This window comes from Saccostrea cucullata, unplaced genomic scaffold (assembly GCF_032062105.1).
Source record: "Saccostrea cucullata isolate Sc308-1 unplaced genomic scaffold, CSIRO_AGI_Scuc_v1 ctg4189, whole genome shotgun sequence".
NCBI classification, from domain to species: domain Eukaryota; kingdom Metazoa; phylum Mollusca; class Bivalvia; order Ostreida; family Ostreidae; genus Saccostrea; species Saccostrea cuccullata.
This window is the reverse complement of record NW_026918393.1, coordinates 48,862-120,950: the sequence shown is the minus strand read 5'-3', so window position 1 is coordinate 120,950 and position 72,089 is coordinate 48,862. Positions and strand designations below refer to the sequence as shown.

At 34.4% G+C, this 72,089-nt stretch overlaps 4 protein-coding genes and 1 long non-coding RNA gene across 8 annotated transcripts in view; 4 read left to right on the top strand and 1 right to left on the bottom strand.

Moving 5' to 3' along the window:
• LOC134264443 (N-acetylneuraminate lyase-like) overlaps positions 1-1,374 on the top strand; it is a 13,062-nt gene extending 11,688 nt beyond the window's left edge. For both annotated transcript variants that reach the window (XM_062746752.1, XM_062746744.1), the window contains exons 9-10: positions 301-472; positions 1,082-1,374. In XM_062746752.1, coding sequence (XP_062602736.1) covers positions 301-472; positions 1,082-1,257 — 348 coding nt within the window. In that variant the 3' untranslated portion in view covers positions 1,258-1,374. The remainder of the gene's footprint in view (positions 1-300; positions 473-1,081) is intronic.
• Positions 1,375-23,229: 21,855 nt separating this feature from the next.
• LOC134264437 (uncharacterized) lies at positions 23,230-40,226 on the top strand. The gene is made up of 6 exons (XM_062746730.1): positions 23,230-23,497; positions 26,944-27,087; positions 28,341-28,415; positions 29,646-29,840; positions 34,950-35,093; positions 39,926-40,226. Exons 1-6 carry the CDS (start codon positions 23,339-23,341, stop codon positions 40,085-40,087), a joined length of 879 nt encoding a protein of 292 aa, XP_062602714.1. The 5' UTR covers positions 23,230-23,338; the 3' UTR covers positions 40,088-40,226.
• Positions 36,700-38,593, top strand: LOC134264425 (uncharacterized). 3 transcript variants are annotated; one of them, XR_009991520.1, is made up of 4 exons: positions 36,700-36,818; positions 37,201-37,330; positions 37,900-37,965; positions 38,476-38,593. It is a non-coding gene; the product is annotated as an uncharacterized LOC134264425 (long non-coding RNA). The 3 variants fall into 3 exon arrangements; XR_009991521.1 differs by lacking the exon at positions 36,700-36,818 and adding an exon at positions 36,842-36,895; XR_009991519.1 differs by lacking the exon at positions 36,700-36,818 and having other exon boundaries at positions 36,928-37,330.
• Positions 40,227-56,068: 15,842 nt separating the features above from the next.
• Positions 56,069-60,497, top strand: LOC134264413 (zinc finger protein 93-like). The gene is made up of 4 exons (XM_062746708.1): positions 56,069-56,556; positions 57,340-57,570; positions 57,723-58,301; positions 59,559-60,497. Exons 1-4 carry the CDS (start codon positions 56,472-56,474, stop codon positions 59,807-59,809), a joined length of 1,146 nt encoding a protein of 381 aa, XP_062602692.1. The 5' UTR covers positions 56,069-56,471; the 3' UTR covers positions 59,810-60,497.
• Positions 60,498-68,349: 7,852 nt separating this feature from the next.
• Positions 68,350-72,089, bottom strand: part of LOC134264402 (uncharacterized) — a 4,913-nt gene continuing 1,173 nt past the window's right edge. The window contains exons 2-10 of the mRNA XM_062746698.1: positions 72,084-72,089; positions 71,731-71,890; positions 71,464-71,638; positions 71,093-71,215; positions 70,815-70,926; positions 70,543-70,646; positions 70,162-70,381; positions 69,368-69,457; positions 68,350-69,182 (exon numbers count right to left, since the gene is read on the bottom strand). The exon at positions 72,084-72,089 is cut by the window's right edge and continues 274 nt beyond it. Coding sequence (XP_062602682.1) covers positions 68,473-69,182; positions 69,368-69,457; positions 70,162-70,381; positions 70,543-70,646; positions 70,815-70,926; positions 71,093-71,215; positions 71,464-71,638; positions 71,731-71,890; positions 72,084-72,089 — 1,700 coding nt within the window. The 3' untranslated portion in view covers positions 68,350-68,472. The remainder of the gene's footprint in view (positions 69,183-69,367; positions 69,458-70,161; positions 70,382-70,542; positions 70,647-70,814; positions 70,927-71,092; positions 71,216-71,463; positions 71,639-71,730; positions 71,891-72,083) is intronic.

Sequence of the window (72,089 nt, the reverse complement as noted above, 5' to 3'; positions counted from 1 at the left end):
AAAACATGTTAAGTACATGTTTCACACGAGCAATTAAACTCTTCTAGTTCTTGTTTTCTTCTTCAACTGATTTCTTTGGTTATTTTATCATGATCATTTTAATTTGATATTGAATACTGCTCGTTATCTCCATATCATTTATTGTTCGAGGTGTGAAACATGTCCTAAATTTATAAGTAAAACTGGTAATAAAACTCAAAAGTCTTGAAAAAAAATTATTTCATTATGGTATTCATTAAAACTTATGCTTTTAGCTTTGCACATTATGTCAAATATTAAAACTAAATTTCAATTGTTCAGCAACTTATGGCGGGATTGGTGACGGGAGCTCATGGGGCTGTTGGCAGCACTCACAACTTCATGCCACTGGTGTTTCAAAGAATGATAGAATATATCAAAAACGGAGACCTTCAAAAAGCCCGAGAGGAACAAATACGTGGGCAGCGGCTCTGCAGGGTCATGTACAAATATGGTAAATTAATTAAATGTCCGTCGGAAAGGACTTTAAATGTGATTCCCATTTCAATGGTTATGGCCCCCTTCGAACGTTAATCTTTTTTTCTGGTTTTCGAAAGAATGGAAGGCTCACTGGCCTAAGGGGCGCGAGAGAATTTCCAAAACCAGCCAGAGATAGTTACTTAATTTTACTGTAATATTGCTGACTCAGCTTTAAATACAGGAGTAACAATAAGCAATCAATCAATCAAACTTTATATTCTAAAGTAATTTAAGATTTCAAATCAATCCAGTAAGATTTTGCAACAAAAAATAGTATTTAAAAGAGAATTGTTCAAAAACTTAATAGAGTTATTTAAGGATAAAATTTCGTTGTTTTGTAATCTAAGAATGTTTCATAGACATTATGTTTCATTCTTTCGAAAAAAAAAAAAATATTCTACATGCATATACAATCCTGTGAAATTTTCGTGCAGTATTGAATTTCGTTGAAGCAATTGTTAACATAGAAATAAACGAAAGCAGATCCCCAACATATATTTTTGCTTTTTACAATATGTTGTGGAAATCTTGTATTTAGTTATCTTCACCTTTTTCTGCACTGATCTTTTTTATTTGTATCCAGGTTCTTTGTTGGGTGGAAATGTGGCAGCTTTGAAATATTTCATGCCACTTGTAGGGATTGATTTGGGACCTCCACGCGAACCGATGAGAGCTATGACAGAAAGCGAAGCAAAACAGTTCAGGAAAGAAATTGAAGATTTGGGGTTCTTTTCATGGAACGCTGCAGTTATTTCATAATTCAGAATTTTTGAGTATAATATGTGTACACAAACGTCAGTAATTCTTTACAAATGTTGTTGCTTACATGTATCAGTTTTTTAGGACTAAAGTTAATAAATTAAAATGAAACCTGCATTCTTTTTTTAATTGTCAACGAAAGAAAATTACATGATGTCAGATAGTTGGCTTATGCCTAGGTCACATTTAAGCCGATGATCGGGCGACCAAATTTTTCTGGTCTTGTTGGCTGAAAGAACATGATCGGTCGACACGGAGCAGTCACATTTGATCTAGGAACACCAATGACTTTGAAAAATATCACAAAAAATCTTTTTTCTTTGGAAATTTGCAATATTTCTCATAGATCTATATTAAGATAGGTGACTTTAGTAATGTTTGCAAGGCGAAGTGGCAGAATTTTGTAAGACTGGGACTCAATGTTTAAAATGTGTGAAAAATTTTGTAAAGAATTGCATAAAAAACGACAAACGGCGCATATCTTAGCAGCAAAGAATACTTAAGATTTCTTTATATTTTACGAATTAATTATTTATGTTATTTCCGTTCAAAAAATATATATCAATCCATGCATGTAAATTTTGTTTGTTTAATGTATCCTTAAACCCCAGTCACATTTTCAAAAACGATCAACGGTCGACGGTTTTTGAAGCAAAAACGGGATTCTTCGGGTGACAGTCGGCAGTTCATCTGCCGTCGTCTTGCCCGATTTTGGCTTCTTTTGTGTTTGTGTCCATCGGTCCAAGTTATAATTTTTTCTGCGTCGGTGACCGATTTCTTCAATTAAAGCAATCTGTCGACCAACCTTTGAGCTCTAAAACCCCAGTCACATTTCCAAAAAAAGACCAACGGCCGACGGGTTTTGAAGGAAAAATGGGATTCTTCGGGTGACAGTCGTCAGCTCATCGGCCGTTGTCTTGGCCGATTTTGACCCCTTTTTTTGTCGGCCGACCAATTTTGTGTCCATCGGTCCAAGTTATAATTTTTTATGCGTCGGTGGCCGATTCCTTCGATTGAAGTTATCCGTCGACCAGCCTTCGATCATCGTCCGACCATCGGCGGTCAGTTTATAAAGTCGGTTGTCCGTCGTTGGACAAGAAGGGTGTTTAAAATTTCGGCCGACGCTTAAAATCAAACTGTAGCTCAGAGCTCGATGATCGGACGAAGATTGGCCGACTTGTGAATATTTAACCTAGTAAGGAAACATAACACAAACAAACTTTTGATGCATGGATTGATATAAATTTTTTGAACGGAAATAACATGAATTATTAATCCGTAAGATATAAAGAAATCTAAAGTATTATTTGCTGCTTAGATATGCACCATTTGTCATTTTTATGCAATTCCATACAAAATTTTGCACACATTTCCAACTTTGCCTTGCAAACATTACTCACATTACCTATCTGAATATAGATCTATGAAAAAATATTGCTGAATTCTAAAGAAAAAAAGATTTTTTTGTGTTATTTGTCCAAGTCATCAATGCCCCTAGGAATTAATGTGACTGCTCCGTGTCGCCCGATACTGTATCGGCCGATCATGGTCTTTCAGCCGACACCAGAAAAATTTAGTCGCACGACCATCGGCTTAAATGTGACCTAGGCATAAGCTACAATTTGATTTTAACCGTCGGCCGAAAATTTGGACACCCTTATTGTCGAATGACGGACGACCGACTTAAAAACTGACCACCAATGGTCGGACGATGATCAAAGGATGGTCGACGGATAACTTCAATTGAGGAAATCGGCCACCGACGCGGAAAAAATTATTACTTGGACCGATGGACACAAATTTGGTCAGCCGGCAAAAAAAAGGCCAAAATCGGATAAGAGAACGGCCGATGAACTGCCGACTGTCACCCGAAGAATCCAATTTTTGCTTCAAAAACAGTCGGCCGTTGGTCGATTTTGGAGATGTGACTGGGGTTTAACCAGCCTTGCCTTTACATGACCATGGTTGGAACACGGCATTGTAGTAAAATTTGGCTAACCTTGTTATCAATTTGGTGTTATTAACCTTAGCAGTTGATTAGGTCCCCTTTGAAGAAGGGAGGGCATATTGCATTGCTTCTGTCGGTCGGTCTCTCTGTCTGTCTGTCTGTCCACCATCAGTTTCCGTTCATTTTCTTCGCAGAGGTTGCATATGAATTGAAATTTCGTATACAGATTTATCATAAGAATATTTAGGGCAAGTGATGTTTTTTGGTACGATCAGACCATTATGGAAAGAGTTATGCCCCTTGGACTTAGAAAACTTATTATTTGAACGTATCGTTTATTTTCTTTGCAGAAGTAGTGCATATTGAAATGAAATTTTGTGTACAGATGAATCAGAATCATGATGATGACCCCCCCTCCTCCTCCACCCCCCCCCCCCCCCCCCCCCCGAAATAAGATTTTCGAGTTTGGGCATTTTCCCTTTTTTTTGCTTGTCAAGTAAGTAAAAAAAAAATTTTTTTCTCTGGTTGGCCCCCCCACTTTCAAAAACGATGCTACGTGCCTGTTGGTTATAAATTTACCAAAAATATCAGTAGTTACGTACTATTTCTATGAAAGAAAGCTAGCAGGCGCTCTGCAAAGACGCAACTGAAATCTCAGCGTCCGTGGTGATGTTTATTTACGGTGAGCTACCAGACAAGCGCAATGCGCTTTACCTTACCAAAAAGGAAAGTGTAGACCAAAATGGCAGACGATCCCAACCATCTCGCTGAAGTGGAACAAACAATGAAAAATACGAAACGTGTTATGCCCAACCTAACCGCCATGACCAAAAGGAAAACAACGTGGTTGGCAGACGCTCGATAAAGCAGTAAATTACTATCAAATTATACAATAAACTGATAGTTAAATGTAATAAACATGCATAATAATAACTGATATAATTGTGAAAGTCCATATTTATACGTATCGTCCATAATTTACACCGTAGTAGACTTGGTCATTTACCAAACATGAAAGTGTAGGATTTAACTAATATGAAATAATAGTGTGAGGGTGTGGGTTATACACCCTGATGAACTTACAAAAATCAAAAGAAGAACTTTAAAATTTTAACAAAATTTAATAACAAAATTAAAGAACAAAGTAAACAGAAATTTTAACAAAGAAAAGTAACCGAAAAATGTACAAAAATAAAATAAATTGAAAATGTCTTTGTTAGTTGGTCCTGGTCCACGTCAGTCAGTGCGCATGTCCCTTTGGTATGAATTGGTCCCGTTCGCCCTGGTCCTTCCGTAAGTGCGGAAATCCTTAAGAATAGATTTTTCCAGTTTCCTTTTAGTATGGCTGCACGGAACAATGTTTATTGAAAAAGGGCTGCGTGACACACTGGGTTCCTCTCGGGTTCCAGAGACAATGGTCCAACTCCAGGCTCAACACTTTGAAATGTCTTTCAATGAAACTAAATATCCAGAATTATTTCCAAATTCACAATAGTTATAATTCTCAAACTTTCACAATGTTTCGTTCATATAATGACTTTAATTCAAATAATGAAATGTTCAACGAGGGTCATCGCCCGATGATATACTAGTAACTCACAGAACTGGTTTTAGAGATGTGTCGTATGGGCCGCCATAGTTCACTCACACGCTACGGTCTCTGTCACACACCATAACATGGAAATGGCTACTCTCAAATAAAGAATTTCAGTACCCGATAGTTTACATACTCTGTAACATTCTGTAGAGAGACTTTTAGGCATGAAAATAAGTCACAAGACCCATGTGGTTTTCTATGGACAGGCCCCCTGGTAGCACTAGACGAACACGTCTATCGGCTGATGTTTTCCCGGGTACTACACAGAGCACGCTTTAACATTACTATTTAAAATAAAACTAGGGGCTCCCCACAGGGCTGCTATGTTACTATGGGAACTAAAGGAATTTAAGGGCTCCCCACAGGATTATTAAACAAGCTACCGGAAGGGTGAACCAAGGGGATTTATTTACAATATAATGAAGAATTTCAGTTTGTTACAAATAGGAATTATCGAACGTCGTTTTACAGTATACTGGGTAATGCTAACAGTTCAAATATAATTGCTGTAAGAGAATGCATGTACATATTATGCTGAAATATAAATACAAAATAAATATGATAACTGTTTCATGTATTCATAAGCATTTAAGAAGGGGGGTGGGGGTCTCAAAGCACAAACATTTCACATTATCCCCACCTAAAAAAACTGTTCGTCCTCGAACAAAAACTACAATAACTTACACACCTATGCAATAAGACAAAATATCCTCACTGCATGTAACAATATAACACACATTATTTTACTTTTCAAGAAGACACAAATGAAGTCATGAAGATTCGCAGTGCACGTGATAAAAGTTTCACTCAGATGAAGAAACAGAAACAGGTAACATGTTAATGTATGAATCTTCATACGTAACATTTATATATATACAGGCATTTAAAAATAGCAAAACTTAAACATGATCGATTATAAAAATGGTCATAATTTCTTTGATGAATCAAAATATTTGAAAAAAAATCCACCCCCTCCCAAAGCATACTTACAGTTGCTATAAATCCTAACAACAAATACCCTTGAAAATATTTAAATCCATTAAATAACCTATACATTACTTAGCCTGATTTGGTCCTCAAAGGTTAAAAGTCTGTTTCGCGGTATACTAAATTCCCTTATCCTCGCAAGTAAGTGTGGTAGATGATAATGACGTCGAATTGGTTTGAATTCCTTTTTCTTTTGTTATACGATAAAATGTGTTCTTTGTCCAGGTAGCAGAGAGCCAATATTTAGTTCCGTCAGGGAGGGTCACTCTTTCAGTCCTCTGAATGGATCCGAATCCTAACGGCACATGGTCTAAGGTACGGTGAGCACACTTGCTGGCTTTCTCTCTGGCGTCCATCAGAATATGGCCCACTCCAGTAGTAAACATTGAAGAAGGAACACCAGCAAAGAAGAAGTGTGGATCCGCGGCAAGGAAAGAGTATGGGTCGCTATCTGTACGAGGGAAGGGCACATTTTCCAGACGGTGCAGGTAGTAGTCCGGCGTGGCTGGTACAGGCACACATGCAGAAGCAACAGGCTCGGACGAGGGAGGCAACTCAGCTGGAATAGTGGGCTCTGGGTGAGACGAGGCTACAGTCACTGTAGAATTCTTAGTAAAACAGGAAGTGGAAGACAGAGTGACACATGGAGGGGGGACTGGCACAGAACAAGCAGGCACAGGTGGTGGAGAGAGGGGCGCAGATGGAACATGTGAACTGGTAGGAACGGTGACTTGGACTCCTGCAGGGGAAGACTTGGATTTCTCCTTCCTTGTGACTTTCCTGGGTGGCTCGAAAATCTGCGACTCCTGGATGGCATATCCAAGCAGATCTTGATCAGTAGCTGTAATGTCGCAGGTATCTAGAAAGACATCCAGACTGGGTAACCGGAGTGGCGTTCATGGGTCTTTGTCCCCGTCTTCAGAGTGGGATCTGTGTGGAGAAGCTGATGAAGAGGTCCTAGGCCTGTGTTCCTTGATTCTGTGTACCATATTTCGAGGTGGTTTCTCATCAGGTAAAGACGACCGCTCGGTACAATGTACCGGCAGTGTGGACAAGACTCCATGGCCCATGTTTGTCCTTCCTATGTCTGTCGAACTGTTGCCGAGAATCGAATTTCGTGAGGCACCCATCTATCCGGCATGTAAATGGTCTTGTAGATTGATATATTGAAGTCACTGTTATAAAGGTATAAGGACTTGTCTTTGTTACATAATTATAACAAGGTAAAAATATTATTAGTTACACAGTCAGTTAGTGACCTAATACGGATTCATACAGGGTGTGAAATGGAAATCCGTACTGGGCGAGGCGAATCCGCATTAGGTCTCTAACTGACACTGTTACGAATTTATCTCGCTGAAGACCTTTTTCAATATAAAAAATGTTTGTGCATACATGTATTATGAAAATATTAAGTTTTAATCCAATAAGATTCAACATAAAATATCTTTACTAACAAGAAATTTAACTAAACTGTCTACGTAAACCGTTTCTTAGCTGCAATTTTTATCGACAAAAGCAACGCTTCGAACGCAATCGCGTGCGCGATTTTCATATTACTCCTTAACGGCGACGTAATACGGAAATTTTCAGGGCGTCTTGTGATTAGCTTTTATCCAATCAGCAATCTGAAGCGGGATAAATGTATATATAAATATTAATCATATGTGATGTCCACTCAGTCAAGTCAGCTGTTGTCTCATTCTGATCAGAAAGTTATGGTGAACAATTTTAACATCGTTGGTCTTGCTTTCTATCTTGTACACAAGATCACCCAGTTTCTGAATGATAGTATAGGGTCCCTCCGTTTCAGTTAATTTTGGGTGAAGAGGCCTCTCTTCATACAGGATCTCCTGTTTAAAAGGACACTTGTTTTGCATTATGATCAAAATGCCGTTTCTGTATGTCACTAGCTTTAGGCATTTCATTTCGAGCTATTTCATGTATCTCAGAGTTTCCTGTAAATGCTGAACGAAAGAACAGGGGGAGTAATGATACTTTGAATCTGTTGTAGGTGGACTGCCAAACAAAAGATCCACAGGCATTTCTGATTCCCTGCCCAGCATCATTAAACTTGGACTGGTTCCTAAACTCTCATGTATTGAGAATCTATATGCCAATACTGCAAAATGTAAGTAAAATCCCAGTCTGTCTGAGTACATGCCACATATTTTGTAAGCATAGCTTTAAGTGTCCGGTTGAAACGTTCAACAAGCCCGTCACTCTGTGGGTGAAAGGGAGTTGTTCTAGTTTTGTCAATTCTGAGTATTTTGCACATCTCTTGAAACAATTTCCCTTCGAATTGTGTACCTTGGTCAGTTTGTACCTGACGAGGAATACCAAATCTACAAACAAACTCATTGAGAAATACTCTTGCAACTGTTTGTGCTTTAATATTTGGAAGCACAAAAGCCTCAGTCCATCTAGTAAAATAATCGACAATGACTAATATATATGACTTTCCTCTAGTTCTGTTCAAGGGACCTACAATATCCAGAGCAACTCTTCACCAGAGGAGCACGAACAATATATTGTTTCATTAGAGCCTTAGGAGTGCGGGTTGGTGGATTGCTTGATTGACAGGGTTGACATTCCAGACAAAATTTTGCAACGGATTGTTTATTGCCAACCAAGTAAAACCTCTGTCTGACTTAAGCTTAAGTGCGGTTCACTCCCATGTGTCCACGTGTAGGGTCACTTTGCAACATTGGAAGGACCTGAGGTATGTATTTATAATTATCAGGTAAAATCATTTGTATAAATGTGACATTTTCGGTTTTAGCACAAAACCATTTTCTGTACAAAATAGTGTCTTGAATAACAATTCTGTCCAATTTGGACCAGTAAGACTTAATTTGTGAACTTTCTTAAGAAATATCTTCCCACCCTGATCTTGGAATATTATTCTCCTTCCAAGTGTAAATTTTTCCTATGACTGGGTCTGATTTCTGAGACTCAATTAATTCCTCTCTTGGTATACTTTGAAACCAAGTCTCATAACATAGTGAGTTTTGTTTATCTAGAGTAGATATCTCAGGTTCTTGAGAATTCATTTTGTCTACCAGTTGTGTAACTGTAGGTGTAGATCTGATCATCCTGACTGTGACACTTTGAAGTTTTTCTTCATGACTGTAGTTTATTTCTTGTTTGTCACAATGTGTGCACTCAGTGCAAGGGCGCCTTGACAGCCCGTCAGCATTTCCATGCTGGGAACCGATTCTATGTTGTATATCAAAATCATAAGTTGACAGAATTTGTAGCCACCTGGCAACTTGACCTTCTGGATTTTTGAATTTTAGGACCCATCTCAGTGCACCATGGTCAGTGCGAATGAGAAACTTTTTCCCGTACAAGTAATGGTGAAAATGTTTGACTGACTCAATGATTGCAAGTAATTCTCTTCTAGTTACACAGTAGTTTCTTTCAGTTTTACTTAGTGACTTGCTAAAGTATGCAATGACGCGCTCTGACTTGCCATCTGTTTGTGACAAAACTGCTCCGATGCCATATGCGCTGGCATCTGTATCTAAAATGAAATTTTCATCCAGAGATGGGTATCCTAAAATAGGGGAGGTAACAAGGGCAGTTTTTAATGTTTGAAAGGCATGCTCACAGTCAGGTGACCAGATGAACTTATTCTTTTTCTCAGTAAGTTTGTGAAGAGGTTTGGCAATGTGTGCAAAACCCTTAATGAACCTCCTGTAATAAGAACAGGTGCCCAGAAAACTCCTCACATCATGCACATTTCTAAGTTGAGGCCAATTTTGTACAGCTTCTACTTTGCTAGGGTCAGTAGAGACACTCTCACTTGAGACTATGTGTCCTAGATAATGATCTTTTTTGTTGAAATAGCTGACACTTTTTGGGTGATATTTTTAAACCTGCTTTTTCTATTCGCTCTAAAATTTCTGACAATCTTTCCAAGTGAGACTCAAAGGTTTCTGAAAATACAATTATGTCGTCAAGATAGACAAGATATGTTTTCCAATGCAAACCTGACAAAACAGACTCCATTAATCTTTCAAAAGTGGCAGGGGCGTTGCTCAGCCCAAAGGGCATGACATTAAATTGAAACAAGCCCATATGTATACTGAAAACTGTTTTCTCTTTATCTTTTTGATTAACTTCCACTTGCCGATATCCACTGGCTAAATCCAAAGTGGAAAAAACCATTTTGAACCTTTTAATGTGTCTATTGACTCATCTATTCTAGGAATTGGATAACAGTCACGTTTAAGAACTTTTTCATTGAGACGACGATAATCGACACATAGTCTCGGAGTGCCATCTTTTTTTCAACTACAACTAACCCTGAAGCCCATGGGCTACTGGAAGGTTCAATGATATTGTTCTGAAGCATGTTTTTAATTTCATTTTCAACCATCTCTTTTCTAGCAAGAGGTAGACGTCTTGGGGGTTGTCTGACTGGTATTGCATCACCAGTATCAATGTGGTGTTGTACAATATTTGTACGTCCTAAATCACCTTTGGATTTAGCAAACACATGAGAAAATTTCACAAGTAAGTCTTTGACAGATGCATCTTGAAGTTTGGTTAAACTCTTTGGAATACTATTCCACAATATTTGTAAATGTTCAGGGAGCTCCCTATCATTCTGACAAGTTTGGTATATTTGACCAATTCTCTTGGTTTCTTCTTTTTCATTTAAGCTTTCGCTTAAAGGATAGACCTTTGTAACAGGTTCTAACATTGCTGCACAAGTCTGTTTGTACAGAATTTTGGGGTCATCATTTAAGTTGACTAGTCTAACAGGTATTTGCCCTGTGCCAAGATTAACTACTGACTTAGCAACCAGGACACCGTTTTCAGAAAGTTTTGACCGGAAAGGTTCGACAATCCCATCTGTAGTATTAGCTCTTTTGTAATCAACCACAGAGGCATTAACAATCATCTCACAGCGTGGAGGTATGATAACATTTTCATTTAAGACAATTCGAAACAAGGAAGGCAACTCATTTTCTAAGAAGCCTTGAACTTTCTGACCTTGAATAACAAGAGATGACTCTGAAATATCTATCTGACAATTGTAATCTGATAGAAAGTCATATCCCAGTACTATGGGTGCTTCAACAGCAGCAATAACAGTTTGCTGTTGGAATATCTTTCCGTTTATTTCAAATGGTAAATAAACATAACCAAGTGATTGTACAACTCCTCCATCAGCCATTTTTAGCTGAAGGGTATCATTACTGACTTTTGGTCTTTCTGATTCAGACAACAGATCAAACTTTTCAGGATGTATAACAGTGATAGTTGATCCTGTATCAATGAGACAATTCATTTCAGTCCCATAAATATTTGCTTTGATAATCAATCCATTTTGTTTCGGCTCTTGGCAATTTTTCATACAAGTAGACACATTATTGAAGGGCCGATGTAACAAATTCTCTGCTGAAGCTTGGCCCTTGGCTTCAGCTAACACCCGTTTCCCTGATCTTTATTAAAACCAGATGACCCTTTGTACTCTTGCTGACAGGTTTTCATATCATAAATTCGCCTTCTACAGTCTTTGATGCGATGACCTTTGATGCCACAATAATGACAATCACCTTTGAATTTGTTTTGATTGTTAAATTTGATTTTTGATTTATCATTTTGTATATTTTCAGCTTTTTGAGAAAAATGACGCAGCTCGTCATCCCTTGAGAGAAGGGAGGCATCATGCACCGCCTGCATTCTGACCCCTCGATGTTTCTGAAATATTCTGTGCTTCCTTCCATTTTGGAAGGCTTCAAATTCAAGAGCAAGTTGGACAGCATCTTCAACAGATTTTGGTTTACCCTGGTGGACTGCCCATTCAATTTCATGGTCATTCAGTGAATCAATAAAACAGTCACGAGCCAACTGTTCTCGGACTTCAGATGATGCATCTGGATATGCATATCTAACTAACTTTTTAATTTCATGAGAAAGGTCAGTGAGAGATTCATCTCTTTTTCTTAATCTATTCTTTATTTGAGCTCTGTATAACTCAGACTGGTTTTGGGGTTCGAATCTCTGAGATAGAGTTTGAACAAGATAGTCATAATCTTTTCTGTGCTCAGGAGCAATGTCACTGAGCAGTTGTTGTGCCACCCCCCGTAAACTTGTTGCAAGCTGAATAGCTTTAACTGTGTTGTTCCAATCGTTAAGTTCTGATACCATTTCAAATTGAATATAATAATCTTGCCAACTGCTCTTTCCATCATATGTTGCAGATTTCTTCCTAGCAATCATCTCACCAACACACTCAGCAATCAGGGCTGTGAGATGGAACTCACCATTCCCTGCACACTCAGGCCGAATGTGAACATACGCCTTCCATGGATCCCTGAGGGCTGTGAGATGGAGACTTAGCTTCATACCATTTATGACAGTATTGAACTCAGGCCTCTGAGAAAAACATGATATCGTCTGACATAATGAAATGTCAGGACCAAAGGAACCAGCCTCAACTACATTATCAGTAGTCCCAAGTTCGTATGAACAAATGTGAACATATCCTCTTGTTAACTGACGGTGAGCTCTGGTCGTCAGAAAACGATACAAGTGAATTCCGTCCGGAATCGCATCTCCGTGGCCCTTTAGTACAAATTATGTTTTCCAAAATGTTCACCCTTTCCACCAACGTAGTACTCATCTCACTGATCTGACTCTGAATGCTCTTCAGGCATTCTGACAAAGAATCACTATTATTTGTACTAACTCCAGACATTGTTCTGGAACACTGTGTAGATTCAGATTGCTCACTTCTCTCAAACAATTTTGATTTGGTATTAAATTGTACTTCCCCACTGGGAGTGGCATCTGAGGTAATAAGACTTGTGTCTCTTTTTCGGTCACCTGGAAGTGGAGTCTGCAGACCGTCTGCTAATTCTGTAGAGCTCTCCCCTGTCTCTGATAGACCAACACCAGATTTATCATTGAGTAACAATAATTTATCAACATCTCCTCCTGTAGCCATGATGTAAAAATTTGACAAAATTAAAATATTCTGAAACTGAAATGTTCAAAGGATTTTCATCCCACCGCTGCCACCGAATTTCTGTAACGTGCCCGAGGTATGAGGCTTTTATAATTGATCAAATCTCCAATGAAGGAAATATATTTCAGTGTAAGCAATATATATGGTATTTCCTGTTAATTTGTTAATTTTTAATCCTTGTTGATTTGGAAGATAAATCCTTGTGTTGGTCAGTAATATTACATTTCAGAGACAGTCAAGAGCACAACAGAAGATAATTAAAGTTTCAACAATAATTTAATAACGTAATAAATATTATATGGATGGCAGAATAACAGGACAATCAAACAATGACGATGTAACACAGTTGGTCAGGTCGGACGTCACATATTATGATTTGGTAACGTTATTATGATTTGGTAAAATGATGACTATCGATTTTCCTTAATAATTCAATTTGGTAAAATGTAAACAATGGTAAAACTTCGTAGAGACTGTTGAATTCCTTAATAAATCAATTTGGTCAATGAAAGTTATCGTAAAACTGCGTTAACAATACTATTTGGTTATAAATTTACCAAAGATATCAGTAGTTACGTACTATTTCTATTAAAGAAAGTTAGCAGGCGCTCTGCAAAGTCGCAACTGAAATCTCAGCGTCCGTTGTGATATTTATATAGGGTGAGCTACCGGACATGGGCAATGCGCTTTACCTAACCAAAAAGGAAAGTGTAGACCAAAATGGCAGACGATCCTAACAATCTCGCCGAAGTGGAACAAACAATGACAAGCTAATTCAGAGAATTCGTGTCCCCCGCTTAGGGAAAAAGTCGGATCCCCCTGACTGAATTTGTAGAATTATTAAAAATATACATGTATACTGAAGCAAATAAAATACATGTATGTCAATATGCATATAAAGATTTGATTGCTTATTCTTTATTATGTGTATAGAAGATTCTTTTTATATGGAATATTTATCACACTGTAATGATGATTTTATAACCTCATAAATTTTTCATTTCACATGCTGAATACTATCATTTAGTTAAAAAAAAAAAGAAAAGTATTTAAAAAAAAGAAAGGATCGACCGAGATTCAATCCCGGGACCTCTCACATGTGAAGCGAGAGACATACCACTAGACCACGGAATCGCTTTACCTGGAGGTAAGCATATGCAGAACTAAAGTCACATACATGTATATATTCATGTTCGGTATTCTCAAAATTTTACACAATCCATGGTGTTTGATTTATTTTGCCTTTATTAAACAGTTCTAATAGATGTAATAAGAACATAAAGTCCGCCGAGAACCTGTTTTATACGCAAGAACTCTCCTCATGCCCCTGTGCTAAAAATAGCGACATGTAATACTATAAATACTAATAAAACAAACGGGGCGGGGCACTTTGAGAGGGGTGAGAGAGGTCCTAGGGAGTTTTGGTATAAAATGATATTGCATAAGCTCAAAATCTTCTTGAAATATCGCCCGGAAATGATAGTGTTACACACAGACAGAATGTATAAATTTACGACCTTGAACTTTGACCTCAAAATCAATAGGGGTCTTCATTAGGCCACAGGGAGTTGTTATGTAAAATTTCATTGCAATAGCTCAAATGGTTCTCGAGATATCGTGTGGAAACGAACGTTAGAACAGACAGAATTTGCTTATTTATGACCTTGACCTTTGACCTTTTGACCTCAAAATCAATAGGTGTCTTCTATAGTCCATAGGGAGTTGCTATGCTAAATTTCATTACAAAAGCTCAAAGGGTTCTCGAGATATCGTGTGGAAACGAAAGCGTTACAGACAGACAGAAAGACGGACGGACGGACAAACCCAAATTAATATCCCCCACTTTTCAAGCGGGGGACAAAAAATACGAAACGTTTGACGCCCAACCTAATAACAAACGCAATAAATTAAACAACAGAAGTAGGTTGCATAAAAATATACAATACATGTTGCGGATAAGTTAACAATGATAATAAGGATGTTCGAGGACGAAGTACAATAACCTAAATCCCTCTTGTAAATTAGCTTCTTCCGAATTGCCATGACCAAAAAGAAAACAACGTGGTTGGCAGACGCTTGATAAAACGGATAATTTACAATCAAATTATACAATAAACTTTGAGTTAAATGTAATAAACATGCATAATAATAACTGACATAATTGTGAAAGTCCATATTTATACGTATCAGTCCATATTTGTCCCCCGCTTGAAAAGTGGGGGATATTAATTTGGGTCTGTCTGTCCGTCCGTCCGTCTTTCTGTCTGTCTGTAACGCTTTCGTTTCCACACGATATCTCGAGAACCCTTTGAGCTTTCGCAATGAAATTTTGCATAACAACTCCCTATGGACTAAAGAAGAATCATATTGATTTTGAGGTCAAAAGGTCAAAGGTCATAAATTTGCATATTCTGTCTGTTATAACACTTTCGTTTCCGCGCGATATCTCGAGAACCCTTTGAGCTTTTGCAATGAAATTTTACATAACAACTCCCTGTGGCCTAAGGAAGACCTCTATTGATTTTGAGGTCAAAAGGTCAAAATTCAAGGTCGTCAATTTATACATTCTGTTTGTATGAAACTCTATCATTTCCGGGCGATATTTCAAGAAGATTTTGAGCTTTTGCAATGTAATTTTAAACCAAAACTCCCTTGGACCTCTCACACCTCTCAAAGTGTTCCGCCCCGTTTGTTTTATTAGTATTTATTGTATTACATGTCGCTATTTTTAGCACAGGGGCATGAGGAGAGTTATTACATATAAAACAGGTTCTTGGTGGACTTTACATTCTTATTGCATCTATTAGAACTGTTTAATAAAGGTTAAATAATTAGACACCATGCATTGTGTAAAATTTTGACAATATCGAACGTGAATATATACATGTATGTGACTTCATTACGGGATTGAAGCGGCTCCGTGGTCTAGTGGTATGTCTCTCGCTTCACATGTGAGAGGGCCCGGGTTCGATTCCAGTACTCTCCATTTTTATTTTTTTCGAAATACTATTTTTTGTACTAAATGATAGTATTCAGCATGTGAAATGAAAAATTTACGAGGTCTGGCTTGTACAAACTCATAAAATCATCATTACAGTGTGATAAATATTCCAGAATCTTCTATACACATAATAAAGAATAAGCAATCAAACCTTTATATCCATATTGGCATATTTTATTTGCTTCAGTAGACATGTATACATTTAATAATTCTACAAATTCAGTCAAGGGGCTCCGACCTCCACACCCTCCCCTCCCCCGAACTGCACATGGTTAACTTTTTCCCTAAGCAGGGGACACAAATTCTCTGAATTAGCTTGTTTACACTGTAGCAGACTTGGTCTTTAAATTTACCAAACATAAAGTGTAAGATTTACCAAACATGAAATAATATGAATTATCGAACATCGTTTTACAGTATACTTGGTAATGCTTACAGTTCAAATATAAATGCTGTAAGAGAATGCATGTACATTTTATGCTGAAATATAAATATAAATTAAATATGATCACTATTTCATGTATTTATAAGCATATAAGATGGGGGGGGGGGGGGGTCTCAAAGCACAAACATTTCACACTGAGTATATCACCAAATTTGAAGCTCTCTATCGGCAAGTCATGGATACATATCAATGAAAAATTCACGAGGGGCGTTAAACAATATATATAACCAGGAGCAGAAAATATTTTTGAAAGAAGATACTTTAATTTTCCACTATGAACATGTTTATCAAGAGTGCCTTCCTCCCCCTATCACCAGAACCCCTGCAAGAGGTGTAGCTTTTTCAGAAATAAACCAATTATATTATTCCGTTTCATTTTGTGAAGTTTTGTTGTCAGATTTTTGAAGTAATTTCGATTGACTCTCTGTCCATGTATATACACAACTTTGTACTTATACGACTGTAAGTGCAAAAATTCATCTCTCGACACGAGCACAAGCTTTTGATCTCGGAGGAATTGGACAAACAACTTCCCTTACTCGGCAATAAACCCGTAGATATTTATCGTGAGGTGTGTGATAGATCTATAGCTATGGAAATTGTCAAATGTCTCAAAGATCTCTTTGTTTGTGTTTTCTATGTCTAAGGCGGGTTACGAACACCTCAAAGATGCTGCTCACCAAGGTCGCCCTACAACAGTTACAACCAATGATGACATCGTAAAAAAATCCAACAAATCTTATACAGAAGACTCAAGATAATACCGTGAGGTATTTGGCTCGGATGACAATGACCACATTGTCGCCATCCAGGTGAGGCTAAAATTAAAGATATCACAGAGTCTGACACATCTGTTTCATATTTAAATATTTTACATGAAAAAGACGATAATGGTTTTGTAACTACTAATCTTAATGATAAACTCGACGTCTTTAATTTTTCAATTAATTGTCAATTGTTCCCTTAATTATGCAGCAATATACCTTCATCACTTGAAGGTATGTTGTTGCATCCCAGTCGCCAGCGTGGCGAAGTGGATGGAGCGTCTACTCGAGAGTCGCGAAGGAGTTCGAATCTCACCTTGGTTTAAACGATCTCATCTGAAGGACCGGTCTACACCTGTAGATGAGATCGTTTAATTAAACCGAGGTCCCGTGTCGCATTAGGTACTTGCACGAAAAAACATCCCTCACTGCTCAATGGCCTTCAGTGCCGAGAATAGGACAAATCATGCAGCTCTCCATCGGCAAGTGGTGGCGTCTCCATATGAGTGAAAATCCTCGAGAGGGACGCTTGACAACAAACAAACCTACATCACCTGCATACGGGGCTTATATCTCAGTTGATTCAAAACGCATATAAGAGCATGTTCTGCGTATGGAAAATTTCTAACACGAGGGAAATTACTGACGGACGAATTGCCGAGCAAAGGATATCAGCAGTCTCGTGTAAAGCCATCATTTCGTAGGTTTTATGGTCAAATCAATGACTTTGTTTGCAAATACAATTTTTCATTAAACAAAACGCTGACTGACGAATGTTCGTCATAGTACATGTAATTGTTAGGCCATTAAATACACTTTGAATTATTGACGGATTTTGCTATTTCCCTATTATGACAAGGTGCACACAGCGGGTGTGACCGCGCTGCGGTCGGCAGGGGATGCTCACATCACTAAGGCACCTGATCCGACCTCTGAAGTTTTGTAGGTCCGTGTTTGCTCTGCTGCATTTTTTTTTATTAATAAACGGACTAATGAGCTTATTTAATTACTTGTGGTGAGACCTTGGTATACTTTTTTGAGCCAAGACGCAAGAGTTGTAATATATAGAATCTTGGGATCCAAGAAAAGCCAACCGTCCAAGAATTACCTAAAGGTTCCAAACCACGACGACGTTTTATAAATTATTTTCTTTGAAGTAATAACTTTTATAAAAATTTTCTTATAAAAAAATTGAAGAAATATTTCAAAATCCGTCAGTCACCCGCATGGTGTAGTGGAAGAGAGTCTGCTTAAGACTCGCCAAGTAAGGAGTTAGTTCTTGCGTCGCGGGTTGGAATCCCACTGTGGGACGTGAGAACCGTATAAACCAAGGTCCCATGTCGCAATTGATACTGGCACGAAAAAGATCTTTAACTGCTCAATGACCTTGATTGCTGAGTATACTTATAGGTAAAAAATGCGCTCTCTCCTACGGCAAGTGGTGTTGTCTCCATAGAGAAAAAATTCTCGAGAAGGAAGATGATCACAAACGAAGGCCGTCGCCCCAAATCGGATAAGAAATACTCCCAACTTTTGTACGGCAATTCGCCTGTACACAGAGCACGCATTATTATCAAGTATTTGGAGAAGGAAAAGGTTATTGTCCTACCCCCATCCCCCCCCCCCCTTACCGTTTTCTGTTCCCGAAACTAAAATTCCATTAACCTAAAAAAAAAAAATACAAATCACGGAATGCCTGGGTCTTCAAGTTATTAGTATATGATGGTTGTCTCTGATGGGGAGTATGAAGAAATGTTTCCAGAAGTGCACTGATCGTCTATAAAAGTGTATCCAGGCCAAGGGTTAGTACTTTGTAGGACAGAGATGAAGGAATGGGATCAAAGATTGAAAGATGTGGATGAAAAAAGCCACGTGTCATTATTTTTTTTAAACATTCCTCGTAACATGGCTATCTCGACAATATACTGGCAGATCTGTCCTAAAAAGAGTAATTAAACAGTTGTGCAACATGCGAGATAACCTTGGTTCGGATATGATTTCGTATTTTCCAACAATTTGAGAGATATCAGAACCTCTTCCAGCATTAGGTAAGAGTGACCATGACGTGGTTTTAATGGACACACTCGTCACACGTACTATAGCAAAACCGGATCAGAGAAAAAATCCTATGGAAGAGAGCAAACACACATAAAATTTAAGAAATTTTCAAGACCCTGGCATCCGAATTAGTGATGAAGACAATGTTTTATGATCCGATGTAGACATGGAGATTTCGATACGGCCAGATCCACCCAGAATACTGGACACGATATCGACACTTGTAGCTAATAATTCGGAGGGAAAATAAAAGAGATCGCAACCATGTAGATGAGATTTTTCAGCGACCTTTATTACAACCAAAACAAGAGCAGTGGGGTCTTACAGGTCACCTGAGTATCATTTAACAACTTTCCAACAATTGAATTTGGTTCAAGTTTTCAAACAGAGGCCATGAAATTCACAATTTTGAAAGAGGCACCAATGCTTTCATTACTATTCACTTAGCATGCTTACTCTGGTTACTTAATACCCAGATGTAGCTCAGAGTAACAAAGAGAAAATGCATTTCCAGTGTATTACCAGTTTTGCACCGCACCCCAAGAAACCACTGACCGTGGGGTCACATATTTCAGAATTTTGGAAATTTGATCATAAATTCATTATATTATAAATAGTTGATTAATACCAAAGAGCAGATTTCAAAGCATTAATTTATTTTTTTAGACTATGTAACCGTACCCCTAACCCGGGGCCCTGAAATTAACCATTTTGGAAAGGGCACCTTCCTCATCATAAACATGTACTTAGATCATTGACGTAATACCCAGGAGCAAAGGAAAAGCTTTTCAAAGAATTCATGCATTTTTAATGAATTCAATAATCATTGGAGCCCCGCACTAACACCAGAAACCCTGACGCAGGAGCCATGAAAATCACAAATTTGGAAGAGGCATCCTTCCTCATCATAAATATGTACATAGGTCATTGGTTTTCATACCCAAGAGCAGAGAAAATTGATTGGTGTTTATTGTCCCTCTCGAGAATTTTTTTCACTCATATGGAGACTCCACCACTTGCCGGTGGAGAGCTGCAAATTTTGTCGTATATCCGGCACTCAGGGCCATTGAGCAGTGACGGATCTTTTTCCTTCCACCACCTACTGCGACATGGGACTTACGTTTATACGGTCTCTTCCGAAGCACCGGTCTCCACTTTCGTACTCCACTTTCAGGCTTTCGCCAAAACAGCTGGACATTGCTCTCGTCCGCTATATGGCGGAGCCTGTCCTATTTTGTTAACAAATCTGTTATAGCTACATATTTGGAGTTCCTTCTTATACCTCGGTAAAGTGGATACATAATTTAGACGGTTATGCTTATTGGGGACAATTTCAGGCAAATATTCAGGTACTCTTCCCGTGTGAATTTTGAACATAGTAGTCATTATACCCCCCGCTTGAAAACGGGAGGGTACATGTGTATAGTAATCGGGATGTCCGTCCGTCTGTTACACTTTGGGGTACCCATCCCTTATCCGCAACTCCTCTCTTACCACTGAATGAAATTGGATTAGACTTTCACAGAATCTTTATTACATATTGTCATTGTGCACCTTCTATTTTACTTTTTGATCCGACAAATATTTTTGGTTTCCAATGGCAAAACATTGACACTGCCATTCTATTCATTTGAGAGGCGGGGGTATCATGTAGTGAGGTCATTGGTCACAATACCTCTAGTTTTAGCAATATATCGTCTGGATTTTAAAGTTTCCGAACCAATTTCAGATTAAAGTACTTCTCTAGACATAAATATAGGAAGTCCCCTTCCAGTAACGGTTAAGTGTACTTTTTCATGCTTTTCAGAATCTCTTGTATACCAGCCACCTCAAACAACTGAGGCATATTTAAGCACACTGGTCTGATGAATGTAATATAAAAGTTTTTTCTACCCATTGTGATCATCAATTTCTTGTATATCTTTGAAAATATGCAGATGACATCGCTTAACTAGCACAGAGATATAAGGATATTCAAAGGCCAAGTATAGTATACGCTTACGTAGTTCCAGACAAAGCGCATTTAATTGGAAATGTGACATAAATGAGTTTGCATTTCGAAAAATATTTATTAATGATTGTAAATTAAAATATTGAATTAAATCAATGTGAAAGAGATATTAAACAAATATTTAAGGAACACAATGGCAATATGTAATAAAGATTCTGTGAGAGTCTCATCAAATTTCATTCAGTGGTATGAGAGTAGTTGCGGATCGGATGAGAGATGGGTACCCCAAAGCGTAACAGACGGACGGACATCCCGATTACTATATACACTCCCGCTTTTCGGTCTTTGAAAGTTTTTGATTTCTCTGGCGGCCCCCAGTGAGCCTACTCTTTTTCGAACTCCAGAGAAACGATCTTTTACGTCGTGCCAAGGGAGTTGACGGGGCACCATGGGTCCCGTCCGACAGACATAAAATTTTAAAAAGTACGTAAACTGTTAAAGAAAAATTAAATTGAGATATTTCTCATTAAAATTGTTTTATTAATTTTATTCTAAATTTTACTATATTAATCCGTTTCTTGTAGATATTCTGAAATGTTATAAACATGAACATTTGTAAAAAGTTCAAACATCGTTTTCACACTTCCAAAAGTCTACTTCGAATAGGTGTAAAATCGGAACATTCTAAAAGTATGTGATTTACAGTTACAAATGATAGATGACAAAGTCCATGATTTGCTGTAGCCGAGAAACCCAAAATATGTGTCGGATCATGTAACAAAGATTCTGTGAAAGTTTCATTAAATTTCACTCAGTGGTATAAGAGGAGTTGCAGATAAGAGATGGGTACCCTAAAGCGTAACAGACGGACGGCCATACCGATTACAGTATACCCTCCCACTTTTCAAGCGGGGGGGGGGGGGGGGTAGGGTATAATAAGGATATTCAAAATAAGTGCAATTGGAGTTCTCCTTTATGGATCTGAATAATGAAAGGTGACAAAAATCACTCAAAAACTAGAACCCTTCCAAACAAGATGTCTCCTTATAATTTAATTTCAGTTTAACACGTCATTTGATTGGTTAAACGGTTTTATCCATTTTGTATAACATAACTTGCCTACGTTACAATGAGTTACGTCAAAAACATTTAACTCCGCTTGACGTTACTTTTGAAATATGCTATATTTGAAGCCCTTTTCCGAAGGAAAAAATGCAAAAATTGTGTCATTGTTCACATTGAAATTAAATTATAAAAAATGAATCTTATTTCAATTTATGTTTATACGATAAAACATAACTTGGGGCAGTTACCGCTTCGCGGCTTATAAAGCTTCAACTGCCCCAAGTTATGTTATATCGTATAACAAAAGTTGAAATAAGCTTCATTCCTTAAATAATACTCGAAATATTATGGCCGAACAAGATCAGCGATGAGGAGCTGTATGAAAAACGCACATAGTTGCTATGTCTGACCAGATTATAGAGAAACGATGGAATTGTATTGGCCATATCATGAGAATGAAACCATCAGATATACCAAGGGTAGCCTTAAAATAGAGTCCACCAGGAAAGAGAAACAGAGGGAGATCCAAAGGAGACATGGCGAAGGTCAGTTGAAAAAGAAATGAAAGAACAGGGATGAACTTGGGGCGTGGTACACAGCAGACAGAGGTCCTCGGTGCAGGCCTTATGTACTCAAAGTACAAAGAGGACTAACTAAGTAAGATTATTTATTTCAAATATTATCCATTTACATTATATGCTAACTGATAATCAGTATAAACATAGAGGCACAGTGTACATGTGCTTTCACGAAAGCGAGGGGACATCACATCTCATTCATCTATAGGTCTATCCGACTGTCACAAATTTGAAGAGCTGTTTACCTTTGTCACATCTTTTGAATGTAAAAACCTTAAGTATTATAAGGAAGAAGTTTAAAATATTGTGAAAGTGCAAGAATGTGTTAATCAAACACCTCCCGAATAGTTTCAGTAATTTCCAGATAAAATAGAGTAAATTTTTAATTATTTTATTTTATTGTGAAATGCTTTAGCAATACATAATTCGTGATATTACACAGGAAAATATGAGAAAATGTTAAAATAAAAGCGGCGTCTTGAAGAAGACTAGAGAAGACAGATTGGGTACTACGAATAAAACTAAGTTAGGCCTGTTTGCACTCTTACACCGGCGTCTCTGAAACGTTTAATGAAGGCTTCACTGAAATGTGATTGGTCAATTTTAGCTTGACGCGGCTTTTTCGGACGAAGTTGGGTAGAATTTCCTCGGTCTTTACAATCTATTCAAAAACAGGAGCTCAAGCTGTATTTTTTTTAAACAATGGACATTCAAGAACTATTGCCCCCAATATTGATGTCTTTGCTGTTCCTTGGAATCTTACCGTTTGGACAGAAGACATGGATCTTCGCAGACTTGTCGATAACAACTTTATGGGGATTGCTTTGCGTGGCTTTTCCTAAATACATAATGCAATATCAAGTAAGACATTACCCATCTGCTGCTAAAATAAAACTGATATTTGACTGAAAATAAAGGAATTTTGTCTATTGCAGTGATTTTCCATTGTCCATATTGTGAGGAAATTCGACTAAAATGAACTTGAAAGGAAAGCTAAATCATACCAAGTCTGATTAATAATTCAAGAATAATTGAGTTTTAGAAAGATATTTCCTTAATAAAAAAATATATTTTACACCTGTTCAACTTTTATGTAATAAGTATTTTTAAAATTCTATTCTAAATTACTAATATGTTTTACGGTGTGACCGTTGGGGCGAGCGCAGTTGTACCATCATAAACACTTGAAAAATTGATTAGCCACTTCAAACATCAAGACGCACGAGACATCTCGACTACCTGTGACGTCACACGACGTCACGGAGCTCGTCGGAGCTTATGGAGACAGCCGAGCATCTGTTTGAAACTATAGAACTAGTGCAATTTGTGTCGAAAAAAATTGCAGAGTTATTTTTTGTTTCTTTGAAAGATTTCTGCATACTGAAATTCGTTTATGCTTTACGTTAGTATTTATTTATTTGAGCAAAGGACATTGGGTAGTAAAGGAATTCTGGGAATGTTTCACAGAAAAGTTTTCCTGACGTATGTACAGATTTCATTCCGAATTTCCTCTGTTCTTACATGTTAGTCTATTGAGCTCTCTTCGTGAGCATCGCTTCGCGACGCTCTCTGTGCTCGCTAATATTTATCAGTTTCAGATCCATATCCAGTCCAAAGACTATTTCTATTTAATAATATGTTTTACGGTGTGACCGTTGGGGCGAGCACAGTTTATTTACTATCATAAACCTACACATGTACTGTCTATCATTCAAGAAAAAGAAAGCAAAAAGAATAAAACTATAAAAAGAAATCATTTCCCAAGCATCGGGATCAAGATTCCAAACTTCTCGGAAGTTTCCGACAAAATCGGAAATACCCGAACCGTTGAAGTGATGAAAGTATGACGTCAGATAAAAAGTTCTGTTGACTTAGGACGCAAACGCTAGTTTTATGGAAAAGAGATTACATTAAATCGTTCTTTTCAAGTAAGTTGTTGCTATGTTTTAGCCACCATGTTGCTATGCACCGCAACATGTTTTCCGAGTCTCACGGAAGCAACCGACATAACTTCGTCAAAATTCGTAAGTTTCCGGTGACGTCATTTGTATCATTTCCGAAGGGCAAGGTGAAGGCCGGTGTTGTGGCATGGGGGTATTTTTTTAATAAGGTAAAGCAAAATCATTTCGTTAAGATTTCGGTAAGAAACAATGTTCCTTTAATTTTTTTACTATTTTTGATTTATTCGCGCAAAGGACATTGGGTAGTGCAGGAATTCTGGGAATGTTGCACAGAGAAATTTGGCTGACGTATGTACAGATTTCAATCCGAATTTCCTCTGTTCATACACGTTAGTCTATTGTGCTCGCTTCGCGACGCTCGCTGCGCTCGCTATTAAGAACATGTACATGTAGCTATTAATAGATACCTATACAATTAGGTACATGTATTTAAACATACTTGAAGTAGTACTTCTACCTTCTCTTATCTCTTGAAAATGAAATTATAATGAGTGCACTGCAGTCAGTGATATGATGCGTCACTGCGAGCTCTAATGACAATTAATTAATGCCTGTACAAAGAGAAAATAAAGAATACTGCACATTCATTCAATAGAATTTTTTTCCCCAGTAACTTTTGACCCATAATTGTTAAAGCAATTTAATCACAAGAATAACAAGAGGCCCAGGGGCCACAGCGCTCACCTGAGCACATCGGCTAGGAAAAAGCACATATCAGATCAGAACTGAAAGTTTACTGAGGTGGGGGGGGGGGGGGGGGCTTGAATTTTATCCCCCCAGGGGTTCATGATTTGAGAATCTACACTACCCGAGGATGATTCCATATAAATATCACTAATCATGGATTTTAAGTACTTCAAAAGAAAATTTTAAAAGGTATCCCTATATATCCCTATGTAAAACTTGGGTCGGCCATTTTGGCCCCACCCTAGCCCCAGGGGTCATGATTTGAACAAACTTGAATCTACACTACCTGTGGATGATTCCACATGAGTTTCATCTTTCCTGGTCCAGTGGTTCTTGAGAAGAAGATTTTTAAAGATTTTCCTATATATTCCTATGTAAAACTTGGGTCGGCCATTTTGGCCCCATCCTAGCCCCGGGAGTCATGATTTGTACCAACTTGAATCTACACTATCTGAGGATGATTCCACATGAGTTTCATCTTTCCTGGCCCAGTGGTTCTTGAGAAGAAGATTTTTTAATAATGCCATTAATTTTTCTCTAATTTATAATTATCTCCCCTTGGAAAAGGGTGTGGCCCTTCATTTGTACAAACTTGAATCCCCTTTACCCAAGGATACTTTGTAGCAAGTTTGGTTGAAATTGGCACAGTGGTTCTTGAGAAGAAGATGCAAATGTAAAAAGTTTATGACGACGACAACGACTACGACAACGACAACGACAGACAACGGACAAATTTTGATCAGAAAAGCTCACTTGAGCCTTCGGCTCAGGTGACCTAACAATAAAAGTTAACAAAGAATAAAATTGCTCTGATTTAATGAATATGTAGTACAAAAACGTTACTTCATTAGATTCAACACTGTTCAGGCTTTGGTTTAGAAATGCAGCTTACACACGACTTCGTGTGATCCAATAGTGTACATACTTAGCAAATGTCACACACCATTTGGCAAACTGAATCCTACATAAAACTGCATGAATAGGTATCTGCACTCGCTTTAATAGCTGCACTGTCAACATTTTAATTAAGGCACATCTTTAAAACATGTGAAACTTTGTTCATTATGTTGTGCATTAATTTGCAAAAATGCACAATCTTTCAAAATTCAGCATGTAAATTTGGAAACTTTACATGAGGGGAAAATGGAGAGTATATGCTTGAAAAAAATCAATGGAAAAACAATATCTTAAAACGCATGAAGATAAGTTCTGTTTTAATACAAATTTATAGACATTTTAGACTTGGTTTTGATCCTTAAAGCTACTAGAAAATGAAATGATGGATTTAGATTTTCATGCAAATTTAAAGTTAGAAAATTAAATTTTTTGACAAATTTTTTGTCCTAATTGTTGTCAGTGTGTGACTGTATATAGAAGTTAAGTATTCACCTTATTGCACCATTCCTGTATTTGACCATGAGATGCAAGTAAAGAAAAAGTAAGTTAAGAAATTAAAAAAGCTACTTAGAGTAGGTTTAAATAAGTATATCTACCCTGGAAGAAATATGTAGTCTTTGGATTGGATCTGTAAAGGGAATTCTAGTATAAATAACTGTAAGATAAGATCAAGAGTATCATTTACTGGTACCTATTTGCTAGTGCATTTTTTTTTATTCTAGCCTTCATTAAATCTAAAGTTTTAACATTTTTTTTTTCTAGATTGATGGTGAACTGGATTTAAAGCATGAATATTTTTACAGACAGTTTGGCTTCATCCTCCTCAGCACATCGCTCTTTGGAATTTTCACACAACACTCATCAGACCCTACAGTCAAAATTACATTTCTATGGTCTCGAGTTATTGTAAGTTTTTTCTCAACTAATGCTGATAGAAAATGTGATGCAGGGATTTATCAATGCTATTCAGTCTGATTAAAAACAAACCTTCCTCTAGCTCCTTTATCTTGATGGTCAACCACACGCTCAACAAAATAAAGGAGATATCCGAGATAGTGGTAGGTTGGATTTTAATCAGACTGCAATGCTGTCTTTTCAAGTGGTACTCTTGACTTTCCACTCCCCCTTTGGAAAAAAGGTTTCCCTTTCAGTTATCAAAAATTCCCCAATTAAACGAACATGTAAAATTGATATATTTATATGTATGGGTTCTAGAAATAACCCCCAAATGAACTCACAGGTTGCAGATTTTTGCACCTTTAATATGAAATTTCCAGAGGGGCTTGTCCTTGAACTCCCATAGTTTATTTATATCTCCATCACTAATGTCAAGCAACCCTTTATTTTCCTTTTAGGTGAAAAGGATAGTTAAAATAAAATAGTAAGATAATTCTCTCTGATGTACTTAATATGTTTTAGTGCCACTGATGGAGACAGTACAATGTACAAGTATTCAGTACCAGTATATTTGCTGCACATGTACAAAGTCAACAGTGACTAAACATTTGAATTCCTTGATGTTCCTAGGTTCCAATTGTATACTAGAATACAAAAATAGGAAAAAGGTTACTCAACCCCAGATTTACAGATTTAAAAAAAATTGTAAGGGGGGAGGGGGGTCCATACCTTTGAATTTTATAAGAAATCTGTATTTTATTATCATACACATGTTATAAGAAAGTTATACTTTGAAGTGTAATCATTCATTAACAAATGGTAATCTCCATAGATGTGATAGATGTAATACACCATATATATTCCATAAATTAAAAGGAAACATAAAAAAATATTATTATTGTTAATCTCAATTGTCCTTGTGGTAGTGTCAGGTTGAAGAAAGCAAGTCTGAAGAGAATTTAGTAAATGTAAATCAGGTGTTCAGTTGATTAAAGGGTGTAAAATTTGCCTGATCTGAAGATATTTATCTGTAGTGGACGTATTGTAGACTGTTCTGAAATTGATCTGTTTGTGAGGCTTGTAGTTTAAAAATAGTCGATTTATTTAGGTTGTACTGTTAATAGTTATATCTATAACTACATGTATTTTTACTATTTAGGATATTAATTTTCAAGCAAACTATGGCTTAATTTTGTTTTTTAATGTAAAATTTTGAATTACCTTTATTCCACATAAATAGTAATTTCATTTTTTTTTTTCAGTCAACAAGTGTGTACATTTTAAATCGTGTGTACTCCATTTACAATGTAACAAAAGATCCTCATTGGAATGACAGGGTAAGTTTCTCAGAATGAAAAAAAAGGGTTGTCTTTTTTTATAACAGGGCAAGCAAAGTCTTGTGATGACGGGTAAAATGCCTTATAATTTGAAGATTTCAGTCTCATGGGATGACAGGGTATATGTAACTAAGTGGCTCAAAATTACAGGGACTGAGTCTCTTGGAATGACAGGGTAAGTTGTTTTTAAACTTAATATTGTTGTGTACAAAATACCACAATACAGACCTTCACTTTTATCTCTTAGAGCTTTTCCAAATAAAATGTTGCTGTATTTCTGTTTTTATGTGCCCATCTTACATGTCCTAAGACGGGAAGTATTCTGTAATAGGGTTCATGTCTGTCTGTCTGTTTGTTAGATTTTTTGTGTCCAGCTCATAATTTTAATACTCAGTGTTTTCCTTAAGAACTGGCTAACGGCCCAATTGACAGTAAAAATGTGGCTTAGATATATAAAAATTGTTGTAAGGTTGACAGAGATTCTGTTCATAAACATCAACTCTTAGCCTGCAACATATTGATCTTTAACTCTTTACTTTGAATTAAATGGAAAACGCTGACTATTAGACCTAGAATTCTCAAACTTTCTCAGCTGATATATCTTGGGTAGACAAAGTGTGTGACAAATTAAAGTAGTTCTTTCTGAGGTGGGGCCTTTCATATGAACTTACTTAAATCATCTTTAACAAAGAATTCTTTGTGACAATTAAGTTTGGTTGAAATTGACAGCAATCTAATTAAAATTAGATCTTTGATCCGCTCCAGTTTGATCGCTACACTTTGTGTAGCGATCAAACTGGAGTGGATCAAAGATCTAATTTTAATTAGATTGAATTGACCGAGTGGTTCTGGAGAAGAAGTAGAAAATGTGAAAAGTTTACAGTGATCAGAAAAGCTTACTTGAGCTTTCAGCTCAGGTGATTAAAAAAAAATATGATTTTGGTTCAGATGAGCTAAAAGAAAAAACAAAAAATAAAAAAGAAAGGGAAAACTGAAATATGATTTATATGTATTTTATATTAGTTGAAGGAGGAGTTGGTTGCATAATTTTAGTTGAAACAAAGTTTAGGAATTCATGTTAATTAGAGTAAAATATTACAGAACAATTCTTTTGACCTGAGACTTTGCTTTATTTAAAGGAAAAAAAGATATGACAGTAATATCAAACATAGATCTGAGTTTTACCCACATTATCATTTCATTCCACATTTTAATGGTATTTAATTACAGAGTTGGTATTTTGGGACTTATGGAGATGTTCTCTGGTTTCTTGGAAATCTCTACTTCACACTGAGATGCCCAGACTGGGGGGGAGCTAATGAAACACACTCCAGACTGGATGTCCACCTGAGGATTGATGCCATTTTGACCTTTTTTATGGCACTAATGTGCTTTGCCTTTCCAGGTCATGTTTATAGAATTCAGGTAACTTTTGTTTTTTAGGTCACCTGAGTTACTCAGGTGACCTATTGCTATCCGTTTTCGTCCGTCGTCGTCCGTCGTGTGTCGTGTGTTAACATTTGAACATTTTCAGCTTCTTCTCTAAAACCAATGAACCAATTTCAACCAATTTGGTATACAGCATCTATGGGTGAAGGGGAACAAAAATTGTGAATTTCATGGTCCCCGGCCCCCCTGGGGCCTGAGGGGTGGGGCCAAAACCACTAAAATTAATGAAATCTTTAAAAATCTTCTTCTTTACTCCTGGACATCAAGCAGGCAAACTGTTGGCATGAATGTAATGAGCATTGAGTCCTCTACCAAAATTGTGAAATTCATGGCCCCAGGGTCAGGGGTTCTAGTGCTAGGGTGGGGCTCTATAGATTATATAGTGAAAATGCATTATTTCTTTGAAAATCTTCTTCTCTGCTCCTGGGTATTAAATAAACTAACTAAGCACATAGTTATGATGAGCAAGAGTGCCTCTTCCAGATTTGTGAATTTTATGGCCCCAGGGTCAGGGGTTTTGGTGTTAGGGCGGGGCTCTATAGATTATATTGTGAAAATGCATTATTTCTTTGAAATCTTCTTCTCTGCTCCTGGGTATTAAATAAACTAACTAAGCACATAGTTATGATGAGCAAGTGTGCCTCTTCCAGATTTGTGAAATTCATGGCCCCAGGGTCAGGGGTTCTAGTGCTAGGGCGGGGCTCTGTAGATTATATAGTGAAAATGCATTATTTCTGTCAAAATCTTCTTCTCTGCTTCTGGGTATTAAATAAACTAACTAAGCACATAGTTATGATGAGCAAGAGTGCTTCTTCCAGATTGTGAATTTTATGGCCCCAGGGTCAGGGGTTATAGTGCTAGGGCGGGGCTCTATAGATTATATAGTGAAAATGCATTATATTTTTGAAAATCTTCTTCTCGGCTCCTGGGTATTAAATAAACTAACTAAGCACATAGTTATAATAAGCAAGAGTGCCTCTTCCAGATTTGTGAATTTTATGGCCCCAGGGTCAGGGGTTCTGGTGTTAGGGCGGGGCTCTATAGATTATATAGTGAAAATGCATTAATTCTTTGAAAATCTTCTTCTCTGCTCCTGGGTATTAAATAAACTAACTAAACACATAGTTATAATGAGCTAGAGTGCCTCTTCCAGATTTGTGAATTTTATGGCCCCAGGGTCAGGGGTTCTGGTGTTAGGGTGGGGCTGTATTGATTATATAGTGAAAATGCATTATTTCTTTGAAAATCTTCTTCTCTGCTCCTGGGTATTAAAGTATTAAATAAACTAACTAAGCACATAGTTATGATAAGCAAGAGTGCCTCTTCCAGATTCGTGAATTTTATGGTCCAAGGGTCAGGGGTGCTGGTGTTAGGACGGGGCTCTATTGATTATTTAGTAAAAATACATTAATTCTTTGAAAATATTTTCCTTTGCTTCTGGGTTTTATGCCAATAATCCAAGTATATATATATTTATGATGAAGAAAGATGCATCTAGCAAAGTGGTTTTTTTATGCCCCCCAGGGTCAAAAGGGGGGGGGGGGTTACATAGTCTGAAAATAAATTAATGTTTGAAATCTGCCCTTTGCTATTAATCAACCATTTTATGATTACATTTGCAAAATTTTGAAATATGTGGCCCATGGGTCAGTGGGTGAGGTGCACAACTGGTTATAAAGTAGAAGTGCATTTTCTCTTTGTTACTCTGATCTACCTCTGGGTATTAAGTAAATAGAGTAAGCATGCTAAGTTAATAATTATGATAAGCAATGGTGCCTCTTTCAAAATTTAAATTGTGAATTTCATGGCATCCGGTTTAAAACACGAACCCAAATATAATTGTTTGAAAGTTGTTACATAATACTCAGGTGACCTATAAGGCCCGTGGGCCTCTTGTATATATATATAGATCAGCTAGCACTGCCACAGATCCAGGAAATTTTTTCCATGGGGGGTTCACCTCAGTCAAAAAAACAAATCCAACCGAGAAATTTTCGACAAGCCAAAAAATGTAAATGTTCCCAAACCTGTTTTGGGGAGAGGAAATACCAACTTAATTAATACAGATCTGCTTTTTTGAGGGAGGGTCCGCATTTTCTAGGGGGGTTCAAGGTCACTTTAAGTTGGTTTAGTATATACATTTAATTCAATATAACTGCAAATTCCAGGGGGGTCCGGACCCCCCCCCCCCCCCCCCCCCGCCATCTCCTCGAGATATGCACATGTAGAATTTGTATTAGGAATGTCAACCAAAAAAATATTTATTATTTTCTTTGATTATTCAAATAGCTTATTAAAAAAATTGAAATTCTGATACCGGTAATTTGCCAAATTAGAATTATTATTCTTACCAACCATCGAACTTTAAAAAATCCCACTGCCCAAGCTGTTGCTTATAAATATATAATCACTAGGAAATTTCCAGTTGTTTTCCGCATGGGTTAATAACTGGTCATAATTTTAGACATCCATATACAGTATAATTTGTCCAAACCGGCTATCGCTGGTTCCATAAAATTTGGCCGGTTTAGACAGAATCTGGAGTGCAGGAAAAATGCAGGAAAATATTAATTTTGAAAATTTCGTTGTTTATTTACAAGACATCATATACTATATATAAAATATGAAAACAAACAATATTTTGGAGTCTAGAAATTATAAAATAGTCTCGCATGACTCACTGTATTTTCTTGGTTGTTTACGAAGTTTGAAAGTAGGGTGAAATGTTACCTAAATCAAAATCTACAGGCACGCATAATATAGGCTTACTATAATCAAGCGGACTGGGTTTTGCTCGCAAAGAGCTCATTCAATGTATAGACAGTAATTCACAATTATTTACGATGTGCTAATTATTGGATTGAACTTTTAATTTTTATGTAAAAAATTATGTCTTCCCCCACAGTGTTATGGCGCCATTTTGAAATGCGCTCGATTTTCGATCCCGATTTATATTTTGAGTTTTTAATTGCGTACATTATATTATTTGTGTTTATGTTATAATGTGGTAAAAGGAGTTAAAACAAAGTTAATGTTTTTTTTTAAATTGTAATTTAATCATATAATAATTTTCAAGTGGGCTGTGTCACCGCCGCATTTCACTGAGTTCGTCTCATGGCACTAATCATGCTAATGCAAACACGGATTATCACATCCACCACGAAAGGTGTTAATTGCTTTGTAATAACTCAGGTGTGGCCGGATTAGAGGAAATAATTACCGTTAATTATGAGCAGTTGGGACCAGTATGGCCGTTCGGAATACGGAATAGACAGTATCCGGACTACACAGATTTTTTTCTAATGAATTTGTTAAAGAAGTGCATGGGACTAAAACTTATAGACGGAATGGACAAAAATCCGGAGTACTCAGAGTCCGGATTAGACAAATTGTACTGTATTTTTAAAATACATGATTTACTGTCAATGTACAGGATAACATTGTTATTAGTGCCATCAGTACGATTCTGCAGAAGTAATATTTCTTTATATCGTAAATAGGGTCTAAAACTCACTGTAAAATTAGTTGGACTTGTAGGCCAAATTAATAGATGCTATAAAAGTCATCAGCCCTGCCAAAGATCTACTAGCCCAAAAAGAAATTTTAAAAATGTTATTTATAAAATTTTATTACATGTGTACACCAAGTTTTTAGTCTTCCTCAGTTCACTGTTGGCCTCTATGAAGGGGATTCTGTATCTGTTAAGGTCTCAGTCCATCAGCATAAGTTTCCGATACTAATAGTGGTTTAAGACAGTTTTATCAATGTAAGTTTTTAATTACGGAAATTTTAACAGGTCCAGCTGGGTATCAGTACACACAAATTTATTTGCTTTTTGTGAAAATTGTACATTTGAGTTGTAGTGGACATGGTTATATAAAAATTGTATTACAGAGGTAAATGCATATGGTTAGCAAATAAGAATTATATATAAACTGCATGGATATGGTACTAAATTTTATTTCTAGCAAAAAATACCTGTATTTCAAGATAAAAATGATAGATATTCTGGCAATTAAAAACATTGTATATATTTTGATACTCAAGTGGTATTTTAGTCCTATTGTAATATATTGAAAAAGCATATAATATCATTGCAAAATATTTCAGTCATGGCCTTAGGAATCAAAGGACATTAAAATTGTGTCCACATAATTTTTTACCATATATATAGAACTAGTTACGTGTACATATAACAGGCTTCACCAAAGATTATGTTGATAAACAAAAACTGGCATGAAAAATTTAATTTTTTTATGTCTTCATTGTTAAAAATAAATGAAAAAACCTGTTATTGTTTCTTGATAGGAGATGGAAATTTTGAATAGACAAAAACAAAGATCTATATCTCATACGAGATTTAATGTTTTTTTTTTTCTCTTTTTGCTTTTAGCTGTTAGTAGGGGGCCATTAACACATATATCTGTAAATGAAATATACAAGCAAGGGATGTAAGAGTTGTCTTACTTTACCTTCATGGCTTTTTTTAAGGATAAAGTTTACTTCATGGAAGTGAAATGATGCATGCCAATTAAATGTGTCCTAGATTTCTTAGTTTTGATAATTTCCAGACAAGAGAAGTTACTTAACAGGCTTTGTAATATTTTGATGTGAAATGCTTATGAAAGCCATTATAGTATCCTGAAAATATTGACTGTGACAGACATGAATATTGCCCATCATGAAGAAGAGGGCAATATTTTCTTTCCAAATTCAAATAGGGCAATTTTTTTCATAGTACCATTGTGCACCCCCTATTTTACTTCTGATGGGACACTTTGTTTCCAATTGCAAAACTAGGAGAATGCCATCCTTTTTACATTTATTTTATTGGGCCAACCCATCTCCTATCCTTAATTCCTCCTAATCCAATGATTAAAATATAATGATACATGTACTTATAAAGAATTTTTATTATTAATAAAATTGAGATCTTCAAGAAACCTGTGATCATTCCAAGAAGTTAAAATATATTGTTAATTGTGTATTAAAAAAGATAAACTTTATATAACTTCTTAAATCAGCCAAGTAATTCAATTATTGCAGACTTTACACTCATGGAATTGATAATTACTCTTTTGATAGGTGGATGGCAAACTGGGCAAACTTCACCTTTCTCTTGTTCGTATAGTGGCAGCATTCTTGTTTGGATCCTGTGTAATCTCTGCATCAGCTTCAAGATTTAGCAATGTAGCAGATAAACTTCAATTTCTGACCTATCGTATTCTTGTAAGTACATATACATGAAAATTATGGGGATAACAAACAGATTTCAAGCTCAAAAGTCCCTTGAACAATACAAAATTGGACGTGAAAGTTTTTAAAGACAATTTCATGTTTTGGATGCATAAGGCTGGCTAAAAAAGGAAAGAAAAAATAAAACAAACAAAATCTACAAACAAGAATATGAATAAAGATACTGTCAATATTTGTAATCATGTGGGCTTATTGTTTAATAATCATTTTCAGTAAACCTGTCACTTTAAATGATAGATTAGACTAGCAGAGGGTTCAAAATTGTCTATTCCTGTGGAATGTATATTTTTCAGGGGTGTGCAATTACCGAAGCCCAGGGCTACCAATTTTAGAGGTCGGGCTATTGTAAATCTATACTATGTCAGCGCGTCAGGCTGTTAAATCTAAAACGAAAGTAAACATATATTTATGTCGAATGAATTGATGTACAAATTAACTTTATTGTAAAGTCATAATTTTTAATTCAATTTAACCTATACGTATTGTGTGTTGCTCTCGCCAGTTTTCTCGGTGACAATTATAGTCGGTAAAAATAGGGAGAAGTACCTGACAATAACAAAGCGCAAACAATTATTTGTTTTATTCATTCTAACTTAAATGTTTTTTTACCTTTATGTTATACTTATGCATTTATTTTTTTTTTTGGTAATAAATAAGCTAGTGACTGGCAACCTCAGGCTAGTGACTTTGTTACTGCCCCTAGCCCGACCCGGCTAGTAACTAAATTTTGTAATTGCACACCCCTGTATTTTGTGCTAAAAATAAATGCAAACTTGGACTTAAACTTTAAACAATGTTTGTTTTTTTTCTTCAAAATGTCAATTTCTCTGAAACCTATGCTCGTGGGTGACATTAAACGTAGAATTAACTTTGGACAGCCTAATAATAAAAGGTCGAATTCAGATCTTTCATGATGTTATTGTAGAGAGTACATATTAGGCAATTTAGCCACATATGATCCTCATATGCATTGCGTTTCATATGAGGATCATATGTGGCTCATTTGAGAATCATATGTATATACAATCATATGAGAATAGAATCATATGTGGCTAATCATATGAGAATCATATGTTTACACATGTATATGTATATCATATGATCGTATTTACATATGATTCTCATATGAAAGGCCCTGCATATAAGAATCATATGTATATTTTGACATTTGTCATATGAGAATTATATGAAACTGATCATATGAGAATCATATGAATCCATATTCACTAATTTGCTCTTGTTATACTCAGGTAAAAATCATATGAATATTTGGACAGTGATCATATGAGAATCATATGAAACAGTGTTCACTAATTTGTCCTTTGGTATATGCAAGTAAAATTGCAATTTCAATAATATTTATCAATAGTAATTTAAATTCACATGTACATTAATTCAAAATAATTTTTTAGCAATTACTTATGTAAAGTTCTACTCTGTTCAACACACCCCCCCCCCCTTTCCCTTAAAAAAAAAACAGTTCCCAATTTTTTTCTGTAATAATGCATTTTGCAGATAAAATTGATAAAGTTATATTAATTTGCTTTTTATTTCAAATATTTTGGGTTTGGTTTATTACTTGAGTAAAATCAAAATCATTCCGTATTTTTTTCCGGACCGGTTTTGACTTTTATTGGATGAAAGTGTACGTCATGTTTGACGTCACTGCTGCTGCAGAAGTGCTGGGTGTTGGAAAAAGTAAGTTATCTCCTAACAATTCTTTTATAAAGACCTTTAATTCATATTGTTTAAATATCCTTTCATTACGGTTACAGGTTCGTATGAACTTATTTTTATAATACTATCATCACTTGTAATTGTTAAATTAATGCATTTCGCAAACCTACATAATGTTAGTGATCTGTAAGTATATTTTGGATAAATTTGTTTTTCATTGGATGTAAACATTACAAATTACATGTTAGGCTAAAGGCATCTTTTTGTTTTGACTTTTTACGTACTGATTTGAAAGTGAAAGTAGAAACCCTGTATAGCAGTTGGCGTTTTGTATGTTGAGATCGTTTATCAAGTCGATTCTTTCATCAACTTAATGACAAATGTTTGTTTTTATGGCCTATAGATGCATTCAACTTGAGTTCAGTGTCACAGTGCAGCTTTTTTATGAAGTCCACGAAGCCCAAAGCTGATAAGACTGACGATTGATCCTAAAGCTGATTCTGACAGACGATTGCATCATCACAATATTAAAGGTAAAAATATTGCAATAAAAAATAAAGTGTACATCTGTAATGACTCCTTTATGACAAAATATTTCTTGATAATTTCTTTTTGTTCCTTTATAATTCTACATTGTTTGCACGGCTTCATCAAAAATAAATTCAACTCAATAATATAGAAGTTTTATTCTACATTATGAAACAATTTTAATTGTAAATGCACTTTTAAATATGGAAAGTATGAATAGAATTTTCTTGCTTTAAAAGCTATGAAACTATACAATTACTTCAGGGGGTAAATTGAATTTTTGAATTTCAGCAAAAAATTAATAATAACAGTGGCAACTTTCAAGGTACAAATACATGTGCATGTGCATGTGACTATGTGTTGAAAGTACATCAGATAGCTAATCCATTGAATATTTACATCTATGTATTCATTGACATTTATAATTTTTTTCCAACACTAGAGAACCTAGTTTCAATTGAATTGTAAGATATTTAGGACAACTGAGAACCTACAAACTTGTACTCTCTCTTTTTGTAGTTTAAGTTTTAGTTATGCTTAGAAAATATCTACTGTGTGAATATTTGTTTTACAGGTTCAATATACAGTCAGCCTCTCATAAGAAAAAATCCAAAGATCCAAGGTTTGCTTCAAAGTTAAGGTAACTACACACTGTTTAATAGACTTTGTTATATTCTTCCCAACAAAGTCTGGGATATACTGGAATCACAAAGTCTGTTTTTTCTGCCTATTTGTGTCATAATCTTCTTAATTTTTGGCAATTTGAATTAATATATTCTATTTGAACATTCCAAATTCAATCGTCAAAATAAGAAAAAATGCTTTTTTAATGATTTTAATATGAAGCATATCTTCCAAAAGTGTAATTGTCTTGCAAAATTCAATTCAATTGTCAAAATAAAAAAAAATGCTTTTTATAATTTTATTATGAAGCATATCTTCCAACAGTGTAATTGTCTTGCAAATTACATCATAAGATTCCACAAAATACCTTGTATAACATATATAAATTAGTTTTATCTCATATCATATCTGTGTTGGTGAATTGGGAATACATTTGTTTGCTGATGATAAGTTACTTTAATATAACTTGTAGAATTGATTTTGTAATTTAAGAATCATTTTATTTTTATTTTTGAAATTTTTGTAGAGACCATTCTGTGCCACAAAGAAATTGTTTAGGAAGGGAAGAACTGGTGGATTTGCATTTTTGGTACAGTTCAAAGGGATTTTCAAAATGGTCAGATCAGAGGGAGGACAACTGAAAATATTGAAAGATACAGATGGAAAAAGAACAAGGAAATATATGGAATAATTATGAAATGGGGAGGATGTACACAATTTTGTCTGAATTTGTTCTGTAAAGATTTCCATTCTTATATGTATGCTGGAATATCAAATAACTTGATTTTTCATAAATTTACAATGGAGAATACATGACAAATGTTATTGCTGATATTTCAATTTTGCTGTGGACACTTTCATGTCATATGGTATTTTTATACAAGTTCATGACCTAATAATGTTATTCATTTGTACATGTACACACATTTAACTACTCAATCATTTTGCTGAAATCTTATAATTTGTACTCATTTTAGAATATGTTAAATACATGTATTGACAAATGCTACTGACTTGTTTGTATATTTTCTTGTTTAGAATGTACACTGTGAAAAATAAGTTATTTCTCTTGATGAAAATAATTTTATCAAAAAAGTTGTGTAAGCATTATAAGATATTTTAGAATATGTTACCAATGAAGATATATCATTGTAATGTAATGAATTTTCATCTAAAGCAGAAATATCTGATTTTTAAATGTGTACAAGAATGTGAAAAATATTGAAAGAGAACACACATAAGTGTTTCATATTATTTACATATGATGCCCTTTTCATATGACTCTCATATGTAAATGGCTTGAAACACACATAAGTGTTTCATATGATTTACATATGATGTCATTTTCATATGATTCTCATATGTAAATGGCTTGAAACACACTTAAATCATTCATATGTGAATCATATGTAGTTATTTTCATATGATTCACATATGTGGATTATATGTAAATCATATTTGCTTCATATGAATCACATATGATGCCCTTTTTCTATGATTCTCATATGAAACCAAACATATGAGAATCATATGATACACATATGAGAATCATATGTGGCTAAGTTGCCTGTGTAGGGAAATAAGCATGAATCTTCTTGTTTGGAGAGAGACATTTAAGTTGACCATAATCATGTGCTCCTCAAGTGAAAGAAGTCAATTTCATAAAAAACCTTTTTGAAAAAAAAATCTCACATTAATGCTATAGTAATTGCTCAATAAAATGATATATGGAGAAGATGAACAGCAATCAAGCTCAAAAGTCTATTGAGATAATACAAATTGAAATAATACAAATTGGGAATAGAGCAAACATGGTACTCTTAAAGTTTGGAGGTGGGATCAGGAGCCATGAATGAGTAGATCATCATGCTTTTCTGTTAAATTTAATTGATAGTTCAATATAGACAACCATATACTTATGTCATCCCTTATAATCATCAAACATTAATACGAAACATTTTTCTTTCAAATTGTAGACAAATTCCTGCATTATTACATTCCAGTTGATTTCACAATTTTTCACAAGTAACTGGGGTGTATACCATGTGTACTTCAGCATAATGGTCACGGCAACTTGGACACTGAATGCAGGGTTAGGATATATGCATGAAGTCAAGAAAAAGAACAAAGTAGAATAAACATACACCAAACTGAAATAGTAACATATCCTAAACATGTACATAATTAAAATTATAAAGACAATCTGTAAAGAATCTCATCATTGAAATGAATGAAAAACTTAGTGGAGTGTTGTGATTGTTTAATAAAAGCAATGAATTGACAGAATATTTTTTTTTTTTATAGAGTAGACTTCAAAATTTATTCTTCCTTTCTCAATGTAATGTCATTTTCCGCTGTAATGCAGGTGGAACTGAGTCAAAGAGTGAACTGAGTCAAAGAGTTTGGTTCACTTTTTGCGTAAAATGGCCCTGTAGGTACAGTGGACCTTCAGATATCCGGATGCTTCAGTATTCGGTCGATTTTTCATTGGAACGGAATTTCATAATGTTATTTTGTCTTGTTTAACTGGTGATTCAGGTATCCAGGTGCTTCACATATCCGGACAAATTGACTGGGAACCAAAGCGTCCGGATAAGACTCCACTGTATACCAATTAATTGAATAACACTTTTATGTAGAAAAAAGTATGCAAATACAAATAAGTTAACACACATAATTAAAGAAACCATTGAAAGGATATGTGTGGTAAGGTCCATATTTACCATTAGTTATTACTATTAGGAATTGAAAACACTTGACAAAAATTTATTTGTAGTTGGAAACTTTAAATGGTGCTGGTTCACCAGTTTTAACTTTGATATAAAACAATCGCAGGCTTGACCAAAAAGAAAATAGAATTTATCTAAATCAGAATGTTTGTTAAATTTATAATCATGATAAGTTTTGTTTTCAGTACATAGATTAAAAGCTAGCTTATCTTTGAATTTTAAACATAGACATCTAGCATTCTCTCTGTCTTTCTTATGCAAAATGTACGTGGAATAAGTTAAACTTTAAAAACATTGGGAAATTGAAAAAAAAAAATGAAGTTGTAGACTTTTTAAATACAGAGTTGGCATTATTGTTTGTTTGTTTATAAACTTATGCAATAAATTTCTTAGGGGGACCAGAAAGTGTCCTTATCACTCCTTGTTCAGTTTGAAATAAAAGCCATTTAAAAAACGATTGGTTTGTGAAATACTGGTGTCCTGTATGGCAGATTAAAGTGAAGTTAAAGTTTCTCAAATGCAAGTTCAAGGTCAAGGGATTAAAAATGTTGTTTATCAGGAAATGACTTACTAGTATCTCTAAAAGAGAGATCCTGTAAAATATGAAAGCTCATGCACTAACCATTCCAGTAATGCAAAGATGGAGTATTTTTTTAAAAAAGTAGATTTAGGTCAAGGTCAAAATTAACAGTAATAACTAGGGAAAGTTTTTTGTCACAAGAAATACATGCATGAAATTTAAAAACACTAGCACCAACTGTTCAGATAAAGTTTTTCCAAAAGAGGTCAAAATTATAATCCAAAAGGTCTTGTCACAAGGAATGCACCAGAGAAGCATGAACATTTTATTACATTGTACTATCTGTTCAAAATTGTGACCAATTGTGGTTGAATTTTTTTGTAAGTGGGTCAAACTCTAAGGTCAAAAGGTCAAGGTAATTCCTTTTCACACTGAATACTCATGAAAGCCCTTGTACCAACTACCTTGCCAATAACTCTTGACTTGGCAGGGCTATGACTTTCATAATTCCCAGGTGTATTCCTTGTAATAAAACCTTTCTTTTGGTACATGTACCACCACATTCGACCTCTTGACCTTGGAGTTCGACCTAATTACAAAAAATACCAAGCTTTAAGTTAACCTTTGTCATAAATTTTGAATGGTTGTTGCTAGGGCTCTCTTGCTTCACATGTGTATTCATTGTGATATGACCTTTCAATTGGTATTGATAAATTTGGCCTTGGACTTAGAGTTTGATCCACTTTGTAAAAAAAAAACCTTTAACCTTGGCTATAACTTTTGAACAATTAGTACTAGGACTTTTATATTTCACAGGTGTATTCCTTCCTCTTGATACCAACAATTTTGACCTTGACCTAGGAGTTTGATTTGCATTTGAGAAATACAAACCTTTGCCATAAGATGCCATGCGATGTTTCACCAATATCTCTTTTTTAAGTGGATCAACCTCTTAAGTTTAGAAGTCAAATATGTTGGTACCCAAACAGAGGTCCTGTCACAAGGAATGCACGTATGAAAAATGAAAGCCATACCTCTAACCAATCAAAACGTATGGATAAATTTGTAGGACAAATGGATTAAAAGACAGACTCAAAATCATATACACTGTGCCCCCTAATCTTTGAGTCATAATTAAATCGTCATAGACATGCTAGTTATGAGGAAGCAAGAACTGTAAGAGTATTGCAGATACAAAACAGGTCAGAGTGTCCTTATCACACCTTCTACCTGAAATAAAAATTACCTGAACAGTAAATTGTCAGAATCAATGTCATGATGTAAACAAGAATGTGAGCCAAGTGTTTTTGATCCGCTATTCTCACAATCCAAGCCCCTACCAAAAACAGGTGTCCAGGTCCTTTTTAGACCCATTGCCCTTTCATGAAGGCTGGCACGTTTAATTCGATTGTGCTACAAATGTAGCAACTTAGGTGTGTCGTCCCCAGATTTAAAAAAGAAAAGAAAGGGAGGTGCATCCCTCAAGACGCCAGAGTTTTAAACAGTCTGCCGTGTAAAGTTTAGTTTTCCAAGATGATAGAAAACCCCTCTGAAAGAAGTGCTAGAACTTCAGTAGATTTCATCGATGTCTTATCTACATTTTGTACATGTTTGCTGCTTATAGAGATCTTGCGGTGCATGAAAGAAGAATTTATGGCCCCGGCCATGGTACAGGAGTTCCAGTATTTGGAGTTTCTTTTAAATTATCAAAATCTGGTAAAAATGCATTATTTCTTTGAAAATTATCACTGCTTCTAGGCATATGAGAGGCATGCAAAGAGAATACACAAAGTCGTAATAAGCAAGGGTGTCTTTTACCAAATTTTCAATAGACCACTTGTTCAAGTGTTCTGATGCAGGGTAGTGCTCTATCAATTGGTATTATAATGAATTATTCCCCCTTTCTATTCACTATGAACACCGACACTCCAAGAATAACAATTGTCAACCGAGGCGTAAATAATATATAGTTAAAAATGTATTGAATATAAAATTATTGAAAATTAATGTACAGTACAAAAAGCACTTTCATGGTTTTAATGGACCTATAAAAAGTATACTCATAAAAATTCATAAAAAGCTTCTTATTTAATGTTCTAAAACCAAGAGAGGTTAATGTTTGAGGGAATGATATGGGGCTACGTTAAGTTAGAAAGTACTATTGTTTTGTATAAATGCAATGTGATAGAACAGTATTGAGGTAGGAGATCTACTAAAAGATTTGTTACTGAGTTTTAGACTAATCAATTTGGTTATCCCTGACCATCTAATTTTTCTTGTATTTGGCAAGACCGCCTTTTATTTTCCCCTTGCAAGGAATCTGAGGGGATACAGTATAACGCACTTGTTTGTGTATAAGGGTGTGTCTGTGTGTGTTTGTCTGTCTTGTGTGAAACTGGGGTGACATAATTTGCATCGGGATCTATGCCGAATACTGCCTTGATTTATACATATCCCCTTTGCGAGGGGATGCTCCATTTTGCAGTGCCCTTGTATCAACTAATTTTGTCTTATTTCATACTTCAATACAGATCCTGTACATTGTTTAGTTTTACTAAGGCCCTGGGGGCTCTTTTTTATTAAAGATTTTTTTTTTAAATTTGGTTTTAGTCCTTTTTTTTTTGGCTATAAGCATCTGTAAAATAATTTATTAAGTTGGATCGTTAAATATCGAATGTATTTAACGAATATTGTGTTTTATTATACCAGGTAATGCTCTCAGTACAGGCTACTTTGAAGACCCCCAACGTTATAAAATATTCACACTTGCTAACGGTTTCCATAATAAATAAAGTGTAAACTATATCTGTAACAGGTGATATGATAAACTCTTACCTAATAAAAACAGCTGTAGTTGTCCAATAGAGAACATTTACTTTAATAATGAAAAAGTATGTACAAATATACTACCCAATAAAATCATTATTGGATCGCGATTTTTTTTTACGTATTTATGTTTTTAATTATTTTAAGCAAATCATGTTCGTTTGTGATTGCTTACATCGATATGTGTGTGTGCTATATTTGCAGAACAAGTTATATGCGTTCAAGCATGATAAAGTGTTGTATTGTTGACCAGCAATCAGATATTTCACCATGCAAGTTTGACTGTTTTTAAAAAATAAAACGAAACAAAGAATTGTGGTCCTGCATCGCTTTCCGAGTGATATTGCTCAGCACATTGTTTGTATGACGTCTTTTTCAATTCTAGGTAAAAGTCATTTTATAATGAGAAAGGTCTTGTCACAGGTTATGTGCACGTGAAACTACAGAGATATCTCTTTTTATTATGACAGGCACTTAAAGTAAGTAAATCAGGCACGTAGCATCGATTTTGAAAGGGGGGGGGGCAAGCCAGAGAAATTTTCTTTTTTACTTAACAGATAAAGTTGAAAAGCAAAAAAAAAAAAAAAACAACAACAACAACAACTAAAAATATATAAGGGAAAATTGTCCGAAGTCGAAAATCCTATTTCGTGTGTGTGTGTGGGGGGGGGGGGGGGGGGGGGTTAGGAAAACTTTTACTATATTTCCTTCATATTACTTTACTTTAGTAAAAAGTGGGGGGAGGCCAACCTGCCTTTCAATGAACATTTTCAATAGTAAAAGTAATGTTGGCAAAAAAAGTTGGGGGGGGCCAGGCCCACCCCCCCCCCTGTTGCTACGTCCCTGTAAATGATCACAATTCATAAACACCAGGCCACCTTGATGTCAAAGTTGAACTTTTTTCTTTCGATAATTTCCTATGATGCATGATAAATCTATTTAATTATTACATGTATGATATCGACATATTATTTTTCTCTGTTATTCCAGAGACATATAATATATGTCTCTGATTATTCTAAGCTCTCTGATTGGCTCAAACTTGATCACATAATCAATTATATAACAGTATTTAGTCTTAATGTGTTACTATTTAAAGATTCTGAAAACATACCGACTCGATGTTTCTACAGAATGGAAAAAAATCTATAAAATAAAATTGCTGACTTCACAATATTTATAGCTATATAAATACATAGCTTGATGTTTCTGGGAAAAAAAAATAATCAAAAAAGTTTTTTAATACCGGTAATTATGATGTTCTGTAATAATTCTTTGGAAGTAACAATGCAAGCCTTGATTAAGTATCTACTTTTTAGCTCACCTGAGCCGAAGGCTCAAGTGAGCTCTTCTGGTCACATTTTGTCCGTCGTCCGTCCGTCTGTCCGTCTGTAAACTTCTCACATTTTGGACTTCTTCTCAAGAACCAATGAGCCAATTTAAACCAAACTTGGTACAAAGCTTGGGTGATGGGGAGTTTGAATTGTTAAAATAAAGGGCCATGCCTCCTTCAAAGGGGAGATAATTAAGAAAAGACAAAAATAGGGTGGGGTCATTAAAAAATCTTCTCAAGAACCACTGGGCCAGAAAAGCTGAACCTTACGTGGAAGCATCCTAGGGTTGTGTAGATTCTAAAATGTTCGAATCATGACCCCCGGAGGTAGGGCGGGGCCACAATAGGGAATCCAAGTTTTACATAGAAATATACAGGAAAAAACATGAAAAATCTTCTTCTCAAGAACCATTGGGCCAGAAAAGCTTAAACTTATATGGAAGCATCCTGGGATAGTGTAAAATCTAAATTGTTCAAATCATGACCTCCGGGGGTAGGGCAGGGCCACAATAGGGAATCCAAGTTTTACATAGAAATATATAGGAAAATTTTTTAAAAATCTTCTTCTCAAGAACCATTGGGTCAGACTTTTCTGACAAAGCTTAAACTTATACGGACGCATCCTGGGATAGTGTAGATTCTAAATTGTTCAAATCATGACCCCCAGGGGAAGGGCGGGGCCACAATAGGGAATCCAAGTTTTACATAGAAATATATAGGAAAAATCTTTTAAAATCTTCTTCTCAAGAACCATTGGGTCAGAAAAAGCAGAAACTTATGTGGAAGCATCCTGGGGTATTGTAGAATCTAAATTATTAAAATCAAGATGGGGGTGGTGGTGGTGAGAGGGATAGGGGGCCACACTAGACATAAGAAGAGGGGAAATCTGGTAAAGAACTGCATCACCAAAGTTTCTCAGGTGAGCGATGTGGCCCATGGGCCTCTTGTTATTAAAATATATTAGAAATGCTTTTCATAAATTATAATACATGTAATACAAATATAATACATGTAATACAAATACAGTCTTAAAAAATTATTACATTCCTTACTCTATCAGTGTAGAGGAAACATAAATAAGGATAAACAACCTTTAAAATCATTATTCTGTGTTAAAAAAGATGACAGAAAAAACTTATGACTTGTTCATATTGCTTTCGAATTTTGGTTTTGTTATAATTTCTATTAAAAAGTAATACATGTATAACAAATACAGCCTTTTCACACCTTACTAATGCATAAATTCGTTATATATATACTGAAGCTCTATAACCCTTTCATCCGGCAAATCGACCTCATGAAAGGGCTATATTTATATTAAATCGTGATTAGGAAGGGCTGTGAAGTGTTTCCTAAACTGTGAACACATTCGTTCCTAATGTGGATGTGGAATGTGGATATAAGAACAAAATATTTTTTAAAATGTCAATTTTGTATAATATTATAGAATAATGCTTTCAAGTCATTAAGAAACAAATTCTATTGCTCGCCTTCCTACGTTATACCAGTACGTATGTGTGATGTTGTGTAGATTCTAATCGTATGTCACATCTTACTTTACAATTTTTTAAGATGTACGCTATACGAATGTTCTAAAGTGACGACTTTTACATTCACTCCAGTGAACCCGCAAATACTGTAATCAGGGAAAAAATCTTAGTTTGACAAATGTTTCCGAGTCATTCCTTTTACATATACGCATCACCATGATTAAATTTTGACACCTTCGGTTTTCGCGCTTAAATCGTGTTGCTGTCATTGAGATAGCTGGTGCCGTTTTTCGTTAGCTCAATACTGCTCAAACTAAGACTACTGGTCTAATACTATTGGGAGACTAGCTGGTTAATATAATTTTAGAAATGTGAAGTCGTTGTAAATTAGCGTCAATAAGATGGTTAAGGACGCTTAGTGTGAGAAAGGGAAGGTGTTTAATTAAGAAGGGTGCCGAACCACAACCAACCCTAGAAAAATTATCGCGGATAAAATTGGATTCTTCAAGAAAATATTTAACCCGCCCGAGATTAGCTCGTAGTCTATCATGTCTAATTTAGTCGAACTTTATTGCTGCGTTGCATAACTCTTGGGCTTCTGCATCCCAGTGGCAGTGAGATTTTTCAAACTTTTTATACTCATTACGTCTTCTTTCTGTGCTGTTTTGCAATTTTCGTTAATTAAAGGACACTAATCCATCGATAAATTCATGAATATGACGACCATAAAAGTATCTGGAAACAGATTTGAGCCTGTTCTTTTAGTGCATATTACAGGAATTTACACCCTACGAAGATTAACAAAACGAAGAATGCAATAGTTATTTTATTGTCTTTGCTGCTTCTTTCTTTATCAAATCACAATGTCCTACGTAGCTTTCTCACGATTCTATGGTTATGTGGGTACCTTCGGATTCAGATTCATGATTCTTAGGGAAGTGTCTGACACTTCATAGTCAAATGACTTAATGGCTCTTTCATTGTAAAGTGACACATATTGTTTTCCATTAGAGCAGCCCGAATTCCTGGTGGTTTAACTAATGTATGAAAATAGTTTTTAAAAAGGAAAGGGGTACACCACTGAATTTTAGATCGATGACATGTGTCCTCTACAAAAATTTGAATTTTTTAATTAAAATTTGTATATGACAATTACAAATTTTAATTGAAAAATTCAAATTTTTGTAGAGGACACATGTATGTACATATTTGAACCACTGCGCTATTGGCAATTGTATATAAAAATTATTTATGCTTGGTCATTTGGTCAATATTTCATTTCCATGAATTATTGGCATATTGGTTGTTTGGTCTATTTTGCCAAATAGTCATCTCATGACAATATTCCTGGGCGTCAAGTGCGTTATTGCGCAGCTGAGGAAAGGGATCTCGCTGCAAATCTCGCGAGAGTATAAGTGCAAACATTTGTAGCAACGTGACAAAACTAATCTCCCTCCGTGCAATGTCGGATGCTCTTGTGTTGAAATCAATTTCTTCAAAACAATTTCCTTCCATAGTTTGCCCATTCAACAAAAGCAAAGATTGATAGAACTTTTTATTATCCATTTTTCATAATTCACGGTGCGATCTCGTCAATCTCTCGCAGCCAGGCCTTATAAGGATTTTCTCACTTGTACTAGGTTTTATGTATAATTGGAAAAAGTCAGGATAATAATTTTATCATTTACAGTCTGGCTGTTTGTTCCCTTAGAAAAAAAACAACGTTTCTCTATAATGATTATATTGATGGAATGAAGCAGGGTGTTCCCAAAGCCAATCTGAATATACAAGTGTCATGAAAGATTTTTGATAATCTATTATGAAGGTGTAAAATTTCATCGGATTTTATACGATAATTGACCAATGTCACTTGTTCTCGCATACGATATACGAGTACCGTCTGCAGATGTTGCATCAAATTTGTGGCGGGAAATGTTAACATTTTTCTTGTTCATATACAAAGTTAATCAATTGTTTACCCTATAGTCATTTTAACTGGTCCTTTTAAAATAAACGACAGGTTGACATGTTTAACGAGTGTTGTATTTTAACACACTCTGCTCATCTGATTAATATTTAATGGCTTGTTTGAAGATGAATCGTTATTTAAAATTGGTCTTATTGAAAGAAAACTCCATAACATGTCGTATTCGGACACAAATAAGAATTAACATTACAATATTGGACTTAAAAAGACTAGAGCGTATATAATTTGTTTTAAAAAATCTTAAGTGTCAAATTATTTTAGCTATAAAATTAATTTATCGCCAGTCAAATCTGTTAATAATTAATGAACACAATCGTGTTATTTTGCGTAAACTTTACAATAAAGAAATGGTATAAAATAGTTATGATTGCAATACTAAAAAACAAAACAAGGGAAATTCGTTGAATATTTTCTTAAGTTGCATACGTAGAAAAATACATGTATATACGCTTAATATATCTTTAATATTTATTATTTTATATTTAAACTACACATTTATATCCTATTGTCTTGATATCCTAAGTGTGCAAGAGTAGTATAAAAGATTACAATTCAAATTTATATACATTAAACAGTCATTGAATGTCGATATATCACTCAAATCCGTAAGGATTTCTTTTGTGTATACAGCAGGCCAGGTTTGTCAAAAGTTTTCTATTCGGATTTTCGGCGACCCAAACAAAGTCCTAGTTTTCTGGTGGCATCTAGCGGATCACAATGAGGGCTCGCGTGGTCCTCTATTATACTAGCCGTAATTTATATAAATATTGAAAGAATTTATCACTAGAATATAGACAGGTTAAAAATCGTTAAAAAACAACAATCTTTTACAAAGCAAGGTCTTTAACTCTCCTTCTTTTTCATTAAATTCGGATTGACATATCTACCATTACGTAGTCTTTGTTGAAAAATGATTTTTCAATGAGTCAGTGGAATGTTCGCTTTAATAAGCATTAGAGCAATAATTTTAAATGCAAAAAGAAAACAATAAACAAAATTTCTGTAGGTTTCAAGTCCGGGGTAATCTTTGTTTAAATACGTATATATAAAATCCTCATATTATTGAAATAAATAGAGTAGAGTTTATTATCTGATTCTGTACCTCATAAATATTAATTTTTTTTTTCTCCCTTATCCTTTCACTAGAGATACATGTAGACTATTTGTTAGTGTAAAAGTTTTTTTTAACGAAAGTATCAATTTTATTAAATTCAGTCCACTCAGGGTACCCCTAATTTTTTTTTTTTTTTTTGGATCTTGATATTGTCTAATAATGTAGATAAAAGCATTTATATAATTCATGTATCTTTCCTTATCTTAAACAAAAAAAGAAATACAATTCACATATGTGATAAATACATTATATGTTGGAAAAAAAAGTGCTGAACTATATTGAAGAATAAATGTGAGTACGTCATTTAAGTACTGAGTAAATTGGATGGAAAAGTGATGAATGAGAGAAAGAATATGCATACATGTATATATGTACACATTTATTAATGCCTCTATTTTTATCTTTCTCTATCTCTTTCTTTCTTAAAATTTACGTTAAAATCATCGATTACTCTAATTAGAACATATATAAAATGGAAGAAATTTATTGTTTGATCTTTGTACTTGCCTGTATTTCTTGCTTGTCATGTTCAAATAATATATGGTTTAAACTAAATTTATTTACAAATGAAAGTTTTGTTAATCATTTATCCGAGGTTACTCTTAGATGTTTTTTCGTCGATTACGTTAAACCCAAACGAATAACATATTGTTCAAAGACTTTTTACGAATAAACGCTTTATTCGGATGTATTTTCTTATAAAAATTTCTTGCAAAGGAGAAAATTACTTTGATGATGATATGTACGTTTTCAATTATTTGTGTTACATTTTCCTTTCTGTAGTAAAACCTACCCAAACATTCCACATTAGGAAAACGCGCAACCCTTAAAATCTAAATTTATTTTCTGACTGGAATCACGTTGTTCTGATACCAAAATTACTCATATTCATTCGCACACTCTTTTAAAAAAAATACCAGTGGGTAACAGGCCAGACACTTAATTTTGTAAAATAGAAACAACGCACAACTAAATGTCAGAAAGATTTGGTTAACTTTCAATTAATTTTACTTCCGTTTATCTTTAAATTTGAGATTTTTAATTGTAAATTAATGGTCATTAAGTTAAAATGACAAGTATACTAGTAACCCCTTATGTAAGCAAATTATTTTTTCTCTGTCTTTTGTGGTATGTGCTACATCAGATAATATATGAATATTAGATAGACTACAAATCAGAAATTTCAGTGTAAGAATTAAGTACACGCAGACCACATAAAAAGCGCTGATGGTACCCTAGGTAATGAGAATCTCATATGTAAAACTCAGTGTGTCAATGTTTGCAAAATTATCAACATGAAACCATGATTATACCCCTCGCTTGAAAACGGAGGGTATACTATATTGTGATCTGGATGTCCGTCCGTTTGTTCGTCCGTTTGCTACGCTTTGGGGTACCCATCTCTTATCCACAACTCCGCAATGAAATTTAATGAGACTTTCACAGACTTTTTTTGCATAATGCTATTGCACACCTCCTATTTTACTTCTGGATCGGACACATATTTTTGGTTTACTATAGCAAAACATAGGTATACTACTATACTTCCATTCTTTCTATAAAATTGATGGGTACCCATCTCTTATCCGCAACACCTCTTATACCAATGAATAAATTTAATGATACTTTATTACATAATGCCATTGTGCACCTCCTATTTTACTTTTTGATCGGACACTAAATTATTTCAGGACTCCCAGAGCAAAACATGTACTTTGTCCTTATAATCATGTTGGAGGCGGGGATATCTTTGAATAAGCTCAGTGCTCACAGTACATGATTTTATTTTAGAATAATTTGTATGCTGATAGTTTAGTGAGATTAAAGCAATGTTAAACACCCTCCTGTGGCTCAACACAATTATTTAGTTTTCTTTAGCTATATTAATTATTAACAAGTAGTTTTTTTAGGTGGCGGATGAACGATATATGCCTAATTTGGGCCTGTAGTATGAACTGCAGTAAAACAGACAAAAGGCTAAGCGCTTCACATATGACACGGACATATTGGAGGATAAATAAATTCTACGTTGCCCTACGACTGTCATTTTTCCACGACATGTGTGCAAGCTTATCAATACTTTGTTTTTCACCTGTCGATTTGGTTCTAGTCGCCCGTCCTCTTATCGGAAGGTTTTGTTGGATAGACAAGAGTAGCCAGCGTATCGAACCGTCACGATCCTTTACTTATTTTACGACAAACGCAATCTGGGATTCTGTTAAACCACTCGTATCTTATCGTATTTTATCGTTATACTGTGTGACTATTTGTGCACGCGACATACGTAAACTTGCAGATGACAACACTCTCAAAAGATTTCGTTGTTGATGGGAACATTTTAAGTTTGTGTATCTGTCACCGGCGAACATTGAAATTTTGATAAATCTTGAGGGTGTCGTTAATCTCTTATGCAAGTGATACAACATTAAAACATAATTTCTGAAAATAAATACTGTTTAAAAGGGCGCGTGTTATTCTTAACACTCGGTTAATTCATTTCGAGGACGATGGGATATTTTTCTCTTTTTTTAAGTCAAAATGAAACTGAATTTTAAACGATGTTGAATAATGATGAATACTAAAATATGGTCGCGTTAAACGCCAATTTCAGTTCAGCGTCTTTTGATTGGATAAAACCTTAGACTTTTTGCCTATTTCAAAAACGTATCAATCCGTTTGACATTACATTTATAATACATACAATTTGAAGGAATTTTTGAAGGAAATTAATGATTGAAAATTTTAAATCATCAAAAATAAATTTCATAGTTACCCAAATGATTTTGGTATATACTGGGTTGGAACAGATTACTTTTTATATAAACCGCTTCGCGAGTTATAAAGCGTCAACTGCTCCAACCAAGGTTATACCAGTAACACTTGGGAAGCTGTTAAATTCATTCCTAAATGAATACCCCTGTTTGGTGATAATATATATAGCGTTAAAATAAGACAAAGCAGTGAAAATGTTTAGATAAATCAGGTACAAAACATACAATTTTCATAATTTGATAATTTCTTAGTGATAGTGCATATTCCATACGTATATGTTGGACCACAGGAGTCTGAAGTTCTTATCTTCAAAAAAAAAAAAATGGAAAAAATATGTCCAATGATAAAGATGAACTGTCAAGGTGGGAAAAGGGTCATGAACGGCCCGAAGACGTCAAGCAGAATGGATTTTTTTAACTTGAGGTATCAATGATTTCTAATATATTTTTTATTACATGTATGTTATTTTTTTTTTATGCTATGTCTCGGTTTCAATTTTAAATATTAATTTACACTGCTAAAAACTTCAGACTCCTGTGGTTGGGCAAGCTATGCTTTTGGTTAAGATACATTTGTTAAAAAATCTTCGAAATGAAATGAGACTATGCAATCGATAGAAGAAAAAAAACTAGCATGGAAAATTAAACGCCCAATAGGCAGAACCTTTTTCAGCAATATGAGATGTTTGTCACCTATTTTCTATACAGAGTTACAATATACATGTGTTCCCGGAAACTATCTTAATTTTACCTGGCTGGAACCAATAGGAGCAATTCATCGATTTGATACGTATCAGTAACAAAGTCATTATACAAAACCCCTGCATTATTTTTAAAGTAGGCGTATATTGTTCATGTTCGTGCGATTTACAAGATATTGAAGCTATTTGATATCTTAGGGAACTTACTTTGCATATTTCTTCTAATTAAATATTGCTAGCGTTTATATTTTAATAAACGAAATTAAAACCATATATTGAGTAAGTATAGATACACGCAGATATAATTAGTTGTCTATCTATTATCTTTAAGTGGAGTTAAAAAAAAAATAAAAAAAAACTTCATCGCATTTTTGAATGCACATTTTGTTTCATATTAAATGACAGATTATCAAATACTACATATTTCAATTACCAGCATTGATTATTAACCTTTTCAGAGTTACAGATTATTTGCTGGTTGTAAGGTTTGTAGTCAATCTATGTGTTATAAAGCAGTAAACAAGGACTTTAACAGAATGAATAATTGATGTGTAATTTAACATCAATAGTGTAATCAATGAACATATCTGTCTCTACATATGATATCAGAATTTCTCTAATAAAAATAAATTCCAGCGTTGGGAGGTGTAGATAAGATTTAACTATGAATTATTGATAATACGAGAAATCCAAAGGAAAAAAAGGTTAAAAAAAACTCTTTTCCTTATAAAACTCATAATTATCTTTTCATGCTAGTGCGTTTGCCACATGCCGCCGAATCTCTCGTTTCATGCATATCGGCGCGGTTTTTGTGTCAAATAGTTCCAAATATACAACCCATATAATTAGCATTTAGTACCAAGCTCTCAATCAGAGTTCAGAATTCCGAAAACAGCAGATTGCATCTATACATAGAAGGAAATTCAAATCTTTAAAGCATTAAACGAATTACATTGCTTGATCATGATTTACTTGGTCCTTCGTCGCAACTTGACAAATTGTCATAACGAACATATCAAATATTTAAAATTGTAAATAATTGTCGTTAGAATTCGGCTTGTGTTCTCCTATCAACCCAATAAACTTTCAATTATTGAGAATGTTATATGATTTATTTTATATTTTTATCTTAAAAGCAGTTTGCAGAGAGTGTATTTTATGAATAATGAAAGAAATCTAGAGAAGATAACATTTTATTAACTTCCTATCATTCTAAACGAGGTCTTCGTCTCAATCAGATTATTTTAATAAAAACTCTAGGAAGATTTTAGCTTTAGAAACGCATACGTTGTATATATGTATATAAATTATAGAAATATTTTACATATATCAAAATGATATATATGTCCAATGGGTCGAATGTAAAGTATATGTACGTTTATATTATATCTATTTGCTGTTGTGGAAAACTATACAGATGTCACCATAATAAAATGTTTATTTACTTACTTATATGGATCGTTTAATATTAATTATACACGTAAACCTCCCCTATGTTAAGTACAATGAAATCAGATATGTATTATAATATTAGAATAGGGTTTCCCTTAAACTCCACTTTATTCATTTGAAAGTAAATATCTATCAGATGTTATTTCTTTTCTACACATATATTCATACGGCAAATTCATAATTTTCATCATTATTTCATAATAATATTTTACACATTATATTAATTTTCTCTCTTAAAAATATTCACAGACAGTGTTCTGTATGAATAAAAAGCTATGAAGTTAATGAATTTTTATTATTTTTTTAAACCCAATAAACATCTGATACATGCACAGATAAATATATCTGATACATGAACAGATACCTCTGATTGCAAACATTGAGGTAAAAACTGTAAAACGGGTCAAAAATCGTTTGTCCAAAAAAAGTTTATCAGATCATAAATATACCCCCTCCCAATTCTTGAAGAAACATATTTGAAAATATACAGTGATCGATTGGTGACATATTTTTACATATTTGCAAATAGTTTCATATTTAAAAAAAATCATTGAAAAAAAAATATTTTAGTAAAGTTAGAATTAATTCAAATCATGTATGAACAGTGTTACAACTTATCAAGCGAATGGAAAATAAGTTCTGAAATAAAATAGAACGTGTTCTTGGAAATGCACGATGTCTAACTAATTAATCAGCAGCAACAAAAACGAATTATCTCTGGGTTAGATTTCAGCTTAGTAGTTAAAATTTTCATCGAAAAATAAAATCATCATCTCTTAACATTTATTTACCTCAATATGCAATGATTCAACAATTTATTTTTTTAATAGAATTTTTCAAATTGTTCCCCTTCTATAGAATCAAATTATATAGTAAGGAGTTAGTAGTTTTGTTTACACATTGAACCATTAACCATCAACTTTTTTGCCATGACTCATTCTTCCCGATGTCAAGTCATGCTGCCAACTATAAGATGTTATACAATATTTTTATAAATCATTTAAATGTAATCTTTAAGCACTCAAACTATATAGGGTCAATTGGGAAAATTATGGAAACTATTTAAAGCAAATAAATTACTTGAGTGAGCGAAATGTCGTTAAGATTTTCCCCGTTTTTAACTGTAAAAATAATGGAAGCATTTTGGGGATAATGAAAAAGAATCATCATCAAAATATACATCATCCGGGACTCAAATGAGAGAAACCATTCGTATGGAAATAAGTTAATAATTCTAAGTTTACTGCATTGTCTAGTCTCGAAATGGTCGGAGGGGCGGAGTGATTTAATGGCACGGGGCCCTCTCAACCAATCAAAGTAAGATTTGTATGAGAGTTTTAGCACCTGTAACAATCTTCCGATTGCGCATGTGCTCTTACCTCCTTATGGAATTAAGCCGACAGAAAACAGACGCATGTTAACTTTTATTACAACTTTATCATTAGAATTTGCCCTGTTTGGACATAACTGCTTATTGCTTTTCTTATTCGATTATTTATTCAAATATTTTTTCTTTGCTTATTTCCTTGTGTTGTACGGAAAGGCTTGTTAAAGAGTAATCACATCTTTTCACTTTCATGAAACTTTGAAAATCAAAATATGGAACTAATTAATTCAAGTTCTGTGCGCTTAACTGAAGAGGATCACAGAAGTGCATTCAAAATTGTTCAGCCACGAAAATCAGGTAAAATAAACATTTTGTAAAACACTTTAATGACAATTCAGTTACATGTTCTTTTATAAATTATTTTGAATTATTTTATACAACACACCTTTTTGTGTTTCGACCTTTTACTAATTTCTCAAAAAACATGATTGTTGCATATGATTTAATATCAATTAATTTTTATGTTTTGTACGAACTTTTAATATAATTTTTATTTCCATCAACGATTTCTATCTAACAAACATTTATTTTATATTTTAATCGGACCAATCAAATTATTTTTGTTTGAAATGTGCAATGCAATATTTCTGTAAACTTGAATTTTATTCAATTAATTTTTCAGTTAATATAGGAATTATGAAAGAAATAATTTTCCTCGTATACCTCGACGGTGTGATAAATACATTATTAAACATCAATTTGCCTTTATAGTTCATTGTCATAAATATAAATGAACATTAAAAACACAAAAATAAATTGCTTTATTCATTTGAATATTTTTCTACTTTGCCAAAATCTGTTGCAGATTGATGCTTTGATTTTTTTTTTTTGTATAAGTACATTGTTAATCTTTTTCCTTTTTAAATCATACAATTAAAGAATAATCATTATAAAACAAAAGTAATTTTATATAGTTTAAAAGGATTTTATAAGTTAAAGATTAAAGTTGGTTTAGTGATGATAAATTATATAAACACTTTATTTACAATTCTTATATTTTCAATTATGGTCTTTAAATATTTTATAAATATAGCATTCTTTGGAAAATTAAAAACCAACAATTTACGATAAAAATTCCAGCTGATGATCAGTGCTCTTCCCCTTTAGAGGAGACAGCCTCGTTGTCTTCAACTGGAAATTATTGCCACCAACTTCAACGATCAGACAGTAGAGAATCTGAAGATTTAGCCCCAAAAGACACATCCCGCTTTAGCGCTTTTCGACCATGGCTTTGTGAACCCCCTACCCAAGCAACCGATCTCTCCGTAAAGAACAAAATGACGTCATCATCACAAAACAATTCACGGAAAAGTACGTATTTTGTTCTCATTAATATAGATTTTCGTTTTATTACATCATTAATCAACTACACTGTACATGTAGATATTTGATATAACTGAAACATTACTTAATTTGATTGTGCCTTAAATAAAATTATCTATATATTTTCTTTTCCTTTGTAGCATCAATAATTCCAGCGTTCTCTTTTGGCGCTTTGAAGGCTCCAAATATCAGCGATATTTACAGGTATCAAATGGCCCAGGCGATGTTCAGGGCGCCTTATAATGTGTTCCCTTACGGACAACCAGCGGTATGGTCAGATCCAAGATTTTACCGATTTTTAGGTCACGGAAAGGACATTCAGGTCTCCCTATTTAAGAACTTTATGAATGTGACCGAAGAAGGGGAGGTTTCAGGGTTTGAGAAAGGTTCTTTTGAGTGCGTAAAGTGTATGAAGCAATTCAGTACGCCACATGGACTAGAGGTACATGTTCGACGCTCTCATAGCGGAAGAAGACCTTATGCTTGTGACGTTTGTAGCAAGACTTTTGGACATTCTGTCAGTTTGACGCAACATAGAGCAGTGCATACACAAGAAAGAAGTTTTGTTTGTCAACAATGCGGAAAGAGCTTCAAGCGTTCTTCAACGTTGTCGACGCATCTCTTAATTCACAGTGACACACGCCCGTATCCTTGTCCGTATTGCGGCAAAAGGTTCCATCAAAAGTCCGATATGAAAAAACACACATACATACACACAGGTATGTTTAATGCTATTTTAATTTTACAGAATATGTATTTTTTTGAAATACAGATTCAAAAAATTACCTCGATATGTCGCATAACTCAATAGCTTGGGAGAGAATATAAAATTTTTAGCGTTTGAATAGAAATTAGATACAAGTAAAATAAATTCACATGAAAAATTGAGGTACAAAGAGAGCGGTCTTACTAGGAGTTTGTAACGGGACAGGGCACAAAAACTGATGAATATGTTCTTGACAATTTTTGTGATGTTTCTCTGTCACTTTATAACCACAGACACTCTGAAGAAGTTCACTTGTATAAACTAATTTGTCAATCAAATCCCCAATAAGCGCATAATTCTCCATATTTGTGGCTGATATTCAGAGAGCAGCCCTGTTTTTGTCTGGTCACCCGAAATCTCTTGGGTCATTAGATTTTCTGTACATGGTTGGTGAATAGCATTTAAGGAAAGCCAGAGATTGAAATGGTGGGAAGCTGAGAGCAGAATCCACGATGCCTTTGGGTCATATCTGTGTTAATAAATGGGTACTAATCTGATGATCAGAACACGAAAATTAATAAATTGTCCGAGATTTTTGACTAACCTTTTGAGTGTGCTTCGATTTTTTTTTTTTTTTTTTTTTTTTTTTTTTTTAAAATAAAATTTTGTATAAAAGATACTTATCTAATTGTAGATATTTTAGAAAAAGGATGTTGGATTTTTCAAGCATGTCTTTATGCAACAAAACACATAAATTCCAAAGAAATATTATTTGATTCTAGCATGCAGATAATATTTTTTAAACTATTTTAAATGAATAATAATGGAAAAAAATTCAGAAAAATCAATTTATGATTGATGATACTAAGAAAAATTGCTCTGCAGGCATGTTATATTCCTGTTTATTATATTGTTTATACCTAGCTTTCCTATACTGATACTGTTTTTTCAGTTGTGAAAATTAAATTAATTAATTCATTCATACAAATATCATAGATCCAAACAATATAACCTTTAATTTGATGCCAAGCGAAAAACTCATTGATATAACAGATGATTTTTATACTCATTTTATTGGTAACACAAAGGTGAACATTGATTGCTGGAATTCATGAAATATCATCTTCAATTATAATTTATAATATTATTTGAAATCGGTGACAGAATTTTACTATATATTTAATATATTAATTATTTATATAACCAAAGCGCACCCAAAAAGAATTATTTCTAATATATAATTTTATTATTTTTAATTTGTCTTTATTAGGAGAGAAACCTTACAAATGTAACCATTGCGGCAAAGCATTCAGTCAGTCCTCTAACCTGATCACTCACTGTCGAAAACACACAGGCTTCAAACCATTCTCATGTACAACATGTGGAAGAAGTTTTCAAAGAAAAGTAGATTTAAGGCGACATCACGAAACTCAGCATGTAGAGGAAATGACCTCATCTAATGAACTAGTGACGTCATCTACTATTGACGTTTCCAGCAGACAGGAAGAGAGTGCGATTTAGGACATACATGTATATTTTTATGCTTGACTGTTTTTGCTCAAATTTAAGATTTTATTTATTTAATGTTGTGAGTGTTCAGTATTAGCTTCATGCATTGGTGTGAGTTTTATCAGTTATACATATATATTGTAAATATTTGAAATTGTAACAATTTTCCTTAAATGCAAATCCATATTTGAATTTTACTGAACTTTATTCATTTGATGATAGTTATATTTTTGGTAGGGGGATATTCAAATATTGTTATCATTAACCTTTAGTCTTTCAGTGCTAATAAATATCGGTATGTTGGAACACGCCAATAAGATTTTATGCATATTTAATAAAGCTGCACAGTGCTACAAAATGACATGTGTGCTTGATTCATTGTGAAAATATTATGTCTGCGATTTTTTTCAGTAATATGAATATTGAAATACTTCAGAAAGGATATTTATTGAATTATTCAGTTTTAAAAAAGGCTTATATTAACTGTATTATATATTGAGAAACAAATAAATAATTAACTTTAATTGATGGTAACTCTAATAGGGGTAAGCCTTAGACCAAAATATCTGCAAAAAAAAAAAAAAACGCATTAAATAACATATCACATATATGAAAGAAAATGCTAATGATATCGTATAAAAAACGAAAAATTGCAATTATCGTGTAATACTTAAATTTTTATTGAAATTATGTGACATTTTCATTGATGTGTGCTTTCATGAAATGTGATGCAGTTAATTTTGGGGAAGAAAAGTTAATTATAATTTTTACCACTTTAAAATATGCATGAAGTTTTTCTCAATGAGCATTGTACGAATTTTCAATAAGGTGTCTCGTCTTTTTAAAATGAAATATGTTTAATATTTCTAAAACGAGTAGAAGAGGCATTCCTCAAAAATAATTCATTTTTCAAAACTTGAGATTAAAGTGTTGGTGCTTTAATAAATTTCCTCATAAAAGAGTTTGAGGTACACTACCACGCTATTGTGTTATATGTAAATACATGTACCTGAGAATGTAAAATCCTATATTTGATATCACTTGAAGTTGATACCATTGTTTTGGTAGTTATATTACACGTATTTACAGACAATTTGAAAACAGGTCAAAAATCACAAGATAACCATGATAATTATAAATATTTCTGTTATATTAAAAAGAAATACAATTTGAACTATTCGACAGCTAGTTCTAGAAAGAAAGTTTTGTTTCCTTTTTGCACAGAATAAGCTTTGGGGAGCGGGTCACATTGCTGCCCCTTACAATTTAAACTTCAAGTACCCCTTCAAATTTTTGCAGCGTTAGTTTTAGGTACACATAAATCTGTGTACCGCAATATTTAGGAAGACCTATCGAGCAGACCACTAATCTTAATTACTATGTTTAGAGGGATTATTCCTCGCGTAACAATGAGGCACGTGTCGAAAACACTACAGGTGGGAAAACATACCTGTTCAATATTACACAGGTAAAAAAATCCCTCGGGAATATTTCTCCACGACAATCGTTTTAAATCAAAAGAGAAACAAGGATTAAACGTTCGGTCTTACTGCAGATTTTCATTCTTGTCCTGTTTAAAAATCAATTGATGTTTTTTCAGGCAAGATGTTTTATATCATTTATTAAGAAAACAATGTTTTAGACATTACCTCTGTAGAAATTCTTAGCAAATAATTTCAAAACTGGGTAATGGTTCAAATATGCGAGCACAATCTGTGACTCATATTGTTCGTTTTAAACTATAAAGGTCTAATGAAACAGCAAATTCTAAATATCGACAGAATATACCCGTGTGGTTCAAATTGCCTTCCTTTCTCCCCATCTCAATAAGTATCTCCTTGCTTGCATCTACTTATTTGTTTGTTAATGATTAACTTAATATAAACATAAGCAACGAAAATACTCCTTAGTAATCATAAAAGGAGATAGAAAATGAAAGACTGAGTAGTAAACTTACTAAAAAAAAAAAGAAGATGCGCCTTTAGGATGATGCATGTCGCTTTTATACTTTTTTTTCCTGAAAAGCGTTAATGTCAAAATGATTTTACAATACTAGCTATCAAATAAAGGAAAGTATAATAAGCTGTTACAAATGAAAACATTGATTAAGCATTTTTTAGAATAATTGGTCCATTTGTAAAATATGTTTTCCAGCTTTTCGTAAAGATCGATATTATGTTACATTATCATATCATAATTGTGTTTTTGGTAACAATGTCACTACGTCCCCAACCCGGACTTGAAGTAACTCACGAAACCCAGTAAAGGTTTCCGTAATCTGTGTAAGGTCAAGAGACATGGGCTCTGATTACTATAGGTACCGGCTGTTGTTTTCTCACAAACTTAACGTTCACTAAGGGAAAGTCATCGATAGTACCTATACAAGCACACCTTATCTCAGTAAGAATAAAGTTTTCTTGATTTTGTGTACCTATAGTCCTCAGATTTCAAGGAGTAGATAGAATTCTTCTCATCTTGATGACCCTTGTATGAAAATATTCAAGTCATACTTTCAATTAAAACTTTTCTTTTCTCATCTATGTACGATAGGATGATAATCTTTTTTTAAAACGTGACAGATTGTACATGTTATTGTCTGTTGTCCTCTAAATGATTTCAAAATGAAAACATCTATTGTCACCGTAAAACGTATACGCATGTATTTATGAGATTTGTTTGTTAAAAGATTGCAGAAAAATTTATTTGTGAAAAGTACATCGTGCGTTTACCAATTGATTCTGAAGCTCATACGATAGACAAAGATGGTGCTCTATAGACAGTTCATAGAGACTCAAACCTCTGCAATTTTACCCGTCAGTCAGTGGAAGTCTCGTGGCTACAACTTTATGATTCCTTAAGCTCTTTCCTTCAGACGGAAGATGGGAGTCTGTGAGCAGAAACAAGCACCTGCAAGTTGTCTCGTTAGCTATTAAGGAATCTTTTCGTTGCCAAAATAACTCTGGGGAACAGTTATTTTATGAAATCGTCAGAAACCGTCAAAACCCGAACAACAAGTCATAAAAAATCTAGTCGTTATGAGTAATAACAACTTTAACTGGGACCAATCCTTTTGTTCTTTGTTCAGAGAAGCTTAGTGTACCATATGTGAATATTTATTATCAATTTTGCGTTGTAACATATATATGTCTTTTTTTTTATTACTTGTGGCATTTTTTGACAATGTCCTGCATAAACTTAGTCAAAGCCTTGGGTGCTTTCGAGCTTCTAGTACTAAAATAGTTGATACGAATGATATCGCTATACTTCGAAAAAACTTTGACTCACCTATTATTAAAAAAATCATAATAAGGTTATGCTAACAAAGTTCAAAAGAACATCTTAGTACGTATCATGAAAGTGAACGACTTTTATACCTACTTAATTTATGGACAATTTAGAATTTCAACATAAGCTTTTGATTTTAAGAATGATCATGAAATATTATGCTAGCTAGAAACAACCAAAAATAACATTGGACGAATTACAGTACAGAAGGGTAGATAATACATGTAAATAGGAGGTTGATACAAAATTACCACCTTGAAAAAAAACATACTGGAGTCATATTATTACTCCTATATGTATATGAAATACGGCATAGAAATAGTATAACTGTAACCAATCTTTGCTGCATACATGTATATTGCCATTAAGTGACAATATTCACGTAAGTTACTGCTTATAGGTAGTTTTCACATTACCAAACGAGCACTGGGTATAACGTATAGCCGTTAGGATTTTAAATCAATAGACTGCTTTCCCTTGTGGAGGTTCAATCAATTTACAGTCAGACCTGCATGTCCATGTCCACATCCTTGATTGACCGAGGCAAATAATGTTACAGTGCGTACATCAATTCAAATTTGAATAAATCTGGAATTCATCACGTTTGCCGTTGCTGCAAGCCCTCCCTTGGCATTAATGTCAGACCTCAAACGACAAATTTCCTTCCATTCCATACAACTTGATCAACTCTCAGTCGGATTTCTCATCCGACATCATAGCATCTGGGTTCATACGAGGTAAAATCATTCAGAGGAGTTTCTTTCTGGATACACATTGTACGTATCTGCATATGGCACAGTCTAAAAATGAAATGCAATGGATTCCTCCTCATACAATTTGCGTAGCATTTGAACGAATTTGAGGGTAAAAAAAGAACCCCGAACAACGAATTTAAGACATCTCTAAATTAAACTGCTTCTATAATTAATCAGACTTAATCAGGTTTGAATTGGAAATTGCACGCAAGTAGGAAAATCTCGCGAGACTTTCAATATTTTAAGCGGGACAGTGTTAATGTCCTCTGCACAATTAACAAGTGCAATGTTTCTATTACTAATTGAATTAAATCTAAGTTTCGTGTCAAAATCGTTGTTAACAAACTATGCTGATCCATAGTATTAGATACCTCTTCTGGCGTCACGCTATCAGCACGCTTTTCCTCCTTTTCAGTGGCAATATACGATTGTGTCACGAAGTCATAGCTAACTAATCTGAAAATCGCAAGAATGATGAGTCTCCAATGTTACAACAATGAGGTCTGGTACTATTTTATCGTGTCTACTCGAGGCATTAGGGAAATAAGTCTGTTTCAAGTGTTGGAATGTGTATATTTTTACAACAAATGTTTTCAGGAAAAATGGCATTGAGCATTAGCGTTGTGTAATCTTATAATGTATATACAATGTAAATGTATAGGAAATGGGAAAATTTCAAAAGCTTGTTTTTGTACAGAAAATATGAAGTTCTAGAAGCCCTCTCAACTAAATATAAAAATAAAGTTCGATACACTTAGATTTGCTTCTAGCTATACATTTGCCAGTGTTGCTTTTGCACAAATTATTCAGTACCCAAAGAGAGTCGTCCAGGTATACTTCTGGGCTTTGTCGCCGTGCCCCCCAAAAAATTCAACAATTTTAAATAAATTTGAAATAAACGATACGCCAAATAAGTATAATCCTAATCAATATATACCTCTGTTGAGATAGCAGGTACATGTACTTTTGGAACAATCCGCGTCGATCTTGTTAAAGAATGTGTGTAAACGTATAATTATACATGTACGTGTTGTTACCTGCATGTACATACTAGGATGGGATCACCATTAATAAACCCTGAACACAAACAACACATCATTACAAATCTAGAGAAATCAAATAATTCAAAGAAGTTTTGATTCATGTTTAACACTCAAGATTTGATATTTTAATAATTGTCTGCCATCTTTGATTACTCTGTGAACACTTTCTTGTGTGTCTTGTAGTTTTAACCTTAACCTTTTCCCGCTGTTATAATTAAGTATTGCTAGTCCACGTTCTCGAATTTATTCCCAGTGGATTCGAGAATAACGCTGAACATTGTTGCCTAAATTGATCATGAAAGGGGTTATAAATCAATATTCATTGAAAAATATGATTCGAAATGACAAACAAATACGTTGACACAATCCGTACAACTCGTATATGAAAAAAATATCTTGTTGCGTATCATGCAGAGACTTTTGAACAATTTGCACAATTTATAGGGTTTTGACAAGGGAAATATAAGAAATAAATATTAAATACACACTTACTGCAATGTAATAGAATCAAGTATATAGTTTAACAGAATAGTAAGTAAGCCGCAAGTATTTTCCGATTAGACATGTAAATGTATCTGGAAAATGTCGAATAAATATAATGATTGTGTACAGTCCCTGATATTGGATAATTTTTTTAATCTAACTGTTTGGATGTCTTCTGAATTTCAAGCATTTTTGGAGGTCTACTGGGGTTTCCATTAATTATCATGGATAGAAAATTTTATCATTTCGGGCTTTTCGGCCAAAATCGTTGACAACTAACTCGTCATCTTCCTTAATAATTACATAAGTAGTATTTCCAGTTCTTTGATCATGGCTTGGCTCAACCTCGAAAGCAAAATATTTTTTTAATTCAGAAAGATTAAGACATACGATTATGATAAAAAAGATATTGTTGTGATAGAAACGTGAAAAAGAATGTCTCAGTCTACTAAAAACTAAAAAAGTACAAATCTCCCGAATAAAAGGTTAAAACAAGCAATTTCTATAATCGAGAGTCTTTTTGTGATTCGTTCAACATATGTTGTCTAAACTGTTCACAGTTTGAAAAGCTCCAAAAATGGTATTTCAACAGACTTTGGCTAAAACCTTTTTTTTAAGTAAAATGAAGAAAAATTAATTTTAATCAGGGATATATTTATGCCAGTTTCGTGAGAAGTCTAGTATTTCCAATGTTTAGAACAAACAGATCTCCAGTTTAACAAAACGCATGTTTCCTTAAACCCAGTCAGTTAATGAACATGTATATATATATGTATTAGAAAATTTACAAATCATAACAAAATAGCGATATCACTTGGGACTTTCTAAATATTTCATAACTTTACAGTAAGCTTAGATAGAGGTTTCTCTACTGTATAATCTTTTAAACGACAATTGTACTATCGAGTTTCGACCATTTAAATGTAACCAAATAATCTGTTTGTTTAAAAACATAATTCTGATATTTTATCATTTTAACAGCGTTTCAATTGATTCCTGGACATAGATAACTTTCAAAGCTTTAATTTATCATTTATTAATTTTACACCAACTGCGTCAACCGTACTCTATATTTGTTACATCATTTGTCACAATTCGCTTTAACTGTATTATAATTTTACAATAGAGATTTGATCACTGTCTCATGAGAAAAATTAAATAACTGATTCACGTATACAAAAAATATAAGTATCTCAAATTCCATATTCTCTGATTGTTAAGTTCACTATTCACAACATTTTGTGAAACTGTAACCAGACCTTTGAAAACAAAAAAATTATATAATTCATGAGAATGACATTTTATCAGGTGTCATAGTTTTTGTTGTGTTCTTTGTAAGGAATTTTAACAAACACAGATTCATTAAGAATTTATATTTTGACAAGTTTAACCTCAACAATAAAATGACGATAAACCTGGTATTTGTAAAAGATATAGTTTGAAAAGAAAATTTGGAAAAACACAGGAATTGGTGTTCTTAGTCTCTGAAAACATTTTAAATGTCTTTTTGAAATCTACATCTGCAACTTTATGGGAGTCTAGATTAACTGAAACTTATCAAATTATGTTTCTTTTCTTCATTGTAGTTTTACAGTAAATCAAAACTGATCAAAACAGCGAAGTTCAGAGGAGCATAGAATCAAAATATTTTCGTTTCAACCACGGAAAATCACATTTAAAAATGTGCTTTAATGGCAACCATGTTCTTACGAGTATTGTAATGCGACTAGTAAATTGTTCCAATCCCTGCATACTGAAAAAATATTGAGACAAAATCGTAAATCACAGAGCTGAACGGCTGAAATGAAATGTTGACATGTTTTCACAAAATCTTAACAGTGCAAGTGGTTTTGTTAGTGCTAATAGATCTTCTGGGAAAACTTTCTAATGCCTTTAAGAAAAACCAATTTTCTCATTCACTCAAAGGAAATATTAAGTCGATGTTGTAAATGCATGAAATCATGAAAAGATTTACATAAAATATTAAATGAAGTCGATGGATGTTGTATCAACATTGACAAATGGTGTTAAATCATTTCCAGCGCCTTTTCTCTAATATGAGAGAGGATTTACAAATCGAGACCATTTTATGCTAACATATTACCCATGTGAATAAAAAATCAATAATGCAGAAGGATTGATATAAAAAATGTTACATTTCAAAAAATAAATTAATGGTACTAAATTTGAAACATTTTTTGAAATAAAGGAAACCGCATAAGTAAATACACAAATATTTTGTTTGTTTTTTTTATTCTACAGCTAAAAAGTAACTTTAAAAGGAAATTCTTCCACGAAATCCGAGTTTTTTCTTTTTTTTTTCCTGAATAATCCCAGCAATAACTAGATAGATATTCACGAAACGTCACCCAAGTCGCTTTCTAAATGAAATTTACAGATCCTGGCGTCTGAACAGGCAGAAAAACCCCACTTCATTAATCCAATTATATCGATGACCCCTCGAGCCATCAAATCAATTATTACCTTGTATCACAACATATACGGTTTCAGGGAATTCATTTCTGATTTCTGTCTGTCTTCGTGGACACATTAGTTTGATTTGGACATTTGGCCTGTAGGAAATCTCAGGAGTGTAAAATCTCGTGTTTATAGCCAATCAGAGCGGATTGGAGTAGTCTCCGCGGACCAGCTTGTTTGATGTCGGATAATATTGTTTTGAAGGGCAAATTGATAATGCAAGATTACGGTTAATAAGGACTCGATTAGAAGCACCTAATACATATTCTGAATGAAAGGACTCATTGATCTCTGTTCAGTTGGGCCCTTTACACCCATGTCTAACTTAGTGCACAATTCTGATGATTCTTTCAAATGATCCCCATCTCAATAGTATCACGTATACGTGAATGCATTTCTCTTCTAACAGCAGTTTCTTTCCATTGGTTATTTCTGATGATAGAAAAGGTTTGTCCATTCTTTGTTACTCCTCGAAATAACCCATATGATTTTATTGATAACACCGTAATCAAAAGAGAATTTTTATTAAAAATCATACATGTATATAAAAATCAAAAAGTTGATATTGTGCAAATGACAAATTATTTGCGACTGACTTTATTTTCTTGTAATGTACAATGGTAAACATGATCTACCCAACTACAGGTGGTTTAGCGGTGTCATATATAATAAGTCCTTGAGGAACACATTGTAGAACAGACTGGTTCCACACCTTATGTTCTGGACATGTCTTCTCAAAAGCATCACCAAAATCATCACAGTGGATGTACTTGGTTGGTTCGTTGGCGATGGCATAAAAATACAGCCCAGGAACAGTGTTACATGGGTTTGCAGCGTTGGTGTGATAAGACTCCGTGGTTGGGGTTGGATTCAGAATGACTACATCTCGATAGAGACAGGTAAGGTACTTCTGCGACCAATAATGATGCTCTGGGCAAAGTTTAACCGACGCAACGTATGGGAGGTTGTAGCATTCGATATAAGCTTGCTCGTTGCCTGGGTATGGAAAGAACATATTTTGGTTGATGATGTTTTCCGGGGTGCATGGATTCTGGACAGTTCCAGGGCTTGGGCTCGGACTAATTGTGACGGGGATCGGGGTAGTAGGTCTCTGTGTGGTGACGACGGCTTGGGTTACAACACGGGTGGTGCTTGTGGCAATATAAAGTTGTCCCGGAACACAGGTCTGGTATGATGCAATGTACACGTCACCAAGAGGACATAAGACTATGAATGTGTGACCTTTGTCGTCACAGAAGATAAAGCGATCGTTTCTTGTCGGATATGGGAATATTTGTATATGTCCAACAGTTGGATCACATGGGCTCAAGAAATTAGCACCTAAAAGAGACAATTGTTCCTTGAAGGTAAATTGGAGAATGTCATGATGTATAATTGCACATATAATAAATAAGCGTTCTGGAAAATATGTAAAAAAATTGAGCAAAGTTAAAAGATGGAATATTAAATTCTCATTCCTGTGTACAGAGTGATAAAAGAATTCTAGTACTTGAAGGATAACGTACCGGGCCCTTGGATTAGAAACGGACTCTGAAAGAGGGTTGTGGTGGAACAATTCTTTACAATATCATTTTCAACACAAAGGGCTTGACTATCTGTAAATAAAATAAATGAATCAGATATACTATAAAATGCCCATCGGCCCGGGTAATCGCTTAGATCACACAGACCCTATTTCTTCCCACTAAAATACATACATGCATGTATAGAGGTTGATGACAGCATATAAATGCCTTTCTCCAATTATTCTTAAAAACAGGTAAAACAGATAAAATCATTTCTTATGTTTTCATCATCCGCAGGATAATATTAGGATAAAAAGTTGGATCTATATAGCATGGAGGTAACTCCAGAACAATTTGACTGGATCTTCGCTGTAGGAGAGCATTTAGACAAAACTACCATGTACGTGCATTTTGTTTGAAAATCAAAGATCTTGGTCTTATTTTGATGAAGTAATGATCTGAAAATAAAATGTAACAGTTGACACTTCATGTGCATCACTAGTAATTACCGATTTTATTTCTTATATGACTTTGAAATCCTGTTGTGGCCCACCCTATCCAAAATAAACATCGATTCCACACAAGATGAGCGTACTTGTGTATAATAAGAGTTTAAACAAAGTTTACTTTAAATTATGACCGAGAAGAAGTAAAAGGAAATTACTGAAGAACACGAATTTACGTCAGTAATGGTAAAATGATATACATGTAATCACTATTACTTCCAAAGTTTATCTACTTTTAATCATGGAAAAAAAATTGAAACTTTTGTGGATTCACATTACTTCACTCACTTGGTCTAATGTTGACACCTTGTGTGACTTCAACACGGAAGTTACTTTTGCATGATGCTGGAAGGTTGCTTACAAAAGCCAAGGAAATAGTGTTGTTTCCTTTGATGTAGAAGGTCATTGGTCTGGTAAAGGTGGTTATCCGCTGAAATTCGTTTAGAACTGAGCTGGCCTTAGCACTGGTTGATCCGTATATCGTCACCGATCCCTCTGTTACTGTTACCTAACATAAAATACAATACCTTACAATGTGGGATATGATAAACATACATTTTTAGTTTTGCAGATTTAGTACTTTTATTTTTATCTCTATAACACGAATGTCTCTATTTAAAATATTGTAAATATATTTTATTCATTTCATTTTGTTCAAGCTGTACGCACTCTGACAGAGGATCCGTCCTGGAGGCTAGGCAGAACCTCCACATTAAGTGGAGAACCACATGGGAAGGTGTAGGCAACCGCACTGGGCGTCAGCACAACGGGGGCTAGAAAGAGTTCAGAGAGTATCTTAACATTTAAAAGATATTTATCAATATATAAACATTTAAATTTTCATTGTTGAAAAGTGGCATTTTTCTTCAAATGTAAACGATCTTTGGTTAAAATGTTTCCAAATCAACGGTATCAAGTGTGAGAAGTTTTCATGAACATACCTGTACATGAGACTTGTTCAATTTCTGCTGTGAGGGAGTCTAAATCATTGAAGTTGTTTAGGAGTTCTACGTGGGTACAAGTCGGCTGACTTGCAATACCTTCAAGTTCTGTCTGTAATTAGTAATTGGTATAGGATGGATATTACAGGTATGTCGGCAAATTTTCTCGCTTACTCGAACATATTACATCATTATTCAAACGGGATTTAAAGAGAAAAAAGAGGAAAAAAATGGGATCAAGTGACCGCTAATATTTCTAATTTTATTTTTGTACAAACCGAATCCACTTGTGGCGTAACTCCAATAGTGAAGATGGTAATGCCACTCTTTTTGGCATTTACTGCTGCCTGTAATGTTTTAAGTTTGTTTTCTGATCGCCCATCCGTGATCAATACAATAACCTATAAGTTAATAAACAAAAGGAAATATACATGTACCAGTTGAAAACGCAAATAATGGTACCAAAATTATTTATATATAGAAAAATTTCTAATTTTTATATTTCTTCGTACGAGAAATGATTCGTGATTACTGGAAATAAGATGGATTACCAGTCAATGCTAGTTAAAAACACAAATACACTGCATTTGTCGAAATTTGAGGGATTTGTTTGCAATCAATGTTGTAAGAAAGTTCTAGGAAATCATACCTTTACCGACCCCAAACGTCCACCATCTGCCACGGGGAAAATGTTGTCCACTGCATACTGGATTGCTGCGTCTGTCTTGGTACCACCGCCATTGAAACGAACTCCTGATACGGCCTTATCTACAGCGGCGTTCGAATCGTACGTATTAAGTTTGAACTCTTCGGTAACAGAAGTGCTACGGTAATGATGAAAACAAGAAGTAATTAAGAATGAAATGTGAAATATATATCAATGAAACACAGGTATTATCAAAATTCCTACAATTACCTGTATTTTATGAGGGAAACCCTTGTTTCGTTGAAACCAATGTTGAACTTATTGATGACGTTTCTTACAAACATTGTAGTGTTTGTGAAGTCAAGTGATGATAAAGATGATGAGGCGTCGACAATAAAGGCTAAGTCAAGATTATTCTTCTGTGAGCAACCTGCAAGTCGACCAAAACATTTAGTATTGGGTGAAAGAAAGGTAAACGAAAATCTTATTTGAAAAATGTAATGCTATCATCGATGCGTAAAAAGTATCATATTTGTGCTTTTAGGTCCATGTTGCCCTCATACCCCGTCAATTACTGTAATGCAAACTAGACTACTGTTACCAAGTATGTGGTTTTATCTCACCTGTCT

What these genes read in the sequence shown, in the direction of transcription:
- LOC134264413 (XM_062746708.1), top strand. Translation starts at nt 56,472, where the DNA reads ATGGAACTAATTAATTCAAGTTCTGTGCGCTTAACTGAAGAGGATCAC. An exon ending in TGTTCAGCCACGAAAATCAG is followed by an intron (nt 56,557 to 57,339) that starts GTAAAATAAACA and finishes TAAAAATTCCAG; the next exon opens with CTGATGATCAGTGCTCTTCC. An exon ending in ACAAAACAATTCACGGAAAA is followed by an intron (nt 57,571 to 57,722) that starts GTACGTATTTTG and finishes TTTCCTTTGTAG; the next exon opens with CATCAATAATTCCAGCGTTC.
- LOC134264437 (XM_062746730.1), top strand. Translation starts at nt 23,339, where the DNA reads ATGGACATTCAAGAACTATTGCCCCCAATATTGATGTCTTTGCTGTTC. An exon ending in AATACATAATGCAATATCAA is followed by an intron (nt 23,498 to 26,943) that starts GTAAGACATTAC and finishes TTTTTTTTCTAG; the next exon opens with ATTGATGGTGAACTGGATTT. An exon ending in TTCTGACCTATCGTATTCTT is followed by an intron (nt 35,094 to 39,925) that starts GTAAGTACATAT and finishes TTCAAATTGTAG; the next exon opens with ACAAATTCCTGCATTATTAC.